Source organism: Trichogramma pretiosum, unplaced genomic scaffold (genome assembly GCF_000599845.2).
Source record: "Trichogramma pretiosum strain Unisexual culture from Peru unplaced genomic scaffold, Tpre_2.0 scaffold53, whole genome shotgun sequence".
In the NCBI taxonomy this organism is placed as follows: domain Eukaryota; kingdom Metazoa; phylum Arthropoda; class Insecta; order Hymenoptera; family Trichogrammatidae; genus Trichogramma; species Trichogramma pretiosum.
This window is the reverse complement of record NW_019641626.1, coordinates 899,033-959,846: the sequence shown is the minus strand read 5'-3', so window position 1 is coordinate 959,846 and position 60,814 is coordinate 899,033. Positions and strand designations below refer to the sequence as shown.

General features: G+C 40.8%; 6 protein-coding genes and 1 long non-coding RNA gene across 10 annotated transcripts; 4 read left to right on the top strand and 3 right to left on the bottom strand.

Annotated features, from left to right (window-relative positions):
• Nucleotides 1-3,063: 3,063 nt before the first annotated feature.
• LOC106651522 lies at nucleotides 3,064-3,607 on the top strand. Its single transcript, XR_001339349.2, has 3 exons — nucleotides 3,064-3,181; nucleotides 3,255-3,376; nucleotides 3,458-3,607. It is a non-coding gene; the product is annotated as an uncharacterized LOC106651522 (long non-coding RNA).
• Nucleotides 3,608-6,368: 2,761 nt separating this feature from the next.
• Nucleotides 6,369-7,628, top strand: LOC106651246 (trypsin-like). Its single transcript, XM_014369689.2, has 4 exons — nucleotides 6,369-6,454; nucleotides 6,529-6,837; nucleotides 6,904-7,158; nucleotides 7,240-7,628. The coding sequence occupies exons 1-4, from the start codon at nucleotides 6,410-6,412 to the stop codon at nucleotides 7,447-7,449; spliced, it is 819 nt and encodes a 272-aa protein (XP_014225175.2). The 5' UTR covers nucleotides 6,369-6,409; the 3' UTR covers nucleotides 7,450-7,628.
• A 3,502-nt stretch (nucleotides 7,629-11,130) lies between these two features.
• On the bottom strand, nucleotides 11,131-16,452 carry LOC106651458 (putative phosphoenolpyruvate synthase). Its single transcript, XM_023459038.1, has 11 exons — nucleotides 16,354-16,452; nucleotides 16,020-16,122; nucleotides 15,614-15,939; nucleotides 15,271-15,540; nucleotides 15,072-15,199; nucleotides 14,660-15,009; nucleotides 14,350-14,570; nucleotides 13,291-14,266; nucleotides 12,556-13,212; nucleotides 11,750-12,500; nucleotides 11,131-11,689 (listed from the first exon to the last, which is right to left on the bottom strand). The coding sequence occupies exons 2-11, from the start codon at nucleotides 16,062-16,064 to the stop codon at nucleotides 11,553-11,555; spliced, it is 3,861 nt and encodes a 1,286-aa protein (XP_023314806.1). The 5' UTR covers nucleotides 16,065-16,122; nucleotides 16,354-16,452; the 3' UTR covers nucleotides 11,131-11,552.
• A 981-nt stretch (nucleotides 16,453-17,433) lies between these two features.
• Nucleotides 17,434-22,718, bottom strand: LOC106651467. 4 transcript variants are annotated; one of them, XM_023459036.1, is made up of 10 exons: nucleotides 22,539-22,718; nucleotides 21,931-22,386; nucleotides 21,594-21,857; nucleotides 21,398-21,522; nucleotides 20,977-21,320; nucleotides 20,721-20,908; nucleotides 19,692-20,631; nucleotides 18,974-19,615; nucleotides 17,969-18,707; nucleotides 17,434-17,873 (listed from the first exon to the last, which is right to left on the bottom strand). In XM_023459036.1, exons 2-10 carry the CDS (start codon nucleotides 22,326-22,328, stop codon nucleotides 17,587-17,589), a joined length of 3,927 nt encoding a protein of 1,308 aa, XP_023314804.1. In that variant the 5' UTR covers nucleotides 22,329-22,386; nucleotides 22,539-22,718; the 3' UTR covers nucleotides 17,434-17,586. The 4 variants fall into 4 exon arrangements, with proteins under 4 accessions (XP_023314804.1, XP_023314803.1, XP_023314805.1 ...); XM_023459035.1 differs by having other exon boundaries at nucleotides 21,931-22,333; XM_023459037.1 differs by having other exon boundaries at nucleotides 22,589-22,718.
• Nucleotides 22,719-30,131: 7,413 nt separating this feature from the next.
• On the top strand, nucleotides 30,132-31,483 carry LOC111693673. Its single transcript, XM_023459047.1, has one exon. The coding sequence runs from the start codon at nucleotides 30,163-30,165 to the stop codon at nucleotides 31,480-31,482; it is 1,320 nt and encodes a 439-aa protein (XP_023314815.1). The 5' UTR covers nucleotides 30,132-30,162; the 3' UTR covers nucleotide 31,483.
• A 4,540-nt stretch (nucleotides 31,484-36,023) lies between these two features.
• On the bottom strand, nucleotides 36,024-37,425 carry LOC106651420 (farnesol dehydrogenase-like). The gene is made up of 5 exons (XM_014369908.2): nucleotides 37,190-37,425; nucleotides 36,955-37,120; nucleotides 36,753-36,879; nucleotides 36,549-36,678; nucleotides 36,024-36,475 (listed from the first exon to the last, which is right to left on the bottom strand). Exons 1-5 carry the CDS (start codon nucleotides 37,319-37,321, stop codon nucleotides 36,290-36,292), a joined length of 741 nt encoding a protein of 246 aa, XP_014225394.1. The 5' UTR covers nucleotides 37,322-37,425; the 3' UTR covers nucleotides 36,024-36,289.
• Nucleotides 37,426-38,053: 628 nt separating this feature from the next.
• Nucleotides 38,054-39,984, top strand: LOC106651428 (adenosine deaminase 2-like). Its single transcript, XM_014369920.2, has 5 exons — nucleotides 38,054-38,278; nucleotides 38,338-38,749; nucleotides 38,812-38,973; nucleotides 39,060-39,380; nucleotides 39,442-39,984. The coding sequence occupies exons 1-5, from the start codon at nucleotides 38,071-38,073 to the stop codon at nucleotides 39,851-39,853; spliced, it is 1,515 nt and encodes a 504-aa protein (XP_014225406.2). The 5' UTR covers nucleotides 38,054-38,070; the 3' UTR covers nucleotides 39,854-39,984.
• The last annotated feature ends 20,830 nt before the right edge of the window (nucleotides 39,985-60,814 follow it).

Sequence of the window (60,814 nt, the reverse complement as noted above, 5' to 3'; positions counted from 1 at the left end):
GCGAATTCTACTTTGTGAGTCATTATAAAAGTTCCTTAAATCGAAATTCGCAAATCTTCTCTGCAGTCTCGCGCGCGCTCAATGTGCCAGCAACCATATTACTTTTCTTCTCATTCGTGCATATAATATCGTTCTCGCAAAAACACCCACGAAATTTTGCCGAATCACCGGCATAATGAGCTCTCTCGCTCGCGCGCACCACCCAAGAGAAAAGAAATTTCCATCGATCTCAAAGTTTTGCTTATTATTCTGCTCGGTTGTAAGTCTCTCTCTCTCTCTCTCTCTCTCTCTCTCTCTCTGCCTGTCACTCACGGACAAAGTCTCGACGCGGCGCACACGCGCGGATACACCGTGTACAGCTCGAGGAATTTGTAAAGGAATTTCGTTAGAGTCTAAACAATATTCTTGCGAGCGATCGGGATTATGCCGAGGCTTTCGCCTCGTATCTATGGGAGCCGCGCGCATATTCCGACGCGCTGTACGTTGCGAGCTTGCGAGCATATAAAAGAAAGGCATCTGTTGCGCTTCCATAAGCAACATTTACATAATCGCCAGGGCTTCCAGCTATTTTGCTTCGCCGTGTACGGAGCTTTTTTTTTATTTCATGCCGCGTTCCGAGCGAGCGAGAAAGATGAGTGACAGTTTCGTAAGCTCGAGTTTCCACGATTATGCCGAGACGGGGGGTGGCGATGTTAAGACTTTTCTTTATTTTACATTTCGCTACGTTGCCTTATTATAACGCCGCATCGGAGGGCTGATTTGCTTCCCTGTCAAAAAGTCATTATTGTTAGCCGGAAGAATCTCGGGCTTGGTTACTTAAGCGCATTGCGGTGACTGGCTGGGGGGATTATTGTATTTCATGATTTTCCACCGCTGCGGCAATTGAGCTTGCGTATAGTGGCATTGAAAGCAGCGAATCGAAATGAAGTTGGAAAACAATTTTTAATGAAAATTTAACTGTAAGTTGAGATGAATGTGGCTAAACTTTTTAATTACAAATTAGTAACAAACTTTGATTATTAAAATACATAACAACATGTATCAAAATGTATTTTTGAATGTAAAATATTTGATCTAAAATCCTCGAGGATTCCAGATTCTATATCTGCCGCGAACGCGCATATAAGGATAAACATTGTTCTTAGAGCTAACTCTCTTCAGCACAATGCGCTGAATCCCCAATGCGATCTCTGCGCGTCGGGCTAGACAAGCGATCAACGCGACGACGTTGACGACACCTCGTGCGCGCGTTACGTTTCGAATCTTCCGGGCTGAGCACACATCGAGGAGGGAAGAGCGTAGGGAAGCGCGAGGGCGAAAAGGGATCCTCATCCTCCTACGCAATGTTATAATTTGCATGTGAGGCGTGTTACGGGACGTGCTAACTTGTTACCGCAGATATTCATAACTATATCCTACTTTAGCGCGCGGCGTATTCCGGCCTTGTTTTTCTTTGATGAATGAAAAGCTTGTCAACGTCGTAGAATGTATGTGCGACGTTTCACTTTTCATTGTCGAGCTTTTGATATTTGAAGTTGAAGGTGAACATTTCTAAGCTTGCAGTCCTCTCTGTCTAAATGAATACTTCAGTAAAGTTAACAAGTAAATGTACGAATCATTTTCACAGTCACAGTATTTTGTCGTTAATTCATCCCCAAGCTTATCTCGATCAATCTTTTTAGACCCTGCTAGTCACACATATGTATCAAGTCTCGAGAAAATAACATCCATCCATAGTACACGCAGTAAAGGTATTTCATGTTATGCATGTATAGTTGCAAAGTATGACGCCGAATACGTAATGATTGTGAATATATAAGTGACGCCGTTCCTATGCTGGCGTGATGTGCATCTGTGCGGGTCGCTTTTTATGCTCGCACCACATGTATACCTGGCGTATCTATTGCATCGTTCTCTCGCGCGTTGTGTACGACGTGGCGAAAAACCTTTGAAAATAATTTTTTAAAGTTGACAGCATAAAGTGAAAAAATGAAATATCACGTTAGCTTCTCTTTAAGTTTACTTTTTATCAAGTATTTCATACGCAAAGTAGCCAAAAAAGAAGATCGTCTCTTTTTCTTTGTGCGAATAACGCAGCGTCCACTGTGTTATCTCTCGTAAGCTTTGAAGCGCAAAGTCAGGCACTTATGCGTAATATACAACAGAGAGGTACAATTCGGTGCATTTCGTTATATATAGCAAAGAGCCATTCTTTCGTCCGCAGTCCCTTTTAAAAAACCACTGATCCGTATGATGCCGAGTAACTGACATCGTGCTACACAAATCCACGCGAGGTAGCTCGATAATATATAGTCTCTCCCGCATCGGCGTATTGCTAATGGAATACTCTGGTCCAAATCGAATCTCTGCGAATCAAAGCGCGTAAAAGCCTCGTGACTCGTCGTCGTCGCAGTCGTCATTATCAATCAAATAATCCTTCTAATGAATTCGTTTTTCCCACCCGAAGTTTCCCGATCGTTCGAGCGCTTCGACACACACGTTCGCTTGTAACGATAATGCAGCCAATTCTCCGAAACGTTTTATTTTATTTTTTTTCTAATATTAATCGACTCGCTACACTGACAGCTTGGGAAAATCAATAATGTGACGATTTAGTATGTACGCATGTGTATGTGAGGATGTACGCGACTTCGATAGTCGCGAGAGGACGAGCGATAGAGAGTCGATTGAAATGTATAATGTGCTTTTAATTTGTCGACTATGTTACGCTTGGGTAAGATTACGTAGAGATTATAAGTTGATGGATGAATGTTTACTATTTATTAGACATCAGATACATAAAATAATTTCTTTCATGATATAATTATAATATTGTAGTTTTATTTTTTTAACATTGATAATTTTTATGAAATAATTTGTAAATAATATTTAAGCTACATTGAGATTTTGAAAAACTTTATCTATGCTTGATCAGCCCTGCGCAAAACCGTTGAGTGCAGCGCTACCTGTACTTTTGTAGGACCGGAAATTCCGTGTCGGGCAATATACGGCGAGGTTATGAATACCACCCACAACGTAAACAATACAACGAGCACGCATCTCTCAGTTTTCATCGCCATTTTTTTCGTGTAGTTAGCTTGATCATAGCCGAAAGATTAATCTTTGGTGAAATTCTAAGTGAGAAAATGGAATTTAGTCGTTTAGTTAACGGCGATATCAGGTAATTTATATATTTTCAGATTGAAATGATTAAAGATATAAGAAAATAAGGCATCTTATTTGGGTTATTTCAGAGTAAAAGAGGAGCCAAGCGATGTGGCGCTTATTGGAAATGATTGTGCAATCGATTGACGAGAAACCCAATCTTGAAAACTGCCAGCTCTCATCATTTCCACATTTAATTACAGAAAGTTCTGTAAGTATTGATAATATTTACGTTACTCTTATTGCAGTAGCCTTTTATGAAAATTCTCACGCAGCTTCAATATTTTAACAGAACGATACCCTTCAAAAATATGCGAAAAATCATGAAAGTGAGCTTCACGATAAAGTGGAAATAGTCGTTGAGTGCGTAGACGTCAAGCCCAATATTAATTCATCGAAATATTTCGATAATTATAAAATTCAAAACATAATTAAAACAGAAACGGCGACGGAAGTGAAACAAGAATTTTTCGGTAGCGCTACAGAAGAATTGAATTTGAAAAACGAACATAACCTCGAAACACACATTGGTACAGTGCATAATGATACAACTCATGTATGTAAAATATGTGGAAAGAAATATTCATCTAGATTTAGTCTGATGAGGCATGTCAAGTCATTGCATATTTGTATCACCAGCTATTCTTGGGATAAATGTGAAAAGTCATACAAACAAAAGGTTCAACTCAAAGCGCATATCGATTCGGTGCACAATGGCGTCACCCATCCATGTAATATTTGTGAAAAAATATTTTCGAGTAAGAGTTATCTCAAAATCCACATTGAGGTAATGCATAAAGGTGTCTTACCTACATGCCAAATTTGCCAAAAGACATTCACATTAAAGAGCAATCTTAGGATTCACATCGATAAGATGCACAACAATATCAGACATTCATGTGATAAATGCGAAAAATCGTTTGCTCATAGAGTTCACCTAAAAAACCACATCGATGTGGTGCACAATGATGTCAGACACGCATGCGATGTGTGCGGTAAAGAATTTTTATGGAAGACTAGTCTTAAAAACCATACTGAAGCGGAACATATGGATATTGTTCATTCGTGTGACGCATGCGGAAAGAAATTTGCTTACAAAGATTATCTCAAAAGACACATAGATTCGATGCACAATGGTATTACATACCGGTGTGATATATGTGGGAAACAATTAATAAGAAAGTATAATCTCAAAAAACATATCAATACTGTGCATCACTCACGCATTACAACTTAATATATTCATTTTTATATACTTGCTCGGAAGAAAAATTTTAAAATTTTCATTTATAATAATATTATAATTTCCTCTAATGTTATCTCATTATGTAAAAATAATATTTCAGTTTTAAATTTTTTGAGAGAACTGAAGTATATTCTTCATTATAAACTAATAAAATGTTGAACCGTTTCAGTCAATGACAGAAATAATATTTATATTCTATATGATTCCGGTAATTAAAAATTTATGCAATGGCTAATACCTAGTTGTTATTGTTGTATAATCACAATAAATTTCATAGTCCAACTTCAAAGGCATTAGATTATTCATACCATCGTATGCATGCGATCTTCGGCTAAACGATTTGCATATGGTACATTGATAAAGCGAATCTCCCTACGCTCCTTTCAAATTCAGGACTTCAGATATTATTTCTCAGACTTGGAAAAGAGCTGTTAACTTTATATGGCAGCTACACACATACACACTCACCCGGACTGCATCACTTGCTCGTGCAAACTATAAAAAAATTTACGATGCTTCATATGCAATATGGTACTTTGGTAGGTGTGTGCATACGCTATGTATACATTACATGCGCCTCAAAAGTAAAGTAGACCAAAAACGTTTTAGTTCTATTATATTATATTATATAAAGTTATGATACTTCAATGATACAGGGTGATATTGTAAGTTACACGAGTTGTTATACGCAGACATGCGAATAATAATACACGTTTGTAATATTGAATAAAAATTTCATGGTAGTAAAGTAAGTAGCTGAAGACTGAGATTACCTTTACATTCGTGGCAAAATGTAATTATTTTTACTTACAATCTGTTTATGTAAGGTACTTATTTTTTTATCAATTTAATTTTCTCAAGGCATTAAGGATTTGCTCACTACAAAGTTGTTTACGCGGTAATAATTTTGTTTGCCAAAGAGTACTCCTTCGTGCAGTACTTACAGTATCAAGTAATGTATAAGACAAAACAGTAGTCAAGCAAGAAGTGAAGATAGAGAAGCATCGCGAGACTGCCTGGGCATGGTGAGAGGTTTTCCAGTGAAAACTCGAGTGTATCCGAGAGGAAGCTAGATAAGCTCGGAATGAAAGGATACGAGGAGAGGGACAAAGATGATCATTAGGTAAATGGTTCGACTATTGCATCATCATTATCATTATGATTCGATTGTATGTATTCGTAAGAATGAGAATGAGAAAAATTTGAAAAAATGTTGATGTATGATCATAATCTGAATACTAGAGCAAATAATTTTTATTATATCTTATTAAATGTAGAGTATAGATAAATTCAAATATTATGTAGTACATATTTAATTATGAAATTTAGACTTTTGATATGTCAGGTGCAAATAATTTTAATTCTAACACGTGTACAATTTTTAACGTTTGCGTTACTTATAACAATTTTATAAAATCGATCATGTGTTTTTGCAAATGAAGTGAATAATTTTGCATTCATGTGACCTACAAAAAGTGCACTAGACAATAATTGTTCTGCGAAATTGCAGATGCAGTGAATCATTACACTTCCACATGAACGATTTTTAATAGCCTATAAAACTTGTAGAATTTATGAAGTTATTTTAGAATCAAAATAGATAAATGTATTAAACAAACAAGTACGTACATTATACCAAAAGTATACTAGGCAACACCAATGTGAAATTTCAGGTGTGATGAATTATTACACACACACGCTTGAGTAATTTTCAATAGCTTGTAGAGTGTTCAAAACGCGTGAAACCAATGAAGATATTTGAAAATCAAAATGAATTATTTAATAAGTAAATATGCATATCACACTAAAAGTACACAAGACTAACCTACTATAATTTTTGGCTCGATAAATCATAACGTTCGTTCGTTCGTGAATCGTTTTTAGTCGCCTATAAAACGTTCGACGATAAAAATATTCGAAGTAGTTTTGAAATAAGTGTCCGGCGTTCAACGTTTTTTTTTTCGATTTCTGAGAAAAGAGATTTTGCGAGTTGCCAAAATGTATAAAGTTTTAAAGTTGTTTCTCATAATTGCTCCCTTACTGGTAAGATTAAAACTATTGTAATCATTTGATTCGATACTTTACCATGTGATATTAAATAAATTGAATTTTTTTAGATTGCAGCTCGAAGGTATAAAATAGCCAACAAAGGCGAATACGTATCATCGATCGAAGAATTTCCTTACCAGGTAGCGATCATCGTTGATAAACATTATCAATGCGGTGGTGCTTTGATTTCCGATCAACACGTTCTCACTGCTGCGCATTGCGTCCAAGACGTCGTCAAAGATCCTAACAGCTATGTGGAGATTCGAGCTGGCTCGACAAATTGGAGAAGCGGATACACAAAGTTCGACGTTCGCAGAGTAGCCCACTCTCCGGACTACTGGAAAAACAGTGTAGTAGGCGATGTTGCAGTTATTCAAGTAAGCATAAATTTTCTTATAAATTGCTGAAAATTTTCTTATCGTTTAATGAACTTATTTTTGTAGCTTAAAGAGCCTGTGACTTTCACTGAGAAAATAAAGCCAATCAGTTTACCTAATTTACATGCCGACGTACCTAAAGGAACCCTCGTTTGGATCGCCGGATGGGGATCGAACATCACCTCTCCATTCGTGTCAGATGAGCTGCGAGTAACCCTCACAAACACCGTGTCTTATGAGTTTTGCGAGGAAAAATGGAACGCCACAGTATCTAGACATAAAATTTGCACCTACCGATCGGATTTCCATGGCACTTGTCCGGTAAGTCAGACATTTTTTAAATTATTTCACAAATAGGTAGATGAGCTGTTTAATTTGATAAATACTTGTACCGAATTTCAGGGAGACAGCGGCAGCCCCGTGGCCGATTTAGATAGACAAGTAGTCTTAGGCATAGTGTCTGGAGCAGCCAATCCCTGCGCAAGTGGCATTCCAGAGTCACACACCAAAGTATCCGACTACCTGATATTCATCTTCGACGAGATGAGTAATGCACCGGGCCGTCTTCCCGATTACGTACATGAAGGATACCCTGCCGTGAATTACCAATAATTTTTTTTAATTGTAACTTCAGCTCTGTTGATACTCTTTTGATCTGGAAGAAGCTGTTATTTGCTATCTTATCTAATCGTTTCAATTGAGAAGGTGCTTATGCGAGATTGAGTGATCATGTTTGATAGAAATTGGTTGTATTTAATGTTTTTTAAAGAGTTACACGGCGATGTGTACGAATGATAGAGTTGGCTAAATGTACATAATGTATTTAGATAATTATAAGAATAAAATGTGTGTCAGCATTGGTAAAAAAAATTGATAGCAATGTTTGATCAAAAAATGCTATTTGATAATTTGAATATTATCTATAATAGAGCTAATGAAATTTAAATAAATCGTTACTTCTTCAAACAATATCCGACCGAGTAAATGATATACCATTCTTAACCATTTAAAAAGCGACTTGTCAAACAAATTCAATCATAGGCGTCGTAGAGATCGCACGTGACTCTTAGCCTCGTTTACTTTGTTCCGCTTCGGCGATCAAAGGGATTAACGTCACAAATGATTATTGTACATCGTGTTGGCGGAGGCGAGTCTCCCACGTAGGGATTGTATATAATTCAGAGCTCGGAGATAAAAATGAACCAAGATAAGAGTCACGCCTCGATGTACTCGTGCAGCCAATGCGTCGCCCCCGACGTCGCGCCGTATTACAATAATACACGCGAAGCTCGCTCGCGCGCAAATGTGTTTTTCAAGAAACAATGCCGATTAAACATGCCGAACCCTCGATGCGAATGTTTAATATACATATTATATACGCGCAGCTTGCGAGCTTGAAATACCTGCGTGTAAACTATCACATGTATATAGGCAGTGCGCAAACAGTCGTAACTCGAAGCCGCAAAGTATCTCTTTCTCTCTCTCTCTCGTGTCCCAGCTCGGCTACTACGACAATTCCCGAAGTATTGTCCTGGCCCAGAGCCAGATATGCCCATTGTCCGCAACTTTCGCGGCACAACGAGAGTTTACTGTTAAATTCGGAGCCGCGGAAATAATAGCTTCCTCGCGCGCGCGCGCATACGTACGGTCTCTCGCAGGAGGAGAGAATATCCAAGTCGACGTCGCGTTCGAACAAAGACGAGCGCGATGCGAGCCCATTGAAGCGACGACTACGACGACCTTTGCGAGGCCCTCCGTATATGTACCTACGTATATGCATCCATTCGAGAATCTACACTTGCCACGTATAAGTAAGTTTAAGTAAATTTTTTAAACGACGAGGCCGTACGTCGGGTGGTAAGTTACAAACGAGATAGTTTCGGCTATACGTACGTAAGTTGGAAGTGCGCTAGGGTGCAGGAGACGTTGTTAAACATAGCGATGTAGACGCTATACAGCACAAAGTCCATTCTGGAAACTGAGTAAGACTCGAAATTGCCCTTTCAACTTATTGAAAATAACGTTACACGATGAAAAATGTTTTTTTTCGCACAAAGTAACTCCTTCAAAATTGAAAATTGTTCTCTCCCTTTATCCTCTCGCTTCATCTATCATTTCGGTACGATACGATGCGTAGTTGTAAATAAATTTTAAAAACTGCTTGACCCTCTTCGGCGATGTTTTATGCCGTGCAGCACACTCATCTTTTGGAGCGTTTCCCCGGCGCGCGCCTGCCTCCTAAGCCGTGCGCGAGCTCTCTTCATCGTTGTCGTACCTCCCATCATTGCTATATATGTATAGGAAGCTTGTGCAACTGCCGAGGCTTTAAGCGTGGAGCATAATCCAATTTGTAACCCCCCGACGACGACGAGTCGTGCGACTGGAAGCCGAACACGAGCTTCGCAACGCCGCGTCACTTTCCGAGTTTAGCTCTGTGTGTGTGTGCGTAGGAGGACGAGGAGAGTACGGAAGCAGGATCGAGCGTCCGACCGACCGACGTGCCGGGACTTACCGATGAAACAACAATATTGTTTTTCTATCTTCGCGACGAGCAATAGCCAGGAATAAAATGAAACTATCCCTGCTCGTCTTTGTTTTATATATTATATATATCGTTTCTTCTCGTTCGCTGCTGCACAGTGTATACTGTGTGCTGCTTCTAAGATCACTTAAGGCAATAAATTATGTGATATGGTAGCAAATAAGCGTGGGTGAGTGTGCTCTTTAATGAGTGACTAGGCAGGCTTATTAAATTGTATCCAATAGTTGAGGTTGTGAAATAAAGAATGTACATTAACAAGTGACGACTCTGCGAGCTTTCATCCTATTGGGAATCTTACAATTTGGTGAAAGCTTTACTAATACCATCAATCACAAAAAATATCAAATTTATCAGGATTTATTATTGTTAATTGCGAAAAATAATGCTCATAAAAAAGGAATCGTTCTTGGTTATTGTATACAAGGAAGTTTGACACCCACATATTTCCTCTATTTTATCTTTTATACGAAAAGATAAGATATTTCATTGAATATAAATCTTGGAATAAATTGATTAAAATTACGTGTATACGGGTCCATTAATAAATCCTTTAAATAGCTTCGAGTCGTTAGCAAGACTTATCTCTATTCTGTCGTGTTCGCTCTACAAACAAATACTCACACCTATACGAGGACACATATGCTTTTGCCGCGGGAGAAAGCGTTTGATAAAACGCAGAAAAAGATCGACAGATCCACGAGGATTATCCGCTTTCGGAGCGCCACGGACGTAAAACAAAGTCACGCCGTGAGGGTCGTTGTGGCATATAGACGTGTGTGTGTGCGTGACCCTTATATCTGTCTCTCGCTAATGGTATATATACATCCGAAAGATGCCTTCGACGCTAGGCGTGCGAAAGTGAGAGAGGATTACGTTGACAAAGAGAGATATATGCACACACGTGTGGTTTGTAAAGTGAGACGATGGAAGGGAAAAATTGCCTTCTCTCTCTCTCTCTCTCTCACGGGCGAAAAAGTATAAGAGAGAAAAGTTGGGGAGTACGGGCGGCGGGAGGCGGGCAGAGAGAAAGAGAGAGAGAATTGATAGGACCACTCGTTTGCTTTACTCTATCTGTCTGTCTACTGCCTGCTGAACTTGAAGATTTTCCACGGAGATCACGCTTCTTATTCTCGTGAAAGGTGAAAAAGTTTTCCAAAGTACTTCGGACGATGATCCGCATTATGAATGAAAAGGTATAAGGAGAGCTTCCGCGCGAATTCTCAACTCGTGATACCATTTTGCATTCGTACATAGTCAAGAAGAAGGAATTAACTTCGTCATTATAACCAAAAGGACGGAAAAAAAGTGGAGAAAGATTAAAGTTTTACAGGCTGCCTGCGTTTAAATTTTAAAAAGTATTTTTGACGTTAAAAATGATTCCACGTAGATGGATGAATTTTTTTTTTTTTCAAGCTCAAAAATTTAATAATTTATCCATCGATATTAAAAAAAAACTAAAAATAAGACGTTAAACATTAACTGAATTTTTACTTGTATACGTTACGAAGTTAACGAACTTCATAAAAGTAAATTTTATAAATTTGTTGAAATGAAATTTTTAAAGTCTTTTTATAACTAAATGGTGAGCTAAATAAATCGATTTTATAATGCGACTTTCTTGCGTCAAGTCTTCTAGCTGAGAAGAAGTAGTGAATTGTCGCTGAGACATTTTTTTTGAAAAAAACTGAAAACTTTTTAAGTGTATAATAGTGTGAGGATAAAAGTGTAAAAATATCAAAAACATTAACCAATATCTTAACATAGTTAATTATATTTATAAACATTTATCAATGCATGGTTTCATTTAATACATGTAAGATCATTTTCGTTGAATTTTTTATTCGCAGCTTTAGTATCTATTATCAATATTCAACTAAAGCTTTGGGATAACTGATTTTATTATAATACCTTATATATTTGAAAATATATAAATATTGAAATATTTATTTGACAACACAGGATTTAATTTGTTCCTTTAAAAATGCGAAAAAAATTTACTTGACACGTGGACTAGGTAAGTAAATCTTCGCGTGATTTTCAGAAATAAAATCCAGGATATGCCAATTATATTTGTCGAATGAATAAAAAACATCGCGTTGCTCGTCGCAAGGCGCGCGAAATAATCCTACTTTAAACGTCGATATTATTCTGAATCAGCTTCGTTTATATTTTTCTAAGACCTTCCTGCCCTCGTTATATCCCTTAACATTTTCTGTAATGTCCCTTTGGGCATGCATGGTTTTGCAGGACTAAACATTAAAGATCTCTTTTCAATTCTACCGGTGTATCCGTTCATCGACAGCGTATCGCCTGAAAAAGGAAGAATACATCAATTTTATCCCGCGACGCAGAATCGATCGCGAAGCTTACCCGTCTTGAAAACCCACGTGGCCATGGGAACGCCCATGACGCAGGGTATATTGTTTTCTCGGGCGATCACGGCACCTTCGCTGAGGGGGCCGCCGACCTCCGTGATTATTCCCGCTACCAGGGGAAAGTACTGACTCCAGCCCACGTCGACGCACGGAGCCACGAGGATGTCGCCCTGTCTCAGGCGGGACGCCTCGTCGGGCGTCCTGGCGACGACGACCCGATGATCCGCCTTACCCGGGCAGATCGGCGTGCCGGTGTACGCGGGGTAGTACTCGTGACAGACCTCCTCGATCTCGTCGTCGTCCTTGAGGGGTCGGGGCCAGCCGAACCAGTAGTCCGGATGATGGACCTTCCGGTCCAGACTGGGCCAGAGCCGCCTGCGCCGCTGGGCCTTCCTGATCAGCGCCGGCTTGGCCGCGTCGTTCCTCATCAGTTCCAGCACCTCCCAGCGCGTCAGGTAGTGAATCAGGCCGATCTCGGGCAATCTGCCCGCGTTCACCAGGTCGGCGGCCTTCTGGCCGAAGAGCTTTCTCACGTTGTGCACGGCCTTGCTGAGCAGGTCTTTGGACTCGTCGCGGCGAGTCACGCTTCTCCGGGCCTCCGGTAGCAGCTTCTCGATGGTGCGACGATACTCGGGCGTTATCAGCGAACGGATTTCCTGGACCAGTTCCATCGGGGGCGGGCCGTCGGACTCGCACTCCGTGTAGTGTGGTCTCTTACTTAGGCCGATCGCTTGCGGATCTACGTACTGCGCAGGCCAAGTTTAATATATTTTTGCGAAGAATCGAAAAAACGATTTTTACCTTGAGCGCCCTGAAAAGCATTTCAGGCCTCGATTCAAAAGGCTCCGAGGCCAATTCCAATTCATTGACGCCGCGGTAGCCGTACTCCTCTACGAACCGGCGAATCCTCAGCCAATTTTCATCGCGATCCACCGCGTCGTTGCCGAGTGGCGACCAGTCGGGTCGATCCACCAGACTGGATATGATCTTTGGAAGTAGCGAGCTCGCGACGTTTCCGCAGCAGCCCAGCAGCTGCGCAACGTCCCCCATGTTCTTATTGGTGATCTCGTCCTCGATGTACGAGAGTAGCTGCAGAATGCGCGCCTGGTAGCGCTCGCTGAGGCGCGACAGGCGGCCGTGATATCGCGACGCTTTGCGCACCGTCTCCAGCTGATTGTCAAGATCCGTCAGAAAGTAGGCTTCGGTCATCAACTCCTCGGGCTCGTAGCTCTCGATCGTTTCCTCGAATTCCTTGATGCGAGGTTGAGAGCTCTTGAACAAGTTCTGTAGCTTGCCGCCGAGGAGCTTGAGTTGGCCGATGCGACCGCCAGCGCCGATGCCGATACGACGTTTGGCGACGTCCACTAGTTCCGGCTCGGTGGCCGTACGCGAGCCCCGGGCGTAATCCACGGCTTCCATGCTGTTGCCGATCGTTTCGTTGCGGTTGCGCAACATGAGCTACGACGCGAAGAGAGAAAATGAAAGAAATGTGTTCGACCGAGGCATATTCCACGTTCTCGCTGACGCCAAGCTTACGTTGAAATGATTGAAAGCGACCCTCATGTTGACGACGAAGAACGAACTCGGGTGATGCTCGTCGTCGAAGTTGGCCTCGTCGTCGTCGTCGCAGGATCTTATGCCGCTGGAGAAGGTCGTGGGAGAGAGTGCCTCGCATATGGTCGTGCAGGTGAGCGGAGTCAAGGGGTGGGGAAAAATTTCGGCTGCCTGTACGTAGCTGAACAGGTCCCATTCGGGCGGCACACCCGAGCCGAGCTCGTGGGTCAGCTCGAAATCCGTCCAGGCTTCGAAGTCCGTCAGTGGACGGCAGAGCTGCAGGTGGATCTGGTCCTTCTCGGCCGAGTACGACCAGTCGATGAAGCGGGCCGAACCGTAGAGCTCGTCCAGTTCTCGGCCGATCTCGGCGAGTCTCAGGGCGACCTCGACGCTGATGGACCGCGATTTGTCGGCTCGCTCCTTCGGGATCTCGTGCACGGATGTCTGCGAGGCTCTGCGGCCCTGAAAATTGACCTCGCCGCTCGACTCTATCTCGTACTCGTTGTTCGGACCTGAGGCGACGCAGATCAGCAAGTCGTACTTTTCCGGTTCGTCTTTGCTGCTTTGAGAGCCAATGAAGACTCTTCGCGGGTCGCCCGTGCGCGGGTGTCTGGTGAAGAGGCTGCCGCGCGAGTCGGCCTCGCCGACCATCGGCTGGATGCACAGGCCGATCGGTCGGACCAGCGGTAGGCCGTAATAACGTCGATACTCGACGCAGTCCTTCTTGAACAAGCCGGCCCAGCAGTCGATCACGGCCTTGATCACGTCTTCGCTACACACGTTGAGAAGCGTGAGATCCTGACCAGCCCACATCGTTTCGTCCGAGTCTTCGTGGTAGGCGCTGCCTTGGACCGTCCACTGACCCGAGCTCTGTGTGGAGAACAGCAGACACATGCACACGTGTATCTCGTCCAGTATCTCCACTGGGAGTTTGGCCATCTCGAAAAGTTCCGCGATTCTGTTCACGTGGAAAGAAAAGAAAAAGGAGCAAGTAAATCGAGCATCGTGACTTTTGCCATGACGAACGATTGGCAAACGTACTTGTCCAGAAGTTCGGTCCTATCGGGTTCGTCGGGTTCTTTTACTGGACCATCCGGTATTTGCTGGATTATTTCTTTGGTAAAGTCGAGAGATCCTTTCGGTTGATAGTAAATTCTGTAGCTGTCCATCAATTGATGTATGGCCTCCAACAGTTCTTTATTGTAGATCAAGAAGCGCTCGAAAGCATCTGTCGTCAAGCAGAAACCATCTGGTATGACGAACTTGAGGTAGAATGAAAAAAAGAAAAAAAAAATCAGTGATCGATTGAGCGAGCCACGATGCATCTTGTGTGACATGCCAGGAACCTTACTTTCGGCGATTTCAACGACTTCATCTGGGCGAGTGAAGCACCTCTACCTCCAACCAGCTTCTCGTCTTTACACTTTGGATGTTTCAGGTCGATGACATAATTCATGAGTCGATTTACATGCGGTGGCGGGACCAGTTGCCTTCTTCTTCTACTCAAGTCCGTGATGGGTATATTTATGGGACAAGTTCCAACGTAGGACTTGGTATATTCCGCTATTGCGAAGCCTTTCGTACCATTCAGTTCCATGGTAAAGTGCAAATACCTCGTCTTATGATTCCAAGGATATCCTCCGAATAATTTTTTTGTCATTCCTCTTCGCCACGATAACTGTACTTTATAAGTTTTATCAGCTGAAAAAAAAGAATGTTAACTTAAAATAAAGTATATGTGTGACTAATATCTCATAACGAACCTTTAAATTTAAAAGTAGCAAAATGTTCAGTTCCTCTGATTGATTTTGTGAATTCTTTAATATTCAAATCACTCGAGTCGATGTTATGAAAATTGTCCAACGGATCCATTACGTGTCCAAATTTTTTTCTGCAAATCATGACAGAATTAATAATTTTTGACCCTAATTTGGCCGAACTCTAAAAAGTATTTCTACTTACGTTTTCAACCCAGTATTATCGACTTGAGCACGAATGCAAAAAATATTTCCCATCCGGTCCAATCCCATCAAAGTCAGTTTCACTGAGTCGAATTTTAATTCACCCACATGAAATTGACGCATTCCACGACAATAAAGTTCATGAGTCATACTTTCAAGCCTGACCAAACCCACCATCGATCCGTACTGATCGATTTCTGTTTTATCGTCAGTTGATTTGTGTTTCCCTCCACGGACATGACCCAAAAAGGGTTTAGTAGAAGCTATGAATCTGCAAGAGTCCGATAAATAATTGGAAAAAAATAAAAAAAGTTGATAGCCAATGATTATAAAATCAAACTCACATGAAATTCAATCGGACGTGCTCGAGTCCAGTGTGGATATCCTCGTCGACGCTCGTACGTGTGCCTTTTCTCAAAAGACCATTAAATGTTATTCGCACTCTCTTGTCCTCTTCCAAAACTGTCATGGTCAAGCCTTGGGCAGACCAGCTGTCTTTATCTTGCTTTATCACCGTATTCGGATGCTCCGGCAATTCGTATTTTGTCGATCCTCCATTTATGTACAATATCAATACCAGCTCAGATTCTTTTTCCGGATTTCGTTGGAATTTAATGTAAAAAGAATTGCCTAGCTGATCCGCTCCATGGTAGCAGAGGGTTCTCGACTCCTGAAAGAAATTTTTTTCTTATAATTTTGGTAATGAGCTTGGATAATTTTAAATTTTACGAGTTTTATTTTTATTCTTACATTTTCATCTTGGTAACTATCAATTGACTGCTGTGCCGTCTCCATGATAGTTATGTAGAGATCGAACCGCTAATTTTGTCCGCGACTTTGAATTTTAACAACCCTGCATTAAACAAAATATAGTTTTACAATATTAGCAGGCCCACTCAATATCAAAATATTATCGATGCGAGTCAACGTCTCTATATTATTATTATGAGAGCAACCTGTGCTAAATTCAAATTTTCTCTGCTTTAACTGATTATGAAAGTACACTTTCAACTTGAAAAATTACATACTGTTAATAAAAATTTTAAATATTGTGCGTTAATTTAAAAAAGACTTGTTTTATTACCTCACGGTATAAGAAATTTATCGATCGACTACCGGTGAGCCATAGAGTAATACTGAATGATCAGGCAAGATATAAATAAATGAATCGTTCTATTCAGTCAGTACAATGTTTGTAAATATACATAAAATCGAGAAATCGTGCTGAGTAATAGTGGTATTATTTTTTTTTTAAATCGACGGTCCCCACGAAGAGTAACACGTTTGTGTGTTAATTTAAAGGGAAACGTGTTACTTTTCGTGGGGACCGTCGAAATGCCTTTTATAATGTTTGAAAAATACTTTGTTGAATATTGCACGTAGATAAAATTGAATAGGAGGAAAAAAAGGAATCAGTAATCCAAGTTCAAGTGAAAAGCTTGAATTAAAATTAAAAATTAATAAACAGCTATTTGAAAACATCAGTTGTAGACATGAGAATGTGTAGTCATTATGATATTTGCGTAAACACAGCAGTGCGAGGCGGGAAAAGCGTGTGAGAGACATAGATACACGACGCTACCTCGATGTTTCGAAGGCATGCCACAGCAGAATCTAGCGAGATGACTCTCTACACCGTCGAGCACCGAGCCAGCACAGCGCGCGATGAACCATCAATCATAATATTAAAAAGTACACCGATTCCTTTAGTTTTAGTTCACAATACCTTAATCTTCGCCAGAGCAGGAGGATGATTTATAAAAGCTCACACAATTCAAGTCAAAAGTGATTCTCACCATATATCTCATGATAAGAGAAACTAACAATTAGGACAAACACAAAAGGCCTTTTTTGAAATGAAAATTATTCTTTTTGGGGTGATCTAGAGCTTTTAAAAATATAGCAAAAATGTTTTTTCACTTTTTCCTCGGAGATATATTATATTCTTCAAGTTCTAGAGCGAAGAAATCCATATTTTGATTGTGTAACGTTGATTGTGTAAAATATAATAAAAAAACTGATAGCATGATATTGTCATATTATATTTATACAAATTTATAAATACATGATTTCGTTCAATACATGTAAGATTATTTTTTGTCGAAATTTTTGTTCGTGTCTCTAGCATCTATTATCATTATTTTTTAAAACAATACATTATATATTTAAAATGTACAAATATTCACATATTTATTTGACAACACGACTTGAGTTGATTTTATAAAAATACAAAAAAATTAATTGTTCACTCTGACTTTCAGTGAATGATAATTTTAATGAATGATTTTTATCCCAGCTTTTTCAAAGCGCGTTCGCATTACAGTAGATTCATCTTTGTGACTTTTACAGTTTCATTGAAGCGCACTGTTTTGTCTGGATCATTTTCAGGCGATCTTGGGACGGAAGCCTCTCGTTGGGGCTCATTGTCAGGCGATTTTGGGACTGAAGCCTCTCTTTGGGGTTCATCGACAGGTGATCTTGGGACGGAAGCCTCTATTTGGGGCTCATCGCCAGGCGATCTTGGGACGGAAGCCTGTCTTTGGGCCGTCTCTCTGCGCAATCTTTTAATTTCACCGTTATATCCGTCCATGTACACCGGATCGCCTGCGAAAATTGAAATAAGTTTCGATGGGCCAAAGAGCGAGATGAATCAATTTTGCCACCTCGTGCGCTATAAACGATCAACGAGCTACACTTACCCGTTCTAAAGATATTCGTGGCCATGGGGACGCCCATGATGCACGGCAAGGAGCTCTCGCGCACGATCAACGCTCCCTCGCTGAGGATGCCACCGTGCTCGGTGATCACTCCCCCGACGAACGGCAAAAATTGGCTCCAGCCCGCGTCGATGCACGGAGTCACGAGGATGACGTTTGGCTGCACTGGAGAATCTGTCATCAAGCAATGGGTCTCCTCGGGCGTCCTGGCGACGATGAGCACACCGCGCCTAACTTCACCGGGGAAAATCGGCGTGCCGTAAATCTCCTCGCGCTCCAACCACGATCTGAAGAACCGGCCGTCTCTGTCGATGGGCCTCGGCACACCGTACCAGTATTCCGGATAATAGATCATCCGGTCGAGCTCGAACCAGAGTTCCCTGCGACGATGGGCCTTCCTGATCAGGTCCGGCATAGGCACTGCCTCGGGCTTCGCCAGTGACAGCGCCTCCTCGCGCGTCAAGTAGTGTATCAAGCCGACGTCGGGCAATTTGCCCGCCTTCACCAGCTCGTCGGCCATCAGGCAGAAGTACATCCTCAGTATTTGAACTGCTTTGCTGAGAAGCTCTCGGGACTCTTCTCGGCGCCGCAAGCTCTTGATCAGGCCCGGTACCAGATTTGCCGCGGCTCGTACGCGTGCTTCTGGAAATTTTCTCAATTCCTTCATGAATTCCGCCTCCAAGGGCTTGGTCACAACCGGTTTTTTTACCCACTTTATTTTCTATGAGAATCACGTGTGACCATTTTCCACGATCGGTCGATTTTAGTATAAAATATATAAATGAATCAAAATAATACTGTTTTTACTAAATCGAGCTCACGCGTATCACCAATTTCGACGCATTTTTGGTGCGTGATAGTATATAGTTAAAGAGTCTCAAAACTGAAATTCGAAATCGGTGACGAACGTGTGGCGATAATTTAAAAAAGTTTCATTTCGACCTTTATGTATGCGTCTAATCAAAGAACAGTAAAAATGATTCATACCGTGAGCATCCTGAAAATGGCATCTGGCCTCATGCCAAAAGGCTCCGAGGCCATTTCCAATTCGTTGAAGCCGAGAAAGTGCCACATCTCACGGTAATCGCGAATGAAACTTTTATGGTTTATCAGTAGTCGTTCGGGGTTGTAATATTTGCTACGCAGGATCGAATTCATCAATGTCGGCAGAGAGTTGCTGGGGAGATCCGTGGGGTAGCCCAGCACTATCGACGTGTCCGACAGGGTCTGGTCGGTGATGTCCTTGCCGCGCGCGAGCCTGTCCAGGAGCCGCACCAGGCGACGCTCGCTACGACGCATGAAGTGGCCGTGAGTCCGCGAGGCGTCGCGCAACGCGCATATCTTTCTGTTCAGATGTTTCATCTCCTCGTCTTCGTCTCCGTATCGAGCGGATCTGTACGGTTTCAGTAATAGCTGTACGAAGTCGAGTTCGACGCCCTTGGAGCCGCGGTAGTCCAGCCAAATGCCGCCGAGATGCTTGAGATTGTCGACGATCGCACCGTCGGAGGCGTGGATGCGCCTTTTCGCGTCCTCGAGCACTTCCGGCGCGACGATCGACTGTCCGCCACGGGCGAAATCTCTGGCGACGATGCTTTTGTCGGTCGTCGCCCATCGGCTGCGAAACGCGATCTTGAAGGAGAAAAAAAACAATCGTGAAAGAAAATAAGCTCGAGACGAGGCGTATTCGACCGATAGCCGCGCTTACGTTGAAATAATTGAAAAAGACCCTGTTGTTGAAGATGACGAACGCATTCTTGTGGATGTAGAAGTCGTCGTCGACGTCGACGGATCTGAACTCGCGGTAGTAGGACGACGGGGCGAGAGCCTCGCAGACGACCGTGCGGGTGAGCGGCGTCACGCAGTAGGGGAAAATCTCGGCCGCGTGAACCGAGGTCAGCATGTCCTTGTCGGCGGGCACACCCGTGCCGAGCTCGTGGGTCAGCTCGAAATCCGTCCAGGCTTCGAAGTGCGTCAGCGGCCGGCTATAGTGCAGATAGATCGTGTCCCCTTTGGCGTAGTACGACCAGTCGATGAAGCGGGCCGAACCGTAGAGCTCGTCCAGTTCTCGGCCGATCTCGGCGAGTCTCAGGGCGACCTTGTTCCCGATGCGGACCTGGTTCGTCCGCTCGATGTTGGACGAGTCGCCGTCGAGGTAGATCGGACCGTTGTCCTCGAGCTTGAACTCGTTGTGCCGGTCGACGGCCACCCGGATCGAGAAGTGGTAATTGTCCGGCTTGTGGGCGCCGCTGTGAGAGCCCGCGTAGATCTTTCGCGGGTCGCCCGTGCGCGGGTGTCTGGTGAAGAGGACGCCGAACGCGTCGGGGTCCGCCAACTGCTGCTGTATGACCACGCCGATGGGACGGTCCAGGGGTAGGCCGTTCGAGGCCCGGTAATCGACGTAAAAAGGCTTGTACAAGCTGGCCCACAAGTCGATCACGGCCTGGTAGACGTCTTCGCAACTCACGTCGCAGAACCACTCGTCCAGACCACCCCACATTTTTTCATCCGCGTCTTCGTGGTAGGCGCTGCAGTGCACCTCGCAAAGATACGTATGGTAGCGCGACCCGATATTGTTATGGAAATAATCGTCTATCGCTTGCTTCATCTGATCTGGCATTTTGGCCGTCTTGAACAGTTCGGCGATTCTGTGCATGCGTGTAACGAAAACAAAAAAAAAAAAGAAGAGCAAGTGAATCACGCATCTTGACTTCCGTACATCGCTTCGCGAACGTACTTATCCAACGCTTCGGTTTTCTTAAATTTGATTTCTTTTTCGGGATCGTAATCCAGAGGACGCGTTGGAACGAAACCAGGATTGTATTCGCGCTTCAATTCTTTTACGGCTGCCGATAGCTCTTTATTGTGGCTCAAAAAGTGCGTGAAGGCTTCAGTTGTGATACAGAAACCATCTGCTACGACGAACTTGAGACAGCAAAAAGAAAAGAAAAAATCAGCGATCGATGGAACGAGGAACTTGCCGAGAATCTTACCTGTGGCATTTTTAACGACTTCATCTGGGCGAGCGAGGCACCTCTACCTCCGACCAGCCTCTCGTCTTGGCACTCGGTTGAGCTCAGGGGGAGCAGATAAGCGTGGTAATGTTTAAATTCCGGGAACAGTCGGTTTCTTCTATCACTCAAGTCCGTGATGGGTATATTTATGGGACAAGTTCCAACGTAGGACTTGGTATATTCCGCTATTGCGAAGCCTTTCGTACCATTCAGTTCCATGGTGAAGTGCAAATACCTCGTCTTATGATTCCAAGGATATCCTCCGTATATTCCGTATGTCATTCCTTTTCGCCACGATATCTTTACTTCGTAAGTTTGATCAGCTGAAAAAAATTAAACGTTGACTTACAATCGAAGCTCAAAGTTATATCACTTATGATTGATATGTTTCATTACAAACTTTTAAATGAACTTGAATAATCGTTATTATGTTTAACTGAGTACATGAAATCCTCAAAAGTTAGATTGCTCGAGTCGATGATCCGAAAATTGTCCAGCGGATCCTTTATATGTCCAAATTTTTTTCTGCAAATAATGACAGAATTAATAATTATTTATCCTAATTTGGGTGAACTTTAAAAATTATTTCGACTTACATTTGCGACTCAGAATTTTCGGCATCAACATGAATGCAAAAAATATTTCCAATTTGATCCACTCCCATCAAAGTCAGTCTTGGGAGGGCGAATTTTATTTCACCCACATACAATTGACGCATTCCACGAAAAAAGAGTTCGTGGCTTTTGCTTTCAAGTCTGACCAGACCCATCATCGATCCGTACTGATCGATTTCGGTAAAACCCTGCAATGATTTGCGTTTCCGTCCGTGAGTCGGAAAGGGTTTAGTGGAAGCTACGAATCTGCAAAAATCCGATAAAGAATTGAAAAAAATAAAAAAAAATAGATTACAAACGATTATAAAATTAAACTCACATGAAATTCAATCGGACGTGCTCGAGTCCAGTGTGGATATCCTCGTCGACGCTCGTACGTGTGCCTTTTCTCAAAAGACCATTAAATGTTATTCGCACTCTCTTTTCCTCTTCCAAAACTGTCATGGTCAAGCCATCGGCAGACCAGCTGTCTTTATCTCGCTTTATCACCGTATTCGGATGCTGCGGCAGTTCGTATTTGGTCGATCCTCCATCGATGAACAATATCAATACCAGCTCGGGTTCTTTTTCCTCAGTACGTTTGAATTTAACGTAAAAAGAATTGCCAAGCTGATCCGCTCCATGGTAGCAGAGGGTTCTCGGCACCCCAGTGAATTTGATTCTTAATGCATGAAATTTTTCTAAATAATTTTCCCACCAGTCAATAGCCGGCTCCATGATTGCTGCGAAGAGAACGACCCGTTAATTTTGCTCACGTCTTTGAGTTTTTACAATCCTGCATTAAATCAATTATAATTTCATAATATTATCATTCAACATCTCCATATTTTTTAGAACAACCTCAGCTAAATTAAAATTTTCTTTGTTTTAGCTCCACATTAATGTAACTTTCAAGTTGAAAAAATACATACTGTTAATAAATATTACCTTATCATTTAAAATTTCAGCGTTAAGAAAAAAAAGACTTATTATATTACCTCGGTAAAAAATACAGTATAGGGATTTTATAGGTAAACTACCGACAAATCATAAAGCGATACTGAAGGATCCGACAAGATTTGAATGAATACAACGTTAGATTCAATCAATACAATGTTTGTCAATACGTAAAATCGAATGTGGTATTGGTATCGTTTGGTTTTAAAATGCCTCGTGCTTGCGATAAATTTATTGATCAACACTATTGACTTTCAATTAAAATTACTGTTCAAATCTTATTTTTCGAATGACAACAAAATTTAAATTCAATGTCTGACTGAAGTGGTCGGTAATATTCTTATCATTGTGAAAAGATTGAATCAAAATTAGAAAATTAATTAACAGCTGATTGAAAACAGCAGTTATAGACATGAGAATATGTAGTTGTTATGATATTTGCGTAAACACATAGCAGTGCGAGGCGGGAAAACGAGTGTGAGAGAGACACAAATACACGTCGCTATACGAAGGTGTTTCGAAGGCATGCCATAGCAGTATCTAGTGTATTAACTTTGCATATCGATTTTAAGCCCAGAACATCTAAAAAAATTTGACTTCAAAAAACGTTTATTGAACTCTTAGTCTATAACAAAAAAGAAAAATGGAATTTTGAAATTCCTCAATGTCAAGGGGGAAAAACTACGAAGTCGCGTTATGCATCATCTGTTTACGCATTTCGATTTTTTCTTTGTTACCTATTTTGGTTTTATTCGAGGTAAAAATGAGCTGTTTTCTTCAAAAAAGAGTCAATTAACAGTTTCTTAAAATTTCTTCAGAGTAGCATTTCTATTGATGATCAACCAAGCTGTAGCAAAAGCTTTTTGCACATTCTTGATCAGTTAAACGACGGCAAGTGCTGAGAAATATTTTCTCAATATTTATCACAAATAATACAAGCATAGTTTTAAAAATTACTCTTTGAGTTGCCAATATCTGAATCTCTGCCAGAGCAGAAAGGTGACTCGTAAAAGCTCATCCAATTCATGTCAAAATTTGATACCGACCGATAAATTTCGTAAAAAGAGAAACCAAAATTTTGAATAAACGCCATAAACATCGATTACATTTCAGAATCCGCAGCGGAGGCCAGCGAAACTCCCCATGGCGCCATCTCGAAGGTGGCGCAGCAAGCTCGGCTCCGCCTCCCTCGCATCGATTTTCCGCGTGGGTACTGAAGCGAGTCCGCAAGCTCTCGTGCTCGCTCGAACTGCAGCGCTCGCGTACCTGTAATCGGCTAGCGAAGCTTCGCGCAGGGCACATGCGCGCGTTCATCGAAAAATCCGCCACCGTTTGAAGCGAGCACGAGAGACAGCTATACATCAGAGCTCGATGAAAGCCCGCGCGCCTCTTAAATCGAGCTTTTCAAAGACGTTCGGCGGGAGCTTGTAATTATACGCAGATGGATATTTAACAGGTTGGAAAGTTTTTGCAAAGGGTTGACGGCTTTGGGAAGACGCGCATACGCATGACAAGGAAGGATAGGGTGGCGCGCGTCTTTGATCTATGAATTATTCGTGAAATGCGTATAGTGCGGTGCCCTGCGACAGATGGCATATTAGCTGCCGACGACGTGGTCTCGGGCAACATCTAAGAGGACGCGCGGAAATTCTTTGCTCGCTACTCTAACGAATCGTATTATTGGTAATTAGCATAATCTTGAGTTCTCCGCGGTCGCCTTCCTTTTCATTAATTCCGCGTCGCAATTACAATTCGTAAAAATAAAAAGGTACGAGTGGCTCGAGCTGATACCTGCGCGACGGGGGAGAATATTAATTTTTTGCAGCAAGTAAATGTTACATATATAGAAAAGGCTCGAGCGCGAGGCTTGGGGGATGACTACGCGACACCGTCTTCCCAGTCGCGCAAAAGTACGCACTCTCGAAATTATTCGCTCGAAAATTTTCGCGTAAACGTCGTTCTGTCTGCGAATAAAAGCTCCATAAAGACGGTTCATGCGATTCGAGACTTACACACGTTCGTAATTACATGTATGCCGAAAGCATCAGTCGAGCCGTGTGCACATCAGTTTATCGAATGATAAAACACAGGCGCGCGCGCGGCTCCGATCATGGTCCGCCAAGCTGAAAGATCATAAGGCTATTTAGAGACCGTCGAGTCAAGTTGAAGGAAAAAAGGGGATCCCGTCGTTTTCTCAAAAACACACGGATCCGTGCATAATTTAATCTCGGCTCGGCACGGTATCTATAAGTCAGCGTTGAATATGCTCGCTTGGGGGTACACGTGCGTATATATACATGCGTGCGGAAGAATCAAGTGGCAAAGTCACCGCAGACGACGACGACGACGACGACTACGACGACGCCCGCATGATATGCCTGCCAGTCGAGAGCTGCGGAACTTGGCTTTTCTTCTCTCTCTCTCGGCTGACTCGACTGACAATGACTGTTGCGGGCGCCGCGTGCGTTTCATCCGACATCTTCTAAATACCAATTAAGGCTCTCGCGGTGGGAAACTTCATTGCTTGCATACAACGCGTGTACGCGCGCGTGTACGCAGCTGCTCGCGCGCGGGAGCTTTCGGCAGCTCTCGAGAGAAGCGCAAGTTCCAAGACTCGCTGAGCGCAGCTGTATTTATTTAGCATTGTTTCGCGCGGAGGAGGCTAATAATTCGCCCGCCGAGGAATCAAGCTCCACAGGAGCGAGCGAGAAAGGAACACTTTGCAAATATTGTTCTTGAGGACTTGCGCCGAGCATAATGTGCGGTTGAGAATTGGGTGAACGCGTGAGATTCGTCGTTTTATTTGTTGGATATGCGCGTGAGCTGGTATATATGCAGTGTGTGTACGAGCTAATAAGCAATTGCTTGAAATAAGACTCGAAAATTTTTAATTCTCTGCCTGCGAGCTAAAGGTTGCGCCAAGAATGATACTAATGAAACAAAGAGAAGGGAAAAAGCAAGAAAAAAGCTCGTAATTAAATCAAACGCACACTCGGGCGCTCGTTTTATACTTGACATTTTTGTCCTTGTTCTCGGATATGCCACGCGGTGTGTGTTCGTGGCTTGCATATTAAATAAGACGTTTTTCACGATCTGGCGTATCATCATCGAGGCATTTTAAAAGAAAAACAATCAACTCCGCTCGCGACCCCCTCGAAATAACCACTGACAATTTAAAAAATTCTCCTTTCGAGAGAGCTCGCGTGCGTATACATCCTGCCCAGCTCCTCGAACTCTCAAGGACATTCCTTTTTTTTCTTCTTTCTCCTTAGCCCTCCTATCTCGTCGTCGTCGTCCTCGTCCTCGTCGCGGTGGTGGTATCTCATTAAATTCCCTCGGCTCATTTGCCATTCGAACGGATAATTTTTCATTGTTTGCTCGTCAAAGACACAACACGGAATAATATAACGACGAAGTCGAGCGGGGGGGTATACGTCTGTAACAAAATCTCCCTCTCGGTACAATATTATATGTACGCATCCCTAGAAGACGCTCGCAGAGAGAGAGAGCTGAGAAATTACTCTAGATTCCTTGGGTATATACACTCGCGTGTTTGATATAATTGAAATTCTTAAACAAAAATTTTGACGGACAGGTCTAATGGATGTAGCAGTACTTTATAGGTTGCATTTATCACACAAACCCGAGTTATATGCGTACATGGAGAGAGAGAGAGAAAGATAGAGAAGACAGACACGACACGCAGTGTACGCAATGTAAAGAGAGAAACGCCGGAGCAGAGGAGGGTCCGTCCCCCTTCGCTCCGAAACTGACTGTATCTGTACGTGCGTGTATACACAGACGCACACGCGAGTCCGTTAAACGATTTAATTCAATTCTCGCGCCCGCCGTAGTAGCTAGCACCCATGTGTAGACGCGCGCCGCGACTGTACACGATACAAGGGTGGCCGCTGCCGCGTGCGAATTTAACGCTTACCACCGACACAACGCGCGCGCCCGTGCCCAAAAGCGAATCTCCAGCTTATGTTCTTTCCCTCTCCCTCTCAGCGATTCTCTGCGTAGCCCCATACACGTATGACGATGTGTGCGCCTGGATGACGTTGCATGTGCAGAGGAACGTTTTAGCCGGCACTGGACGCCAGATGAATCGATTACGCGCGTTCGAAATGATCGTGCCGAATTATGACGTATCATTATGCGCTTTTGTTGCCGAATTCAATCATTCGGAGTAAATCCGATAAGAGAGAGAGCGGCTGCGGATTGTGTCCCCGCGGTGATCTGTGTATTAAACGAAACTGTCGAATCATATGATAAATTATTTTACTCGATTGATTGATTTGAGAAAAATAATGCAAGGAAGCTTCGAAAATATTTCTTTTGCGACGATTTCGAACGAATTGATATGAAATTAGATTATTCGTGATGCGGATCAATGATAAGAAAGTAGATCAGTACTGTAACATTATTGCAATAGTGTGGGACTTTATTTTTTCACTGCGTGGGTGAAATTGCTGTTTTTCACTCGGATTTGCAGGAATTAAATTTTCCTAAAAGGCGCACCAAAAATTCATTATCGGTATCTTCAATTGTATGTGAATGATATGTCTCATGAAAATGGGTTAGCTTATGAAGAAAAGTGTAGTGTATGAGTCCGGCAATATATGGAGAGCGCGTAAAGGTAGCAAGGTGTCTCTCAGTCTCTCTGTGGCCGCAAGCGCAGAAGGCACGAGTGCAATATTTCGCATCCATGCAAAACTGCTATAGATGTACAAAAATAATGATCTAGCATTCACTAGTCAATCAGTTTAGGCAATAAGGACAACACTTTTTTGTGTGTCATTCGACAAGAAATGTGTCGATCGTCAAATTTTATTTTGCAACGTTTCGTCTAGCATGTTTCTAGACCTCTTCAGGCTATAACAAACAAGTTTATACATAAACATACAACACTCTTACAATCACTTTCATATTCACGAGTACATACCATGTAAGTATTACATCACCAGTATCGACAAATTTGACGATCGACAAATTTCTTGTCGAATGACACACAAAAAGTGTTGTCCTTATTGCCTAAACTGATTGACTAGCGAATGCTAGATCATTATTTTTGTACATTAAAAATACGGCAAATCGTGAACACGATGCACCAAAGATGCAATAACTGCTGTAGATATCAGCGTCATATTTTCTTGCAATAACTACGAAACTTAATCATTTTACTTTTGGAATCGATCATGACATCTGGCGGGGAAAATTTAAACTTATATTCGATATGAACGCAATAATGGATTTTTCGTGGTCTACAGCTACTTTTTATTTGCGTACGTGTATTTATTGTATATTTAAATTTTTTTAACTAAAATAATACAAAAACATCAAGATCTTTGCAAGTCGAGGATGGAGTTAAGAAAATGTAACATTAAAATTAATTTTCTTATTGTATTGAATTTCAACGATTTTGTAAATAAATATTAACGGAAATAAATTTTTTGATTTGGTCCTTCGTTGTCGCCCAGTCTACTTCTTTGCTGATGGCTAAAACTTCTCCGATCTACGAAAGAATTAATCATGTGTGTGTTACCGTTTAACCGACCGAATCCTGCACAAACACGTACAGAGAGAGAAATATAGAATTACAGATGCTACATAGACATTAAAAAGTCACGAGCGCCGAGGAGTAATCAAAACGGTTAAGTCGCCGCGGCAAAAGCTCTCGGGCGCCGACCAATCATGACGCGAAAAAGACTCTGGTCTAAGAATCGAGTCCCATAACCAACGAGCCTGAAGAAATTGCACTTCGACGAAAAAGAAAATGTGCAAAAAGCCAACAACAAAGTACTGTCGCGTGTTTCCGCGATATATACGCTTTCGGCGCGGCTAGCTCAGCGACGCCCTCGACAACTGTAATTTTTCTCTTGCGGGTTTTGTGTATACACTCTGGGTATTATTATACGGCCAGATAAGAGCGTCACAAACCCACCACGTATAGCAGCCGCGTGTGCATGCGCGCGAGTACTATAGTGTATATATACGCGCGTGTGACATGTATCGGCTTTTCTCGCGCTCGAGCTCGAGGTAGATGTAGCAAGCCGATAATAAAAATTCATGCGAAAATCAATAGCTCTCGGAAAGAAAGAGAGACAGAGTTAGAGAGAGCAGTGCAGTGCCCTGGAGATTGTGTGTACAACAGACAGGGTGTATATAGGTACATTGTTAACGTGTCGCGCGCCCGCACAAAAATCCATAAGCTCCCGCGCGCCACTGTCTCGCGTATGATAGGCTCCGCCGTTGGTATAAAGCGATAAGCCCCGTTTATAGGTTCGGAGAAAAAAAGAAACTCCGAGGACTGAGTCTAGGAAAGTACGTTATTACGCTCGCGGAGTCGACGTATATTTTGGAGAGCAAAGTGTACGAAACGAACCTGCGGTACCTTCATTTGCGCTCTGGGATTGTCGCGTAGCTATATCCTGCGACGACGATGAATAATAATAATAACGGGCGTCAATTTTCGAAAATAAAAATGAGTGCGCAGTGGCAGCTCTTTTTTTTACGGCTGAAAAATAATTAAACGATGCGATCTATGCGCGGGCAGTAACGTAAACATTTTTATTTTTCCCCACGCACATAATTCTTCGCTCCTCCGCGCGTATATATACACACCGCGCGAGCGTAAAGTTACATCCTCTCCTCTCTTGTCTCTATGGGAAACTTTTTTTCCTCGGTAAATTTGTATTTCTTTGCGCTTACTCAGCTGCATTATTTATTCAAGTCCGTGTGTACGCGTGTATATAATATGTACAGGCACGCAAAGCCCTGACACGGCGAAAAAAAATTTACCCCAACGCTATTATAATTTATACAAATATAATGCCGCGTCGCAGCGAGGCTGTATAGCGAGCGTACACGAGCGTCGCTTTCTCTTAATAATACATCAATCTCGTTAACTCGAATGTACACACACCTCGTCGGAGCAGCGAAAGCTCGCGCGAGTACGCCTGCCCTGCTACGAACGCGCCGCTTTTATTGAATGTTATTGGATATACCGTAATATGATTTAGGAATTTTCGCCAGGCCCGGGGGCCTGCTAATGATATCCCGCGGCGCAACTTAAGAAAAAGGAAGCGAAAGAGGAAGACGTTATTAGCTGCTGTTTACATCGTGGCTTTTCATCTCCGTATGGCGCATCGAAAATTAGTCATTTTCCGTTGGGGCCTGAGTCATGCATTCATTACATAGATAAATTTGGTTTGATTTCGCAGAACTATTATTATTAAAATCAGGCAATAATTCATTTCCTCTAAGCTTTATTCAAATAATAACTTATAAATGTTAAGAAATTCACTAAAATCCGAAATTTTTGTGAATTTTACACTATCCACTAAATTGAGGAAAAATGACGAATCATCAAAATCGTGTGAAGTTAAAAAACTAAAAAACAAATTTGTAACAAATAAAGATAGTAAGTTATTAAAAAGTAATTTCACACGTTCTTGCATACAACAGTCGTGCAAAACCATTCCTCGTGTCAATTTACATTTTGAATCTTGAGGAAAATTTAAATATATACCATAAACTTCTTTCTAGTACTGTTAAAGACAGTTTCTGATCTAGAACAAAAAATCAAAATTTAGCACAATACTTTACAGAAAAAATGAAAGTCCTACATTTTTTATTTTCGTTTCTTTTAATTGTATTGTTATCAGTTAATGTTGTTTTATCTAAACCACATGCCGCATTCGATTTCTTTGGAATTGGAAGTAAAGAAGAAGAAAAAAAGCAAGAACCTAAAGATGAAAAAGCCGATAACGAAAAGAATCAAATCGTACCTTGGGTGCCCAAGTATGACATTAACAAACTTGCTCAAAAACTAGATTTAGACTGGCTGATTACAAACAAAACTAGAGTATCTGGTGGATTTCGCCCACATGGATGGGAAACTGAAATTTCACGTAAAGGATTGGATCCTGAAACAGGAGGTATTGATTTCAACGCCAAACTGACGAAACCGACCTACGGAAAATGGAATACAGACGTAGCTGTCGAAGGTTTAATACCCATTGGAAATGATAGTAAGATCCATGGTACTTTCGTCCGAAAAGATGGTAAATCTGCGTGGGCTGTTGACTATTTTAAAAAATTTTTCGACAAATCCTACGGAAGTTTGGACGTCAATGTTGGAGTAAAAAAACCATTCGAGGGACCAATAAAGTCCATGTATGGAATAGATGGTTCTCTAGCCATTGACAAAGATACCGGACTCAGCGGCAGTATTCGAAAAGAAGGAGACAAAACAGGGTGGCATTTTGAGGCTGGCCATACATTGGTGGACAATGACCATGCAAATGTCGAGCTAATGGCAGGAGTCAACAAATCTCCCAGTGGGAAGGTCAAAAAAGTAATGGGTGCAACAGCTTCACTTGGTAAGCCGAGCGACTTTGGTCACATCAAGGGCGAAATTTTGACGGAAAACGAAAAGAACTCGTGGTATCTTGCATTTCTGCACAGAATGTTGGACAGTGAATATGGAAAACTCAGTGTCAATGGTTCACTGGACAAAACGATGGACGGTGACTTGAAAAAACAAATAGGCGGTGAAGCTTCCTTGATTTTACCGAAAACTCAATTACACGGAGGAATCAACAAAGAAGACGATAAAACGTCGTGGTACGTGGAAGGTGGGCACAGGCTCGTTGGAGACGATAATGCCAGCTTGAACGTGGTCGCAGGATTGAGCAAGAGAACGGGCGACGCTTTGAAGGCGGCCATGGGATTGAACACGACTTACAAAATGAAAAAAATTGGCCCCATGAAAACGATCGACGAGAATAACGATAATGTAAAATTTAAAAATGCGAAGAAGCTAGTCAACACGAAATATGGAAACATAGAATTAGGTGGAAAAATTAGCGAAGAGGATGGAGAAGTACAAGGCGTTGCAGGTATCGAAGGAAATCTAGAGCTTCGTCGCTGAAATTGACAAAATATTGAATAAAGTGAAAAATAATAAATAAAAAATAATATTCTATAAAAATAATACATTTTTATTTCTATTGATACACATTTTCATGGTTTGAAAAATAAATAATTATAAAAATACATGAACTTGGTAAGTCAGTAATTACAGGAAGCAAATATTTCAAGTAGTTAAGATTTAAACTGATTCAGCATTTCACGAGACCTTCCGGGGGTGAATAGTTGTTTCCGTTTGTTTTCGACCGACAGTACATTCATTACGTTTGTAATTATCACGAAAATCTATACCTTGCTAGTTTCGCTTTCCTATCGATGATGTGACTTTACGTAACGCATGGCAAGTTTATTTGTATGCGCGCCTCTATAAGACACATTCTGTTGAAGCTGTTCATAGGGGAAGATTTTTGATTCTGCAGCATAACAAGACGAGTAGCAATAAATGTTGTTCTCTCCAAACATAAAATTTATTTTCTTCTAGTTTAAGAAAAATTATAAACGTACGGTGTACTGCTGCTAATGAATGAACAAAAGTCCACGGATATGTTATTTATGAAAAAAACTTTCTTCTTTGATTATAGCTCGTGAATAAAACACCTTACGTGCTCGAATTCATCTATTCAGTCATTACGGACACGCTCAGCGACTCACACGATAACTATTATTCTTTATCGAGCAATTATATTAACTAATGATGGAAAAAGAAAATCGCGTGCGAGCAATCTTCACGTGAGGTTGCAATTCGTACGAGTCTCTGTTCTCTTACCAAGCAGCGATGTAAAAATAGAGTGGACGATTTTGTTTAAAAAAAATTGTAATCATTAAGTTGCTGAAAAAAATTAATTCATTCAACTACGTTGTAAGATCCCGTTACAAGCTGTTAGAGTGAAAAAAGTATCTTTTTATTTCAGAACATAATAATGCAAAGTGAAATTAAATACGGTGCATTAAGATGTAGTATAAATTTACATGTCGGATAACACTTTGATTTTTGATTCATCTGAAAAATGCATGCGATATTTTACACGCACGCTACAAGCATTACCCCAGAGATTTACAATTCCTCCTTTATGCGCGCACAGACGAAAACATCACCTAAAAATACAATATCATCACGCACATAAAACGGCATATAGAGTCATCCTTTGTAGATCTCAAACGGGCGCGAGTTCCCCTTTTCAAAGCCGATCGCGAGGTGCAAGGGTGCGGAGCAGTATAGAGTACAGCTAGCAGCGGCGGCGGTGGCGGCGTAGATAACGCGACCTCCACGCGGGCTCGTAAACACTGCGGGTGACACCGTCGTAAATCGTCGTTGCCGAACAGATGCCACGATGTATAGATTCTCTCGAGCTGCAGCACGAGCACTGCCTCGCGCGCCGCGAGGATTATTCCGGCTCCGGGTCGCAGCGCCAGTTTATGAATATATTTCTCAAGGCCGAATAATAATAAATTTGATAGCAGTAATAAAAGTATAAATTTACAAGAATAGAGACAGGAGGGAAAAGAGCTATTATTACGCTTGAGTTACACTTGCGCACCGGCACTTGAGAGCTGTATGTGGTTCACCGGAGTCTGCGGAAAAATGTCGAGCAGTCGTAAAATCCATCGTTCATTTAGAAAAATTACATGAGCGTCGTATAGTTTAAAAATTCAGATTTATGTTTGCAAGAGATTTCGTTTGAATTAATCACATGAATACTGAACGATAAGAACTTTCTCGGCTACTGTATAAAATATAAAATGATAATTCCTATGACTTTTTCAATACACGAACACCAGAGTACCGTTGTAAACATTTAATAATTTAAATAATAATTTAAATGCCATACTCTCAAATATTAAGCTCGGTATTTTCATGAATTCCATCCAACACCCTCGTCGGTAATAATAGACTTAAATTTGCAGCGCTTTTATGCGCTGCGAAGCTCGGCGCAGCCGATGTCGTGGCAGAGTGGTATAACACGCCGAACGTCAAGCGGTAACGCAGGGTTCAACCGAAAGCTCGCGGGGTGGCAGCACACGCGGTATATGACGGCGCTGCACGAGCAGCTCTCCCCCTCATGATAAGATAAAACAGTGCGAGATTTTTTACGATCGAGGCGCGACTTTGATTTACGCGCGCTTTGCGCTGTACTACTCGCGGAAATGAAAATCCGGCTCGTGTGCAGTGCATGTACCTGCAGCCGCGGACAAAACTCCACCACCGAGTAATCCGATAAGCATGGGGATGCGCGTATTTTTAAAAATTGATACCGCGAGAGCGACAGTATCGGTGGCTTGTCTGGTTACTCTTTTTTCACTAAAGAAATTGATGAACTTTTAGAGTTTTTGCATTGTGAAAAATGACTAGATTCTTTGTTTTATTTGAATCACATAGCTTCATTGTTCATCAACAAACAAAAGGTAAATCAATATTTAAAATACAAATTATAATAATATGCAGAATTACCAGTTAAAAATGATACATTTCTTAACTAAAAAAAGGATTAACTAATAATCTGAAGAAGTCATCGAATTAAATATAGTGCATCAAATTGAAGCTCTTTTAAAAAAGTGATCATATGCTTATCATTCGAAAAAGGGACATCTTTGTTCAGCACGATACCCTCAAGTTAAAATTTCTCATTTTTCTTATACCTATGAACACAATACAGTATTGGAGTAAGAAAAAAAGTGTAATACGAGCTTAAGTATCAAGAAAATGTGATACATAAAGTGCGTACATCAAACATTCAATTTGCAGGGTATCTTATCTCAAGCGAAAATTTAAAGTCATCCCAAGGGTTCATCCAAACACTCTCGTTTTTTCTCACTTTACGACTTGAAAACAGCTCATTATATTTATAAGGGTTTTAAAATAAAGTTTGAAAAATAAAAGAGATTCGTAAGTACATTACCCTTTTTTTTATACGTTATTTCCAGATCATCGCTATTGAAAAATATTCTTTACAACGGATGATTTTTCTGTGGAATGAAATTAATTAACCTCTCGTCTTCTGGCCGCTGATATTTATAAGTCATTGTGAATGAAAACCGCCCATTAGTCGCTTCAACAATAAGTTTGTGCAGCGAGAAATTCGTTCATTGACTCGCGGTATAATAACGATCGAGGGTATATACTTTCTTGGATGCGATACTCTCCGTTGTTGTTGCAGCGCGCACCTCGATGGAGTCAGAGTGAATCCTTCAACCAGTTTGATGAAGACGTCTATTATGTATATAAACCAATAGCAAAAGCGCAAGACTCATCATCATCATCATCGGCACGGCTTTGGGGGCAAACAAAAACGAGACGACGAGATGAGCTACTCGTCCGCTACATTGCAGAAAACATATACACACACACACAATACGCGTCATTCAACGAGGCAGACGCTAATGAACAATACTCCCTATTGAGCGTGTATATACGTACGCCGTGGACGTATAGGCAGGCGCACCAATCCGAGAGAGAGACGAGAGAGTATGTATGTATAGCGAACGTAATAAAAGCCGGCGTTCCGACGAGCTTGATTGGCAATATAATGCCTGCTTGAAACAATTAAGTGCGTTGCGCACTTCTCGTGTTACTTGCTGCATATATATATAATCTTTCTTTCGCGCTGCCAAATAGATGCTAAACACCGCCATGAGCTCTTTACCGCGTTATCTCTTTATATTATACGTATTGTGCGTATATAGTCGCGTGCGCGTGCCAAGTAAATCCGGCGACGAAGATGCCGGCTTTCACGCAATGTTGTTGCGCTCGGATTTCTCTCTCTGCGATCGAGAGCTGAAAGGGTCGAGAGTCGTCAAAGCCAAGGGCAAAAAAGTAACATGCCGACTTGTCTATTAACTGATGGAGCTATCGAGGATACTCTATCGCATGAATTAATATGCAGGTTTCTTGTGTTCTATACTCTATCTTCAGATCACAATATTTCGGGGGAATTATTTTGGACTCGTATTCCAAGTATCGTAATCCTTTTTTTATTTTTTTTTTTTTTTCATTTTTGTAACTTTCAAACTAAAACTGACTTTATCAGAATTTTTCATGGCTTATAACAGCAGACAGTTCCTCTCCTCGTTGCAGTACCACGTTATACCCGTCTAGGCTAAACAGGCAATCAAGGCATGTATTTCATGCACAACAATAAAAAAAATCTCTCCAATTGAAGATCGCAAATGGAAAAAAACAACGTCAATCCTCACGCGCAGACAGCACAGAGGGAAGAGGGAGAGAGAGAGACAGAGTAAATCCACGTATATATACGCGCAGACAATACGTTTGTCGATGAAACTGCTGCAGTCGCGCTGCGTGCGTTGACGTGTGCAATTGAGGGACTCGATCCGAGCACACACGCATACGAGCTCGCATGAGATCTGTCTCTAACAGAGTCTTTTTTTTATTTCTCTCTTATATGTTTGCCATACATGAAATAAATGTTGAGTATTATCTAACTGGCAGTAGTGCAGCTTCATTGTTTATCTCTCGGCGAATAAAGTCTGTCGCGAGAAAGTCAGAGAGATGAGCTAATCAAATTGTCTATAAATGAAAACTATTTTTTTTTTTTTTCAATAACATGGATATTCAACAATTTTTACTCAAATTTAATACAGTAATACATCTTTTTTTAGATCTACAGAGGTGATCTGAACTATAACAAGTGTACATCTTAAAACTTAAATTGATCTCATAATACTGCTACTTTTTCAATGCAAACTAAACATGTAGCTCATTCGTTTTACATTTTATCTTTCATATTTAAAAATTTATAACAATTTTGGGTGGCGAAATATATGAGCTCCTCAATTTTTCTTGAACTCTCTTAAAATATTTCTCCTAAAGGTTTAATAGTTAATTCAGTAATTTGCACTCGAATTGGGGCACTTATGACGTGGAGAATTGATTGCGCTATATCTTCTGGTTCTAAGGCTGGAACTAAATTAAGGAAGAACGGATCTACTCCAGCTTCTTGAAATATTTCAGTTTTTACAACTCCGGGGCTGATGTTCTGCAATTTCGATTGAAATATTTAGTTTTAACGTAACAATTTATTGATATAGTTTATAAACAATTAAACTTACACAGACTCGAATTTTATTACCCAATAATTCATGAGTCAATGTTTCAGAAATGGATCTTACTGCAAATTTTGTTGCAGAATACACGTTATAAGATTTTCCCTCTATTTTGGGAACTTGTTGTCCAGCGATACTAAAAATAAAATCTCATGATATTGCTCAAATTCTAAGTCTAAAATTTCATATCAAGCAAAAAATGTGTCTTACCTGTTTATATTTACGATGTGCCCTTCTTGACCATTGGCTTTCATGAGTTTGATTGCATGTTTGGTACAAGATATAAGTCCAACAACATTTACATTTATGACAAACTGCAATTCTTCCATACTTGCCTCTACGGTTTAACAAGAAATATAATAATTAAAATTTACTCATGAGGTATACGATGAAAGTCGATCATTTTATTTACCTTCCATTGTTTTTTCTCTTAGAACTCCAGAATTATTTATCAAAATATTTACAGTTCCTAAATTATCTTTTATCCAAGCAAACGCTGCAGCAATATCTTGCTCGCGCGTAATGTCACATTCTTTTGCAAAAAATTTTCCAGGTCCTTTGACTTTTGACATTTCTTCCTATAATTCACACGATTCCACTAAAAAATCTCATTCTGACAATACAGAGCAAAATATTTCTGCTATTACCTCCATTTTTGATTTTCTTCTTGCCAGCCCAACGACAATAAGACCATGGTTCACCAAAGCTTTAGCTGTAGCTAATCCTATGCCCGCAGATGCTCCTGTTATTACAGCAACTTTTCCATTCCATCGTTCCATAATTTTTGAATATTTTGTTAATCAACTTGATGGAAAAAATTCAAACACAAAAACTTATAGAGATTGTAACTTGTAACGCTTGCACGCTGTTCATTCAATGCAAGTCAAAATACTACTGAGAATGTTGGCATTTTAAACTCGCCAGAATAATGATTACCTTGAGGCGGAAAAGAGACGAGTCATCGTGTCGTAATACTATAATCATCAGCTGACTAACGTGAATTCACATTTTCCGCAAAGCAAACGTAGAAATATTAATAAATCTTGATAGTTGAAAAATGTTGTTTGAGTGAAAAATCTATTTTCATTCTATAAATTTTATAATTTTTTTATTATCTTTTCAATATTCCGCCCTGAAAAGAGTGGGAAACTCTAACTATTTTAAAAAGAAAATTTTAAATATATTACCGTTGAGATGAGAATCGTGTAGTTCATTTTGCACTCGGTTTGACTAGTACAATATCATGCAAGATCAGTAAATACTGTCAAGGTCAAACTCAATACAAACTATTGACATGAGTTATTCATAGTAAGATCTGCAGTAATCGCTATCACTAATCAATATTCAAATAATTTAATTACGTCATAGTTTTTCATACGTCAGTTACGTAAAATTTTAGTACTCCTACAATCTTTTTATACTGCAATATTTTAATGCTTTAAACACGATTTTTCTTCTGCACAACATATTTTAAGAATATCTAACTTACAAAAGCTCTCGATTGTCCAAAATCAATCTAGCTTCTAAAATGATTTCTTTCTCTATATTGATTTTTTTATTTTCATTAATTGTGTCAAATGATGGCAATCCTCTATCTCGTTCTTATATCCACAATCGGATGAAGATAATTGAAGAAGAAAACAAAATGGCTTTTGGGTCATCGATTGGACTAAGTCCAGCTGAAGAGCTAGCTAATCAATGTTTAATGAAAGCTAAATTTGATGAAGTCGATCACGGTATAATCATTTAATTTTACCTGAAATATTATTCTTCATTCAATGAAATATTTTTACAGGATATCTGCATCCGACTGAATTTCTGCCGGCTCAAAACTATCTAGAAGTCAGTAAAAAAATTAAAAATTCCGTTGTATATCAAATGATTCGTAAAATGCCAAAAGGTGGACTGTTTCATGCCCACATATCATCCATGTTACCACCTGAAGAGCTTATGAAATTTACATATGAACCAAACTTGTACATATGTAAAACTAAAAATTTAGTATATAAATTTGTATTCTCGAAAAATCCTCCGGGAAAAAAATGTGACTGGAAACTTTTGTCTGCTATGCGTAAACGAGACCCTAAAATTGACGCAAAAATAAAAAAAAGTTTAGTTTTACAAAGATCTAAATTCGAAGATTTAAATGTCGTCTGGAATGATTTTGAAGAAATATTTGACACCGTAAGAGGCATTATAACATACAGGTATAATTGATACACAGATTTGTTGATTTCAATGATTTATGAGATAATGATAATACTTTTAGACCTGTCTTTGAAAAATATCTTCGTGGTGTCCTAGAGGAAGTGTACAAAGATAATATTATGTTTGTCGAAATTCGCAGTGGTGCATCTCAGTTATACGAATTAGACGGACGTTATCTTGATACTGTCAAATCGGTTGAAGTAGCTTTTAAAATTGTTAAAAAGTAATTGTCACTCTTTCTCTCTCTCTTATCCTTTTTTAGATCCAAAAATTTTTTATAACACTTGGAACGTGTGTTCACTTTTACAGATTTACTAACGAACACCCAGACTTCTTAGGAATGAAAATGATATATTCTCCACACAGAAATCCATCTCCCGAAAGACTCAAGGAGATAGTTCAAACTTATATGCAATTAAAAGCAGCTTTTTCAGATAAGATCATCGGTTTCGATTTTGTTGGTCAAGAAGATAAACTTCCGAGTCTCTATTCAGTTGCACATGTATTAGAAACATTTCCAGCAGATACACAATTTTTCTTTCATGCTGGTGAGACCAATTGGTATGGACATCCTTCAGACCTTAACCTGGTCGACGCAGTTCTTTTTAACACCAAGCGTATTGGACATGGGTGAGTCAACATTTTTTCCAGAAACAAATTTACAATATTCAACTGTTTTACGCTTCAACAGCTTTGCTCTGCCTAAGCATCCAAAAGTTATGGAAATCGTGAAAAATAAGGGAATAGCCATTGAAATTAATCCAATATCGAATCAAGTTTTGAAATTGGTCGATGATTTACGTAATCATCCAGCAAGCGAATTTTTCGCTAACAATTTGCCCGTTGTCGTGTCAAGCGATGATCCATCTTATTGGGATGCTAAAAGTTTATCGTCCGACTTTTACGAAACTTTCGTCGGTATTATGTCGAGAAGTGCAGATCTCAGATCTCTGAAGCAATTAGCTTTGAATTCCATTACTTATAGCGGTCTCGACGACCAAGAGAAACATGCAGCAAAAAAAATTTTCAAAACCAAATGGAAGGAGTACATGGATAAATTGACTCAAAGTAAATATTGTACGGAAATCAATGAAACAAGTTGATCGAAGAACGCAATTTTATAATTTGTAATTGTTTCTCTCTTACAAATAAGTATAGAGGGTTATTATTAGCTTGTAAATTTCGAAAACATATGTCGCTTGAAATATCGAATAAAGCAGCAAAATAAAAGCAATCGGTTTAATGGAGTCCATCTGTTTATCTGGAAAACCTCATCAATTCGAAGATAGAAGTGCGTAAACACCATATCCAAGGGCCAATGGTAGAATCATAAAATCAACAAGGACGAATGATGACATTCGCTCGTATACGGATTAGGGACAAACGAAGCGCGAAATAGCAGCGTTGTGCACTTGACTAATAAAAGTATAGGAACAAAGCAACTGGCCGAGTGAGATAGAGCGAGAGAAAGTAAAGTCAATTCGCTTATGACACGCTGATAGGCCCTGGGGGCTGTTTGCACGCCGAATGCGTGCGCGTATACGCAAGTGTTTTCGCGCGCTGCAGCACAGGAGATCCCTTGGAAAAGCAGCAGCAGCTGCTATGTTTAATTCTGTTGATTTTGCAGTTTCACGACTGTACTACGCGCGAGTAAAGCCTATGTGTGGGTGTGTGTGTGCATGGTCAGCGCACATATAGGCAGTCTTTTTTAGCCAGTGAACATCGCGCTCGCTCGCTTTTTTTTTGCCGCTACTGCCTTGCTGAAAAAGTGGCTGCTGCTCTGCCCTCTCGCGCTCGTTCTCTTTTTGTGTATAGTTGGGTGACGCGTGTTATTGTTCGCAAGTCTGTTGGCTGCTATACGTGTACACGCGCGAGCTGATGTTGCGGAGCGAGAATTCGGCGAGTGCAGCTCTCGTTGTACGCGTGTGTACGCTTGCACATATATATATGGGTCAAAATAATACTTTTTTACAAAACCGTGCGCACGTATGTCACCGATCTTGACGCGCTTTTGGTATGTTATAGTACATGGTAAAAAGGTCCCAAAAAAAAATTTTTAGACCCCCTCCCCCCTCCTACCCCCCACTTCCGGTATAAACGTCCATTTTCGATCTATATTTTTTCTGAGGACATGAAGCAAGTAAAAAATCTGAAAAAATTCATAAAAATACTTTTCCACAATCCAAACAACCTTGAATTTTTTCAGATTTTTTGAGTGCTTCAGGCCTTCAGATAAAATCATTGAAAATTTCAAAAATCGAGATACGGCGGTATGAGCCGATGTAGTACTCGGAAATTTTTTCAGTTATTTTTCGCATTAAAAAACATAACCTCAATTTTTTTCAGATTTTTTCAGATTACCTAACGCACCTTTTGAAGCCAAAAACCGATTTTTTTGACGAAAATAATTTTTTTAGGACAGTACGGAGCCTCGAAAAATCTGAAAAAAATTTTTTCTTGTTTTTTTCATCAAAATACGTAATCTCAAATTTTTTCAGATTTTTTAATTGAAGGCGATAGCTTCTAGGGCCGAAAAATGCTATTTTTAACAAAAAATGGTTCCTAGAACCCGATGGTTCCGGTGAAAAAATTTGAAAATATTTTTTTTGAATTCCTTGTCAAATTTTAATAAATTTTGACCGTTTCAAAAGTTCGATTGAAGCTTCCTAGCTCATTTTAGAGCAGGACAAAGATTAGTGCAAAATATCTGAAGACGTTTCTGAAGACATTAAGGAATGATAAAACTCGTTTGATGCTCTAAAATGAGCTAGGAAGCTTCAATCGAACTTTTGAAACGGTCAAAATTTATTAAAATTTGACAAGGAATTCAAAAAAAATATTTTCAAATTTTTTCACCGGAACCATCGGGTTCTAGGAACCATTTTTTGTTAAAAATAGCATTTTTCGGCCCTAGAAGCTATCGCCTTCAATTAAAAAATCTGAAAAAATTTGAGATTACGTATTTTGATGAAAAAAACAAGAAAAAATTTTTTTCAGATTTTTCGAGGCTCCGTACTGTCCTAAAAAAATTATTTTCGTCAAAAAAATCGGTTTTTGGCTTCAAAAGGTGCGTTAGGTAATCTGAAAAAATCTGAAAAAAATTGAGGTTATGTTTTTTAATGCGAAAAATAACTGAAAAAATTTCCGAGTACTACATCGGCTCATACCGCCGTATCTCGATTTTTGAAATTTTCAATAATTTTTTCTGAAGGCCTGAAGCACTCAAAAAATCTGAAAAAATTCAAGGTTGTTTGGATTGTGGAAAAGTATTTTTATGAATTTTTTCAGATTTTTTACTTGCTTCATGTCCTCAGAAAAAATATAGATCGAAAATGGACGTTTATACCGGAAGTGGGGGGTAGGAGGGGGGAGGGGGTCTAAAAATTTTTTTTTGGGACCTTTTTTCCATGTACTATAACATACCAAAAGCGCGTCAAGATCGGTGACATACGTGCGCACGGTTTTGTAAAAAAGTATTATTTTGACCCATATATATATACGCACATTGTCAGAGTCCACCGACCAGTGGCTAATTCAATTGCATAGCCCCCATATTGCTTTTTTCGGCAGCTACTACTACTGTTTTTCAAATGTCGTTTTTTTTTCCTTTTTTCGTTCCACTGTTGCTGGCTGCTGCTTCGTCAAAGTAACTATCCGCTGAAAATGGGATTGTGTCAAACGAATGCAACAATTCGACAAATACGAACAAAATGACAATTAAATTCAATAATTATTTACGACATTAGAACAATTGTTATTCTTTAAACTGACAATATTTCAAAAAACATTCGTTTTCATACTCGCTCTGGATGAAAGTCAACGAAGTGATTTGATAAAATGCCTTTTCTTACCCATTGATCGAAAATAAACCTAAGAACGATCTTTGAATATGCATTAACTTGAGTAATATCAATTTTATTAACAAAAGACTACAGCAGTATATGTGTATAAGGAAAAATAATGAAGTGGTAAGATAAAACAGGCTGACGTCTTAATTTTCGATCCATGCTTCAAATGTAGGTGTCTTAATAATTTTCCTGTTACATAGCTGCTTAATGATTTTAAAGATGAAATGTTTTTTGTAGAAAAATGTATTGATATTCCAGAATTCTTGTTGTGTTTTAAAAAGATTTATCATAAGCAAAAGTGTCGTACATGATTCTGAGCTTTTTTGTTCTACCACCAGATGGCGAATTGTAAACTCGCAAGGTACAAAAAAATGTTCGATTTGTATAAATTGAACAGGTTGATGATGAAGAGCTAAGCTCTAGCTCTCGCTTTTGAATTAAATTTCAAAAATGTCCATTTTCACACGAAACAACCGACTCCAATGCAAATCGTCGCTTGTGACTTTGCTCTTTCACGATACAGCGCACAATACAAGGCAAGCAATATGAGATGAGTTACAATCTGTCAAGTATCGGGCAAAAATGTACGGTAAACACAAAATTGACCAAGTGGAAAATAAATTAGTTTTTTCTATCCTGGAGACACAACTCGTAATGTTAATCCATTTGCGCATCCCTTGATCATCGCGCACTCGACCGGTATTTCATTCCAAGCTCGAGCAGTGTGGGGCTCCTCAGTCTTTTCGGGGATAAAGTAATGCCAGGACATTATGAATCCCATAAGAGCCCGGGACGATAAGGAAAGGGACGTCCGTAAGTGACAAGCTCTTTTTTTACTCCTCGTCGTCGTCGTGCGTTCTCCAGCTCTTTCTCTCTTTCTCTTCTCTAAACGCGCGCCTCTACGGAGCTAGCCCGCATCAACAACGTTGCTCGCGCGAATATGTATACAACCACCCTCTAAATTATCACCATAATTATACCGTACATCATAAACATAATGCGCGGGATGCGGGAATTAGTCGGGTTATGAGATTTTCCTTCTCTCTCTCTCTGTCTGTCTGTCTCACTCTCGGCTGGTACGCGACTCTGCGTGATGGAGTTATTTATTACGAGCGCCGACCGTCGTTACAAAGAGCTTTACTCTCACACACACGAGCGTAAGATGCGCCAGATGGATATAAGTCTACGCACGGCACGGGATGCTGCTGCCGCTGCTACGTAGCTCGTCTTCTTATAATACATATATTCTTTGTGGGCGTCGAGATGGAAATTCGCTAATCGCTGCCATGTATCAAGCTTTTTTCGCATTAATACCTGGGCGCGCGCAGCGCCATACCCACCGGCTTGTCCATGATGAGCCATGTACTACCTATTGTTTTTGATTTATCTTTATGGGCTACGTGCGCGCGTATACGTAATCCGAGACTCGCAATTATATTTCGTTTTAAAATTCATAATTATCCTCCGGAGGAACCGTGAGCTCGGTTGAAAATTAACTTTGACGAACGTATTTCACGATGCGATGTGTGCGATATTATGTACGAGCGACGGTCTCCGACGAGAGTCAAATAATTCAATGTTCGTAATTTACATTAACGCAGTTCTAAAACTTTATTTATCAATTTCAAAATAAGTGAAACGCAGTAAAATTTGTGCTCTAGTTGTATATGTATAATACGTACGCAGAAAGAAGAAGCGATCCGAGCGAGCACAGGCCCGGCTTTTTTCCAATAAGACAAAGGATGAAAGTTTAAAAAAAAGTGCACGCGTCTAGGTACATTATACAGCGAGAGATAGAGGGAGCGAGAGCCGAGAAAGGGAAAGATAGGTCGAAAGTCACCGCACACACACACACACACACACAGAGGCTGTAAATAAAACCATGAAGCTTCAGCCCTGCAAGAGAGAGAGAGAGAGAGACTTTAAAACCCGAGCAAGTTCCCTTCTTCCCAACGCTGCAAGTGGGACTTCAAACGACCGACTGCATAATGCACACACACACACGTACACGCGTCGCAGAGGCTGGTAGCCGCGCCGAGCGAGGTATACGAAAAGGCGCGATTGCAATAGTAGCCGCAGCAACTTTTACGCCGACTCGCACTCACTCGTGTCCGTGTCTGTGTGTACACACAGTCGTGCTTTTGCTCTTTCTCTATTCGTGCACGTATACGTATGTACGCTTCTTACCGGCGAGCACTTATACAGATGCTCTATTGTGAACATAGGCGCTTGCAACTGCGCGTCTCTCTCTCTCTCTTTTTCGCGTACACACACACACCAGAGCCGCGCGCGAGATCCTTGATCGTTTTCTGCCTTTCAGCTCGGCTGCGCGCCCTGATGCGTCTGTATTCAAAAAGACGAGAGAGAGAGAGAGAGAGAAAAAAAGACGACGACGGCTATTGCGAACATTGCACTTTTGACGCGATCGTACCGCTGCAGCTCCGCTACCATACGACACGCGACTCTATGTACGACACGATACTCGTATAAGTGAGGATTAGGGACTGTACGCCTGATTTCTCTGTATACGCGTGGTCGATGCAGCCGATGCATATGTGTGCAGTGCGGTGCATGAGGAGACGAGGGAGACTGATTGAGCATTGTTTTGAAGGCTTTGGGACGCTCGATTGTCGAGTGCGCGATTCGAGTGTACACACACAATGCACAAAAGTGGACTTTTTGTCGGCAGTAGAAGAGAGAGAGAGAGAAAAAAATTCTTTACGAGATTTCACACATCGAGTTGGCTGTTTAATGCGTGCATTGTCGCTCGTCTCGTATTATAACACACTGGATCATAATATTGTGTGTGCGCGCAATAAAATCCCGTGTACGTCGTCGTGCGCCGCGCTGTTTTTCAAGCGAATAAAATATATATTCTACATATGTCGCGTTGACTTCGGTAGTACGAACCAAACGAGATCGTGATATTTTTTTTAGTTTAAAGAGTTTGGAGCATTGGCCAACCTAAATGGTTGCGAATCGACGTAAAACCTCAAATTATTTTATTACACGGAGAAAATAATACAACAAATATTGTTAGGATTCACAGTAAAAATTACTATTCTAAATAGTAATTAGGTGACATCGATCTATTATCAGGAATTTTGATAATATTAAAACAAATATTCTTAAAGGTATTAAATATTCTAATAAAACTCGGTACAATAATTGCTATAGTGTATAGTAAAAATTTCTCTGTAGTAAATTTTATTTTATAGTTACATATTATATGTTAAGAAACATAATACTAAATAATATGATCTTAGCAAATGTTACTGTACAAGCACGAAAAAGTACACCTTGTATAGCAAAATTTGCTATGCGTACAGTAACTTTTCTTGTGTGAATGAACTTCCAATATCATGGCTAGATGTCGCTTTGCATACCCGCAAGTGGCTAAAATTTGAACCAGCTTACTATATATAGAAGATGAAAACGCAATGATCAAGCTTACTAACATGTTATACTATATGAGCGTGCGTTTAGTAGTAGTATTAGGTTATTTAGATTAGGTAGGATTAAAATACAGCGAGCGTGCGGTTAGAGTTTGATACGACTAGTCCCGAAAATAATAAAATTTCCAAAATTGTCAATCGAAAAATACGCCTTCAAACCTCCAATGAGATCAAATCAATCGATTAATGAAAAAAAATTTTTATTCTAAATTTCATTTACCCACGGAAAATTTAATACAGTTTATATCAATGATTATTAATCTGTATAAGAAAAGTTACTATTCAAACAAGAAACATTACTACTCATAATATAAAAATTACTGTAATAAATGGGAAATTTTGATAGAATTCAAAAGAATAAATTTTTCCTACATTAAATAGTAAAAATTACTAAAATGTGTCGATGTCACCTCTTTACTAGATATTATAGTAATTTTTACTGTGAATTCTAACAATATTTATTATATTTTTTTCTCCGTGTATACGTACATTCGAACACTACTGTGATATAACCTTGAGTTTTGAGCAGCGACAATACGACGAGATCGCGAGTAGACTAGACCCTCCCACTGCTCGGGGAAAATAGAGCGCAATCAAAGACGAAGAAATCTTCCTGCCGGTATATAAAGCGCCAGGAAGTACTAGTAGATCGTTAGAATTGAGAAGAAGCAGCAGCAGCAGCGAGCAAAATGTCTCTTCTGCCTGAGACCACATAACTTTTGCATTAATTAAATTTTGAGCTCGGTTAAAAGGATTAATTAGTATTTGCCTCCCTGGACTGCCAAAGAGGTCGTCGTATCTGCCTCCGGAGGAGCTCCGAGGAAACGAGAGGGCCAAAGTTTTATTCGACAGCTGTGTGTTCGGCTCCCCGCGCACAGTGACTGTCTGCGACGTACAGTACCCATGCTATTGTGCTTTTTGTACGCGCAAGCTCCGCCGCGCGCGACTTGCGCTTAGATATACCTGCTGCTCGCCAAGACGCTCCAACGACGGAACGTCTGAATAAATACGCTTTTTTTGGCGCGCGGAAATTAATACTGGATATTTTTTCAACCCCCTGGACGAAAGTCTTTATAAAGATATAACTTGGATGGGACCCGCGTTTTAAAAATAATATAATAAAAGTTTCTCTCAAATTATATTTTGAATTTTCTCACAAGTTCAGATTTTTAAAAGAAAAAGATATAAAGGTTGAGTTATAATTTTTTTTTCTAAGTAAATGTTGAAAGCTGTAGCGTGCGAGCAAAAAAGTCTTCGTCTTGCCTCGTTCAATTGTTTTCAATTTCTATATACTTCAGAAGTAAATAGAGATTGGGTGAATTTTCTTCTCTCTTCATATAATATAAAAAGCCAAAAAACGTACGCCAGACGCGGGGTTGAAAAAAAAACGCAGCTTCGAACTTTCTCATGAATCAGAGTTCACGCAGAGAGAACCCCACTGCATGTGTATATATACGTATATCTGGACGCGTGCCAAGAATTTATTCGTCCCGATGCAGCGGCCCGTAAAAATTTCAATGTTATTAGGATCGAGTACCTGGCTTGAGTGAAAATATGCTGCTGCATTCGAGACCTCATGAAAAGTGTATTGAGCTGCCCGAATTCGACGTTGAGATGAAATTGCTGGCATTTGATGCCGGTGCAACATTTTTATTTTCAACAAAACGAGTTCTGAGAAATGAATCAAAATTAAATAATGTCATTAAAAAGATAACAAAGAATTACCCTGGAAGCGGGTAGAAGCAAAAAAAAAATAAGTTATTTTACCACGTGTGCTCAGACCCTTGGAGTAAATTCTCGAGCGCGCTAAAGTGCGTTTTCTCCTGAGGGAGCCTCAGCTGTGCGCTCTCATGGTCAATGCCCCTCTAGCCTCTTAGTCTCTTACCGCAATTTGAGCAATGTCTCACTCTTGTTCGATGCTTCTTCTTTTTTTTCTTGGCTATAACCCTAAGCTTCTAATTCTCAAGATTCCAGAGTGGAATAGACGACGAAAAACAATGACACTCACGGTTTTACGTTCTAATTCCTCCCTATTTTTTTTTCTCTTAAAAAATGCAGTAGTGCTCGTCCTAATTCTCTTGGCATTGTACTAAGTAGCAAAATTCATGTAAGAACTTTTCATTTTTGATTTTTCATCTCGATGGAAAGGAGTGTAAAGAAAACTCGGTGCGCATTTAAAACAAGCGCTCAAGCACTCAACGAATTTTGATTTAGTTTCCAAAATCTTGCCTTCCCATTTTCACGTACTTGAAAAAAATCGCTCTTGAAATGAAAGGAGTAATACTCCAGAGCACAGAGGGTAAATTTCCAATGCTGCAGTTTGCTTGATCTTGTGTAAGCGAGGCTCATTAATTTCAGGAGAATTGCAGGTTCGGCACACTGCAGCAGCAGCAGCAGACTGTGCCGAGTGCGCTCTTATAGGCCGCGTTTGAAATTCACGGCATGTCCACGGAACAAGAGCAGATCGTTTTCATTCTTCGTATAATAGCCCTTTTTCAATGAATGGATTATTTGCTATTCCGAATGGGAATCGAAAAAAGAACGACCTCTCGTGAAACAACAAATGGAAAATTCAGCAGGGATCCGACTTGATTTTTTATCATCGTGTTCGCTAAAAAAGGACCTCGAGCAACATTACAGCTGGAAAAAAGTTTTAATAAAAAGGGATTGTTCGACAAAAAGACATCCCTAATATAAATTTCACGTGAAATTATTTTTTTTTTCAATATATATAAAAGAATAAAATGCTATCCGTAGCTCGTAACAGCAGCTTTTATTGAAGCGAAAACGTAATAAAGCACGATCTTATAAAATTTAATGTCATTTAGCAGCATGAACATCTTGCGAGCTACATTGTTATACTTAATAATTTTCTTTTTTATTCTGCCTTTCTAACGCAAACAAGCGACTAAGGATCAAAACAAAAGTTAAATAAGATACGTATACAAGGAGCGAGTACGCGAAGAAGAAAAGATTGAAATAAAAATACGTGAAAAGTTAGAAAAATGCCTGCGGCTAATAAAAAATTTCCTCTGAAGCCAAGAAAAGTACTAGTTGAATACCGAATTATCTACTCATTGTTAACTCTTGGCTTGCGAGGGCATGCGTAATCACATGTTTCAAAAGAAGTTGTGAGACTTTAGAATCATAATTCTTTGATATCTATCAAGGTAATTGTCAATTATAGATAAATACGAATAATTTTGTTACGATATGTGGAAAGATCAAAATCTTTTTTCAAGTATCTAAAATACAATTAAAACCGATACAATATGACTTATGAGTCAAAAATTAATTTACTTTAATTTTTTTTCAAAAGCTTCAAGGTGGTACTTAATTGGTACATAAAAATGCAGCTCGTTACATTTATGCGAGAGAGAAAAAACTCGACTGACAAAAAAGATAACGTTCAGCAGCATACGGTTCCGAATGAGAAGCGAGCTTGAATTTAAATAAATAATAACTTGGGTTAAGTATAAGGGCAGACGGCATCATTAATATAGACTTGAAAAAAGACTTCCGCGCTCGACCGAACAAGCCGGCCTTTTTTCAGTCAAAAGAGCGTCAGAGCTCGACAATCGACGGTTCCGTGAATTTCATGCATTTTACAAAGTTGACGATACGCGTATTATCAATGCGCATACATTGCAAAGTGAGAATTCGTATAAACGAATACGCAGATTGAATCATTTCCAAAAAATCATTTCCGTGTTCATTGCTTTCGTTTCAAAGTACGTACCAAGAATGACCTATCGCATCGTTTGTAAATATATTTCAACGTAAATTCGAATACTCCAAAATAATTACCAGAGCAAGCACGATTTGCCGCAATGTATGTATGCTGAATATATGTCATTCGAATTTGTTTCCCGCGACTCACCTGCAACAAAAAAACATTGAAAAGTCAGAAATTTTATTTGGTAATAAAAAAAAAATATATCAATGAATAATTTAAATGCGTCCGTGGAATTAAAAATGTATCGAGTATACGCTCTGCTGCGATATTCCAATCATTCACTCGGGATCGTGGCACAAAAAATTTAACCAGAGCGATTTTTTCATCATTCATTCATTCGGGAGAGAGAGAGAGAGAGAGAGAAAAAGGAAGTGAAAAAGAGACAATTTAGCTATTATATTCGCCAGATAACCTCTGGCTAAAATCAAAAAAGCGGCGATAAATTCGAACCGCAGCTATAGCAACGCGAGAGCAAAATTGAACCACTCTCGATTCATAGGTATATAAAGAAAAGCGATCGGACTCACGGACGAGAGAGAGAGAGACCGAAGAAAAAATGAGGAAATACATCGGTGCGCAGCAGTTGAATGGCCAACAGAAATGACTAGGTCGCGTATCCATACGCTGCACTCGGGAATATATCGCGTGTACGTATACGTGTGTACGAATGCTCGGCAAGAATGGCCCATTAGCTAAATAGATATAGGGCTGGGTAGAGAGGTGACGCTTTATTCGCCGATTACTCTCTTTCTTCCTGCGCTTGGGGCTCGCTCGCGATGCCTCTGCCGTTTTTCTCCTGCTGCACACACACACAAACACACACAAACTCTAGAAGTAGATTTATTCATTCCTATTTCAGTAGCGTCGGCGGCGGCGGACGCTTATATTTTTCGCCGCTCCACGCGAGTCTTATGCCTCGAGTCTGCGTCGCGAGTAAATCACCTCCCGAGCAGCGTACACAGGCGACACTCTGCGCTGCTGCTGCTGTTGCTGCTGTGCTGTACAGTCCCCGTACGTGCAGTCTTATACATATATATTTGCAAAAATAGCTCGTAATATCGCGGTATGCCGGCATTTTGCAGCTTATACATATATATATGTATCGTGCGCATGGCTATACGTGGGTGGCTTTTCTCTCTCTTTCTCTCTCTCTCTGCCTTTTTTTGTAAATAGGGGCTCACGAGATTGTGCTTGTACGATTTCTTCGAAGCTTGCGCGTTCGCTATAGCTAGCGTGGTGTACGCGAATGGAAAGTGTTTTTTTCCTTATGATTTATTAGTCCGGCGTGTATTCGCTGCTTTATTAGAGCGGCCGAGAGAAGGAGGTAAAACGAAATAGCGAACTTGCACCTTTTACTATGCCCCACTATCGGAGCTTTGATAAAAAGGAGAAAAATAATAATCGAGATTGGGGGATATTCTGCGGTCATTCGAAAGGCCGCGAACAAAATCGATTTCAGCGCACTCACGTGAAATTCTCTATTAATAATTGCGTCTATTATTTGAATTGTACGAGAATAAATAATAAAACTGAACTAAACTTAAAAGATGCCACGTGGGTATAAAATGACTTCCTCTTTTGAAGCGAGCGCGTATGAGAGAAAACACGAGTTTTCCGCGTCTACATAAAGTTTTGAATTGCTTGTCATACCTACGACGCATTGAAGAAGATACAACGTTTCCAAAGTTTTCCTCCTCTACCGCGCGGGCCTGTCCCGCATAAAAATAAAATAATAACGATGGGTGATGTATTGCAACTATTGGGCAAATGTACATGCGCCATCATATTGCCGATGTATTGCAAATAAAAATGAAAATATGTGATGATTTTGAACCTCAAACCCCCTCAAGTATAAGCACGTTTGCAGTGCTTTTTCACGTTTAGTGTCATTAAATCTTGTATATTTTTTATCTCATTCAAATAAATAAATATAAAAAAAAACATTGATTTCATTGCTTTCCTGTGTAATCCCGAAATCGTCTTACAACAATTATAGGAGTGTACCGATCGCTTAAATCTTTCACGGGGACGTCCAATGAAGCTACAAAAAAAATTGTCGCGTTCAGTCGAACGCCGCAAATATTATTTTTGTCGAGAACGCACTCGGCAAAACCTGCGATGCAAAATAAGTTTAGGCGCGCGTAACCTGGTACTATATAGCATCGCGCTTTACACGCGCCGAGTAACTTTGTAAGTACAATTTGCGCACAGTCACGCTCGAACGAATTTATTCGAACGGCTAAATCTCGTTTGTTGTAATAAATTAGCGCGAACTCGGAGTTATATTATATATTATATACGCGCAAAAAGAAATGAGAAATTGCAGAAAAAGATATATCTCCCTCTCGCTCGAGCTCTTTTCACCGAGGATGAAAATCCTGGGCGTCTATGGCCTACGTACCATTGCGTGCGTATCAAATTTGACAAGAGCCTTTCTTCGTGCACGATATACTATCGCAGGCGCTAGAGTATCAAATTTAACAAAAAAATAAAAAATAAAAAAAGAGCATGCACACCGAAAAAATGCGTACGCACAGCGGAGCGTAAGTGTAAAAGCTTGCGCCGGTGCTCAGCTATACAGGTGTGTATAGCACACGCGCGCACATATACACGTGCACGCTTGCGCGCTTGCCTCGAATTCAATTTCCGTTCTTATACGCGAGAAAGCTCGAACGTCGCCGAGCGCTCCTGCGTGTGAGTGTGTTTCGAAGCGCTGCTGCTACTGCTATAAAATCCGACATCGGACGACACGACGTGCTGCGCACTCGTGCGTTCGCATAAAGTCAAGAGAGAGAGAGAGAGAGAGAGAGAAGGAGCAGAATAAGTTTTATGCACTATCCTTTGGACTTTTAAAAATATAGGTTTTTTCACACCAATTTCAGGGCTAGGCTACCGCGAGCGAGGAGCTTCCACGCAGCATCATGGAATATTCCAGTGACTTGCCGGGATGAAGCCGTAAAGCAACTCTTACCGCGTATTACGCGCTGAATATTTCACGATCCTTATATATGCCCTTCGGATTATCAGAGTGCTGCGTACTCATCGATGTACCCGGTCTTTGCTAACTGCACAAATTGTTGATACAAAAATTAGACGCTCGGAGCTGTCTGCTTCTATTACCTCGCCGTTTGATCGCTTTTCGCCATTGCTCGATCGTTCCGTACATTCTATTTTTGATTCTTAATTAAATCGAATCGATAAAAAATTTGCAATGCTTATAGCTCGTTCAACAAATCGAGCGTGTTATGGAGTGTTCTCACGGCATACGGGAGCCGTTCTATTCATGAAGCTACGTTGCTCACTTTTGTTATTTTCGCCAACTCATATTATATACCGACATTTGTAAAGTAAAGTATAAACTTGTTTACGCCCGAGTTAGCTAAAGGCAACTGTTTGCGAAAGTTGGGTACAATTATTTTTCTAAATTTTGTTCAAAGTTACGCAAATATTTATCGCTACGTTTATAAATAAACTTTCCCGAGCACAGATTGGTAGAACATTAATAAATGCTACATGATCCATTTTTTAGAATATATAACCATTTATTGGCCTCTTCTGTGAAAATTATGTTACCAATACTATGAGCGTGGGCCAGTTTTAATTTACTTCATATACCTTTATACCACTCTAATTCACTACCACCAGATGGCAAGTACCTTTAACTTTAAATCTGCAAAAAAATCGTTATTTTATATTTTTATTTGATGATATCACTCAAGCGAATGAAAATAATATACAGGTACGAGGGCTTATCTTCAACTATGTATTACTCTTAGACTGTATAGCTTATTTCCATTACATCCGACAGGTCGTACAGCCGCCGTCGCAAGTTTATTTCTCTCCACTCCCTCCCTCGCTCGCTCTCTCTCTCTCTCTCTCTCTTCATATTATATGAAGAAGCCCTACATATGTATATTACATTATACACACAGGACCGACAGGTTTGCCCTTTCTCTCTCTCTAGTATGTTACACACATAGAGCTCTGTGAGCTCGACACCCGAATTGCATTACGTTACTCATACATCAAGGGGTACTCGTTCGTGTGCGCCACTTTCTGTACGTATATACATACACCTACGTGCACGAGCTGCACATCCAGCCCCGTCGTATATGCATATTGTACGTAACACGGAGCAACCGCACGCGTATATATATAAGCGGCATGTGCCACTTGAGTATTAAGTACTCGCGTGTGCGAATATATACAAATGTAGTTTCTTCTTCGATATGTGTTGGCTGCATGATATCTTGCTGCTTCAATTTTCTTGCATTGTTCGACATTTCCCCGTAGGATATCTTTTGTAAAACAGACATTTGTTTCTGTCACTGGGAAATTTTTCGTTATCCACGGATCGAATTATTTTTGCAAACCGAGCGAAAACTGGCGAACCGGATGGATATTTACTGAAATTCTTGCATAAGCGCGCGGTGATACTATTTTTATTGGAATTTTTTAGGTGAATTTTACTTTTTTGACTTGCGCCGAAGAAACTTCCTGAATTTTTCACATCAAAGAAACTGTGATTCGTATACGAAATTTTTAAAAAATTTTGTGAGGTTTATCGATGGTACCTCTCCAAAGCTAGCTTGGACGTTTTTTTAATTTTTTTTTTCATTCGTTTTCTTTTGTTTTCATTTTCAGCGTCGCTTTCAGTTATTCGAAACGTTGGTATTTTCTTTTTTATTTGTTACAAAATATTTTTTTTCCACGATCACCAAATCTTTTGAATTTTGAACATTGCATTTTGCAGTTCCGGTAAATATTTCAACCCAGTAATGCAGCTGTATACGGAATCTAAAAATATATATCCGTCTCTTTTTTAAAATATTTAAAAAATTTTACACAAGCTAAAATTATAACGAATCAAGAATTTCGTATTGAGGTTTAAAATGTTTCACTTATAATTGCAGCAAGTAAACTGTACGCTAAGTTTTAACTAATTTGTAGCTTATTTTTCAGAGACAATCGATGTTCAGTCAATAATTCTCAAGCACACAACGAAACAAGTGTACGACTTGTTTCTTTCACAATATTCAAGCGCAAAAGTCTTGTTTCAGCTCGCGCACGCACTTGCGTATACATCCCAAAAGCACAGGCGTAAACGTGTTTATGCATTATAATACAAATGTACACATAATACGGAGTAGCGAAAAAAAGAAGAAGAAGAAAAAGAAATAAGGTAAAAAACAGAAGGAGAGACGTTCTAGCTCGCGTCTCGGTGAATAGAATGGCTCGTGTGTGCCGTGAGAACACCTAATAACACGCTTGACGCGGCGACTGAGGTGTATATTGTATGCATTGCGGACTACCGCGCTTAGACGTCGTCGTCGTCGTCGTCGACTCGGACGAGAAGAGAGAAAAAAAGAGTACCAACAGCATGTGTATAGCGTCGACAAAGCAACGAAGGAGCGTTTGAGACATAAGACGCCGCGCAGCGACAGCAGCAGAAAATGCACGAGACGAGGAACTTAAATAGAGAACTTGCGCCAAGCCATGTGGAATTTGTTTTTTTAATACAAAAATGCACATCTCTCTCTCTCTCTTTCTGTGACTTTGCGTGGCAAAGTTGGCAAATCCCGGAAAGAAAAATTTTTAAAATAATTTAATCGGGAAAATTCGAATAAAACTCGGCGCACACCACGGGTCAGAGGAGTTGGAGTTTATAAAGTTCAAAGTAATAGAGATTAATCACTGAGCGGAAACGTATAGGTATACATAAAATACATCTCTCGAGTTGGCGCGCGTAAGAGAGAGAGAGAGAGAGATGTCTAAATAGACAAAGTCTCCAAAGTACATACATAGTCGCGAGGCAGCAGCAACGAAGTGCTAGACGCAGGGAAACGTCGACACCCGGCCTTAGAGGTACCCTGCCCGTGCAGTTTTAATGGGCAAGTATATACGAGCTTATTATCGTTCGTATAAGTCACAGAGAGTAAGTGAGAAGCGAGAGAGCAGTGGAAGAAAACGAGAGAGAGAGAGAGAAAGAGGAGCAGACACGAAAGATCAATCAGTGGGACTTTGCTTTGCTTTTGTCGCCCGGCGGACAATGGCACACGGACTCCGCGAAGAATTTATTCGAGCCAATTAGTCTCAACGTGCAGCGCCCGCTCTACATGTATGTATAGATATATATGTATCGTGTGTAGAACACGGCCGGGCGAGAAGATCTCGGCAACTTATCGCTTACGTTCCTTCGTGCAACTGCTTATAATCGAATTGTTTTTAAAACGATCCACGACGCGCAGAGACCCTCCGATGCTGCTCGTGCTTAAGCGATTTTTTTCTATTATTAAAACTCATTTCATTTGATTCCTTTCAATCCCGACGTTCTTATAAGGAAAGAGATAGTTTTGAGGTGACAAATATATAGCAAAAAAAGTGCATTTTTAAGATATTGTTACATAATTACGAAAACGAAACAGGTAAAAGCGTTCGCTTTTTAACTATTAATATTCAATGAAGCGAAGAATTTTTAAAATACACATGACGAAATACTCGAGCCCATTACCATTACATCGTGCGAGCGCGGCTAATAAGTCTCGTATTCGCGTACGTATATATGCACGCACACACGCCAAATACACACACACATACGTATTGCGCCTCTTGCAAGGCGCGCGAGACGTTTATCTCCTCGTTAAAATCGTCTGCGGTGTCTGTCGCGCGACGATATTTCTATATATGCGTGTGCCTCGTCGACTGTCTAAGGCGAGCATTATTAAAGCGATGCATTCGTAAATGTTTTAACGAAGCGTTTGACGTCGCCCGCGCGCGCGCGCATACATAGCTGCATCATATACAAAGCGTAATTTTTCAAGGCCATGCGCGGTGGCGTGGTGCACCTAACGGATAATTTATGGCTCGAGTCGAGTATTCCTCCCGCGAGCGTTACGTTGGCGCGCTATAAGACGTCGAAAGTTTCGACCGTGGATATTATAAATACTTTTCCTTTTTTCTTACATCTCTTCGATGATATTCGTGAAAAACGTAAACGTCTTGGCTCGATAATTACAAGGACCTGGCCATCGACACACCATGATCTCACGCACGATAAGCGAACTCGAGTTCATTTCGATTGGCCGCAGCTCTTTCTCTATCTCTCGCGCGTCTATACGTATACAAGAAATAGTAAGCCCGTGTCGTCGTATCGCGACATTTCTCTCGGTCCTTTTTTCTCTCGTCATGCGCTGCACTTAGGGTACCGCTATATAGTTATAATGCACACATACTGATGCATCGCGTGCTGGGCGGCCTCGTTTCTCGGAATATCTCGACGGAGTGTACGTATCTACTCTTTTTTTGTCCCGAGCGCCACGGTAGTTAAAGCGACTGTTTACCAAAACTATATACTGTAACCGCCAGCAGCACCGACACAGCGAGATGATGTATTTTTTGACAAACTCAACTCGGAGCTTAAAGAGTGCTTTCAATTAAGCCGTACATACCCACGCCACCGGCATATCACGCGAGCCGATGCGAGTGTCGCTTTTTACGCGTACGCTCGTTTGTTTCGGTCATCTGGGCGCGTCTTGCAGGCCTGTATATGTACGCGTGTTTCAATGATACGGGACGCCGCCGAGTTTACATTTAATTAAATTTTTTTCAATTGTTTCAATGCGTATGAGCAGTCGGGGGAAAAAAAAAATAAATGAATCAATAAACAATTAATTTACTCGCTTGTATTGCAAGCAAGCCAAGTGCAAATATATTGTAATTCGATGATTATGCGAATTAATTAATTACAGAGGTTAAATTAGGTCATCGATTATCACCCTGCTGGAAAGCGAGAGAGAGAGAAACAGAGTTCAATCATCTTCGTGCTACAATTAGCATCTCGAGGCTTCGGAACGGATAAAATCCAAACGGAGCGCGCGTCGTGGTGGTTAACAATCCTAATTACCCGCCACGCTCTACCCTCTCTCAGCTCATTTACATTTTTAACGACTCTCTCTCTCTCTCTCTCTCTCTCTCTCTCAGCACCATCTTCGCGTTTCACGATTCTATTTGCCCACCCATCACTTTGAAGCTTTTAAAGGACAGAGCGAGAGGACCGTGAGCGACGAGAGGGAGAGAGAGAGAGAGAGAGGAAAATAGCAGCGGAAATGTTCCACCAATATTGAATATCTAACGATGGACTTTCCTGTGCTCTCTCGGTATAGTTCATCGAGCAAACATTGAGCGCGCGACGACGAGGTGCCGACGCGTCGCTTCTCGACTCGGACGCGGAGGAGGGGCGCAGCGAACTCGAGTGTTTTCTCTGTCTGCCATGCTTCGCGCTCCGAAGACCGACAGGTCGGACCGAAATACTGACCGATGGCTCGAAGCTGCTGCTGCATAGTACATTTTATATATTAGATATCAGGCGCGGTCAAGTCCGTAAGTGAAAAACGAACGAGACGATATTTATAGAGAAATGTCGAAGGACACCTCGCTAATTGAGAGTGGCAGGTTTGAACACCGAGTGTTCAGCGTCAATCCAACGAATGAATGGACCTAATTAGATAAAATGCTCACCGGAGCTGAAATGAAATGAAGACGAAAAAGTAAGTACTTGTTGGTGAGTTAAAAATCAAAATGATAATTGAAATTTTTTTGGTTTTTTATAATTGTTGCATTAATGATTTCGAATAACGAATTTCGAGGTATGAATCGAATAATTGTTTTATGAGAAAGCTCCTGGCCAATTCATTGACAGTGGTTAGTTTCAATACTTATATTTAATTTCTATAAATGATAAATTTGATTTGCATAATGAGATAATGAATACACAATATGAGATATTTAGTTTTATTTTTTAAATTTATTTATTCAAGTGATAAATGAAAACTGTACAACATTGATAAACGTCAAACATTGAAAAAATACTGCAATGATCCTTTTGGACACGATGAGCTTCATTTGGAAACTGCCAAACAAATATTCCATAAGTCTTGGTTCGAGGGTAAAGTATTCACGATCATTTCGGAGCACTCGAGTGGCAGCCTGTAGCCTATTAGCGACCAAAAACAATCCAGTGACCACCATTGGTAAAATTGTCTCGATAGTTTCTCACACAGATGCACTTCCCAAGACATTTCGAGGCGCGTAGACTCGTCGTTGATGATCGAGAACTCGTGGTAGTCCCTAAATGTGAGTCGTTTTGCCGCCTCTTGTGGTTGTAACTGAGCCAGCTTGTACAGCGACAGGCTCGGCTTTATCATTATCTCCTTGGCTCGTCTCTTGCCTTTTCCGAAGTGGAAACCATTTGCTGAATATGCAGACTTTTTCTCGATTAGTTTGTACTTGTCGAACAACTTCAGGATCGCGAAGGCGTCATCTCGCTCCATTTCGTATCCTCTTTTCATAAGACTCTCCACGACGATCATAGCGCCGGACGCAAAATTCAATCTTTGATTAATCACATATTCCCGCGATTTACATCCATCTTCAAATTGACTCTGATTCGGGAAAACGAATGAAGACAAGTCGGCACCTTGATCCAAGAGAATATCCACTGTGTTCGGCCAAAGTTTCGCCACTGCCATTTGCAGAGGTCTTCGTCCATCCTTGTCCACGGCGTCGATCTGCAGCTTTACACTTTGCTGCTCACATATCTCAACTAAGGTCTTCAGACAATCACTTTCGCGTTTTCTCCCACAAATGACGTGCAGACAGGTCGATCCGTCCTCGTTGGCTATGTTCGGATCGGCGCCGTATCTCAACAGCAATTCGACCAACTTCTTGTTATCCCGATCCAGAGCCAAGTGCAACGGTGTGTTACCCTTTTGGTCCTGGCAATTGACCTGCAACTTGTGCTGATTTTCGCCGATGGCATCGAAGAATACCTCCACAAGGTCGTCGTGCGCTGCTTTCTCGCAAATGATATGCAAAGGAGTTATGCCGTACGCATCGGCTATGGTCGCGTTGGCGCCTCTTTTCAGAAGAAGCTCAGCTACAGAGCTTATTTCCGGGAAAAGCCTAGCATACGTAGGGTTTATCAAGTTCAGAGCCACATGAAGCGGTGTGCAGCCTTGATTGTCCCGAAGATCGAGCTGCATCTTCTGTGGCATGCTGTCGCTGATTTCGAAGATCGACCTCGCCCACGAGTCCGCAAAATGTAAATTTGCGCAATAAAGGTGCAGCGGAGTCGAGCCGCTGAAATTGGTCAGATTCGGATTCGCCCCTTTACTCAACAGATATTCGCCCACGGACCTGTTGCCGCAGCTCATGGCCAAGTGCAGGGGCGTGTTATCCTTTTTGTCTCGAGCGTCGACCTGCGGCGGCTGGTAATTCGGGATGTTAGGCTCGAGTAACTTTTTCGCCAAGGCGACAGGATGGTTTCTCTCAGCAATAACATGGAGAGGTGTCAAGCCATCTGCATCAACCAAATTTGCATTGGCGCCGTGTCTCAGCAGCAATTCCAGCAAGGTTGAGTAACACAGATCAATAGCCAAGTCTAGCGGTGATAGGTCCAACTCGTCCCGGTTGTGGATTAGCGCCGACTTGTAATGGTCTTTGCTGTGCTCAAATAATATCGCCGCCGAGTCATCGTCGCGTCTCTTGCAAACGATCTTTAGAGGTGTCAATCCGTCAGAGTTAGCCATGGTAGGATCGGCGCCTCGTTTTAGTAACAACTCCATTACCTTCTTGTGTTGTCTCTGCATAGCCCAGATCAACGGTGTGTTGCCTTTCTTGTCCTGAGCGTTAATCCGAAGCAGCTGATGTTTCTCGTCGCAGATCTTGAATAACATCTCCGTGAGATTGTAATTTTCATGGGTAGAGTTGCAAATGATATGCAGAGCAGTCAATCCTTCTGCGTCTGTCAAGTTCGGGTCGACTCCGCTGCTAAGCAACAATTCGACCAAACCTTTGCGTCGACGATACATAGCCATGTGTAGAGGCGTCTGCCCTGATTTGTTCGGGGCGTCGATAATAAGCCGCAGATCGAGTCCGACGTCGCATATCGTCTGTAAAAATGTCCTTGCCCAGTTTTCGTTGTCGTAATATTGCTCGCAAATCTCGTGGAAAGGTGTCACGCCCTCG

Excerpts from the sequence above, each read along its gene's own strand:
- LOC106651428 (XM_014369920.2), top strand. The coding sequence starts at position 38,071 with ATGATTTCTTTCTCTATATTGATTTTTTTATTTTCATTAATTGTGTCA. Across the intron at positions 38,279-38,337 it reads ATTTGATGAAGTCGATCACG|GATATCTGCATCCGACTGAA; the intron begins GTATAATCATTT and ends ATATTTTTACAG. Across the intron at positions 39,381-39,441 it reads ACCAAGCGTATTGGACATGG|CTTTGCTCTGCCTAAGCATC; the intron begins GTGAGTCAACAT and ends ACGCTTCAACAG.
- LOC111693673 (XM_023459047.1), top strand. The coding sequence starts at position 30,163 with ATGAAAGTCCTACATTTTTTATTTTCGTTTCTTTTAATTGTATTGTTA.
- LOC106651467 (XM_023459036.1), bottom strand. The coding sequence starts at position 22,328 with ATGGAGCCGGCTATTGACTGGTGGGAAAATTATTTAGAAAAATTTCAT. Across the intron at positions 21,523-21,593 it reads GAAAATTCTGAGTCGCAAAT|AAAAAAATTTGGACATATAA; the intron begins GTAAGTCGAAAT and ends CATTATTTGCAG. Across the intron at positions 18,708-18,973 it reads CCATTTTCAGGATGCTCACG|AAAATAAAGTGGGTAAAAAA; the intron begins GTATGAATCATT and ends TGATTCTCATAG.
- LOC106651458 (XM_023459038.1), bottom strand. The coding sequence starts at position 16,064 with ATGGAGACGGCACAGCAGTCAATTGATAGTTACCAAGATGAAAAT. Across the intron at positions 13,213-13,290 it reads TCGCTTTCAATCATTTCAAC|CTCATGTTGCGCAACCGCAA; the intron begins GTAAGCTTGGCG and ends TTCGCGTCGTAG. Across the intron at positions 11,690-11,749 it reads CACGTGGGTTTTCAAGACGG|GCGATACGCTGTCGATGAAC; the intron begins GTAAGCTTCGCG and ends TTCCTTTTTCAG.
- LOC106651420 (XM_014369908.2), bottom strand. The coding sequence starts at position 37,321 with ATGGAACGATGGAATGGAAAAGTTGCTGTAATAACAGGAGCATCTGCG. Across the intron at positions 36,679-36,752 it reads CACATCGTAAATATAAACAG|TATCGCTGGACAACAAGTTC; the intron begins GTAAGACACATT and ends TTTTATTTTTAG. Across the intron at positions 36,476-36,548 it reads GTAATAAAATTCGAGTCTGT|AACATCAGCCCCGGAGTTGT; the intron begins GTAAGTTTAATT and ends TCGAAATTGCAG.
- LOC106651246 (XM_014369689.2), top strand. The coding sequence starts at position 6,410 with ATGTATAAAGTTTTAAAGTTGTTTCTCATAATTGCTCCCTTACTG. Across the intron at positions 6,455-6,528 it reads TCATAATTGCTCCCTTACTG|ATTGCAGCTCGAAGGTATAA; the intron begins GTAAGATTAAAA and ends GAATTTTTTTAG. Across the intron at positions 6,838-6,903 it reads GCGATGTTGCAGTTATTCAA|CTTAAAGAGCCTGTGACTTT; the intron begins GTAAGCATAAAT and ends TTATTTTTGTAG.